Consider the following 72,089-nt stretch of genomic DNA (forward strand, 5'->3'; position numbering starts at 1 on the left):
CCAATACATCAACTGCCTTTTACACATGTCCCCAATACATCAACTGCCTTTTACACATCTCCCCAATACATCAACTGCCATTTCAGTTCAGTTCAGTGTGTCAAATCGGAGGGCATGTGTGTCAAATCGGAGGGCATGTTGTCCGGTCCTCTGGCAGTCTCTATGGGGGTGCCACAGGGTTCAATTCTCGGGTCGACTCTTTTCTCTGTATATATCAATGATGTCAATGATGTTCCCTGATCCACCTCTACGCAGATGACAGCATTCTGTATACTTCTGGCCCTTCCTTGGACACTGTGCTATCTAACCTCCAAACGAGCATCAATGCCATACAACACTCCTTCCGTGGCCTCCAACTGCTCTTAAATGCTAGTAAAACCAAATGCATGCTTTTCAACCGTTCGCTGCCTGCACCCGCACGCCCGACTAGCATCACCACCCTGGATGGTTCCGACCTAGAATATGTGGTCATCTATATGTACCTAGGTGTCTGGCTAGACTGTAAACTCTCCTTCCAGACTCATATCAAACATCTCCAATCTAAAATCAAATCTAGAGTCGGCTTTCTATTCCGCAACAAAGCCTCCTTCACTCACGCCGCCAAACTTACCCTAGTAAAACTGACTATCCTACCGATCCTCGACTTCGGCGATGTCATCTACAAAATAGCTTCCAATACTCTACTCAGCAAACTGGATGCAGTTTATCACAGTGCCATCCGTTTTGTTACTAAAGCACCTTATACAACCCACCACTGCGACCTGTATGCTCTAGTCGGCTGGCCCTCGCTACATATTCGTCGCCAGACCCACAGGTCATCTACAAGTCCGTGTTAGGTAAAGCTCCGCCTTATTTCAGTTCACTGGTCACGATGGCAACACCCACCCGTAGCACGCGCTCCAGCAGGTGTATCTCACTGATCATCCCTAAAGCCAACACCTCATTTGGCCACCTTTCCTTCCAGTTCTCTGCTGCCTGTGACTGGAATGAATTGAGAATTGTATCTCCCTCACCAACTTTAAACATCTGCTATCTGAGCAGCTAACCGATTGCTGCAGCTGTACATAGTCCATCGGTAAATAGCCCACCCAATTTACCTACCTCATCCCCATACTGTTTTTATTTATTTACTTTTCTGCTCTTTTGCCCACCAGTATCTCTACCTGTACATGACCATCTGATCATTTATCACTCCAGTGTTAATCTGCAAAATTGTAATTATTCGCCTACCTCCTCATGCCTTTTGCACACAATGTATATAGACTCTTTTTTTCCTTTTTTTCTACTGTGTTATTGACTTGTTTAATGTTTACTCCATGTGTAACTCTGTGTTGTTGTCTGTTCACACTGCTATGCTTTATCTTGGCCAGGTCACAGTTGTAAATGAGAACTTGTTCTCAACTACCCTACCTGGTTAAATAAAGGTGAAATAAAAAATAAATTAAAAAAATACATCTCTCCTGTGTTTCTCCTTACAGATATTAAGCCAAGCGGTGGGTTCTAGGTTAACATCACCAACTATGCTGCAGTTCACCGTGGTTCTGATGTTAATCGCTTCACTAACAGAGACTTTCCCCACTAGCAGTCTCAGATACTCCCACTATACCCAAGGTACAGTCACTCAAGTAAATTAAATAGTGTCTGTAAATACAGTATGTATGTGGACAAATGATCAGTGGTTTAGATCAAATGAGATGAGATAGAAAGCATGAAGGTCATGCTTCACACGAGTGTTAGTCCTAAAATCATCATTTAGACTATGACATGACAGTATTATAACAGAGATATAAAGGGTGACTGAGACATGTGTTGTTTTTGCTGTGGTGACTGTTAAGGCTCATATTGGGATCTACAATGCAATATAAACTTTGTTTCCACAGGGGAGAGTCCAGACAATGCAATACTAAAAGTCTTGAGAGATTTATCCCTTGCATCAACAGAGGGCCCACCCCCTGACAAACTTCCTGCTCTTCTACCCAATGACGTAGACAAACCACTGCTAGAGGTGGAACTACCCAGAAGGGTGTGGTGGTGGTGGTACCCAGCGAAGCCCCACCCACAAAACAGGATTCGTCAGAATCGAGCATGGAGGTCCTCATACAACCATAACTCCTTCGGCCTACGTTACGGGAAATGATAGTTATTAGGATGGGCTCTGCGTCTCTCAGTTATGTATTTGATTATATTTTGAACAGTGCCTGACAATATGATGTAGGTAGATATATTAATGTGTAAAAAGCAGACAAAATTACAAGGCCTACACTTGAAATATTGCTATATCATCTATGACGATTCATGACAGCTATTGATGAAATGACTTTATAATGAATTTACAATTTCTTGTTTACAACAGCCACTCTCATGTGTTACCCATATGTGTGTGTGTGTGTGTGAACCCTATGTTTTGCAACATATTTCCGTTCTGATATCTGTGATAGTTTTATGAATGCAACTGGAAATCAAAAAGATGACACCATTCAATAAATGGGCACTGTAATCCAGCAGACTGAAATGTAATTTATCTTCAGCAATACTTTCAAGCAACTCCACCTCATGTGTTATCAGTTCAACATCAACATGGTTTCCTCTCTACAGAGTGGTTGTGGTCAACACATTTTCACTGGGGGTTTGGCTTATTTGTCTGATCTATTGGTCTATAAACTGCTCAAGCATAAGATGAACTAAGTGCTGACGATGTAGAGTGGATAGAATGAAGTAGCCAAAGCATGTAGACACTCAGAGACAACTGCACCTTTACTGGGTCAGAGACCTTGGGCCTAGAGTAGTAGGACTTTAATACTGTACATGAACATGAAGATAATCTCCAGTTTTCTTATCGGGATGCTTCTGCTTACCAGGTTGGAAGGTAAGGTTCAACAGAACAGACCACAATGCATGGGGGGGGGGTACTAATGTAACTAAATAAATTCATAAACTGAATTAGTAGTTAACCAGACATGAAAACATTTAGTTTTATTGACTAAAAGGCAGACAACATTGTTAAAAGCCCATAGATTTTGTCGAGTGGCTAGCCCAAGCTAGCATGGTTTAAAGCTACTGTTCTGTTCACTGAAATTTATATACAGTACAAGAAAATGAATGACAGTGTAGAAAAAGGCAGATCACAAAACGGGTCCTGTGTGAATTATACCAGATCTGGTATCCTCATTCGGACATTTGCATGCAAATTAGAATTAATAAAAAAAATATACAAAGTGACAATTCTACAATTTCAACAGGTGATTCGGGAGTTCAGCAGAATATAATTTCAATAATTTACTTACATAAACTCTCATTTTCACTTGAAATCTTTTTGAGTAAATGAAGTTGACATCCTGTAATGCATGACATACACAGAAGTTTAAGTTAAACACAATGGCTGCATCTCAAGATAGATGTGGTCCTCTGGCGCAATAATGGGTTTAATTCCCGCTGGGGCCACCCATACAAAAAATGGATGCACGCATGACTTTAAGTCACTTTGGATAAAAGCTACATGGCATGCATAAACTAGGACTCTTCCCTAACTTTCTTAATGCTCTTCGTCCCTTTTGGGGAACAATAGCTAGATGTCTGTAACGTACAGGGCGTTATCTGTTAGGTATATCTGAGCAGCTATCTTATCCATTACATCCACTCATAAATCAACATATGATTTTCTTGTTGTCTTTCACTAAAACCAGCCGAATCCAACCAAGGTGGAGGCAAATACCAGGTAGGATTCTCCAGGACCACCCCAACAAATATGACTCATGGCAATGCTTATGACTGGGAGACTGCATTTATTATGTACCATCAACACCATCATCTCACCGGAGTCATTGAAGAGGCTGCAGATAAACGTATCTCTCTCCTGTGTATAAGTAACATTCCCACTTGGTATGCCAATCATTATGTACATTTGTTTCACAATTAACCAATGTAGACCAGACATTATTTAAGTACATACAGACTTTATAAACTAAATTCAATACGGATGTCTCCATTTTGTTGATGACAAGACTTCCTCAACGAGTTCTGATGACTTGGTGATTGACCTCACAGGAAGCAGGAACCCTCTAAAACCTCTGCTTTTGATTATTGCCATAACAACATGAAGCTAAAAAGAACATAATATAACTTGGAGAACATTATGTTATGCTATTCTGTTAGAAAAGTTTACTTGAGATGTGCACAATCCTGACAACTGTTGAGTTCTATAAAATACAGAATAAGTCCTATATGAATAACAGTGTGTAAAGTTGACATTTCCACTGTGTTCTTTCTATTCTGACAATTTCACCTTTGGCCCCTGCATTAATCCCAGTGTCAGAGCATTCGGCCAAGACAAGGATTACATCAACGTTTCCCCTGAGGCGTCTTTAAGGGGGGACTATTTATTCATTTGATTTATTTCACCTTTATTTAACCAGGTAGGCAAGTTGAGAACAAGTTCTCATTTACAATTGCGACCTGGCCAAGATAAAGCAAAGCAGTTCGACAGATACAACGACACAGAGTTAAACATGGAGTAAAACATACATACAGTCAATAATACAGTATAAACAAGTCTATATACAATGTGAGCAAGTGAGGTGAGAAGGGAGGTAAAGGCAAAAAAGGCCATGGTGGCAAAGTAAATACAATATAGCAAGTAAAACACTGGAATGGTAGTTTTGCAATGGAAGAATGTGCAAAGTAGAAATAAAAATAATGGGGTGCAAAGGAGCAAAATAAATAAATAAATTAAATGCAGTTGGGAAAGAGGTAGTTGTTTGGGCTAAATTATAGGTGGGCTATGTACGGGTGCAGTAATCTGTAAGCTGCTCTGACAGTTGGTGCTTAAAGCTAGTGAGGGAGATAAGTGTTTCCAGTTTCAGAGATTTTTGTAGTTCGTTCCAGTCATTGGCAGCAGAGAACTGGAAGGAGAGGCGGCCAAAGAAAGAATTGGTTTTGGGGGTGACTAGAGAGATATACCTGCTGGAGCGTGTGCTACAGGTGAGAGATGCTATGGTGACCAGCGAGCTGAGATAAGGGGGGACTTTACCTAGCAGGGTCTTGTAGATGACATGGAGCCAGTGGGTTTGGCGACGAGTATGAAGCGAGGGCCAGCCAACGAGAGCGTACAGGTCGCAATGGTGGGTAGTAATATGGGGCTTTGGTGGCACTGTGATAGACTGCATCCAATTTGTTGAGTAGGGTATTGGAGGCTATTTTGTAAATGACATCGCCAAAGTCGAGGATTGGTAGGATGGTCAGTTTTACAAGGGTATGTTTGGCAGCATGAGTGAAGGATGCTTTGTTGCGAAATAGGAAGCCAATTCTAGATTTAACTTTGGATTGGAGATGTTTGATATGGGTCTGGAAGGAGAGTTTACAGTCTAACCAGACACCTAAGTATTTGTAGTTGTCCACGTATTCTAAGTCAGAGCCGTCCAGAGTAGTGATGTTGGACAGGCGGGTAGGTGCAGGTAGCGATCGGTTGAAGAGCATGCATTTAGTTTTACTTGTATTTAAGAGCAATTGGAGGCCACGGAAGGAGAGTTGTATGGCATTGAAGCTTGCCTGGAGGGTTGTTAACACAGTGTCCAAAGAAGGGCCGGAGGTATACAGAATGGTGTCGTCTGCGTAGAGGTGGATCAGAGACTCACCAGCAGCAAGAGCGACCTCATTGATGTATACAGAGAAGAGAGTCGGTCCAAGAATTGAACCCTGTGGCACCCCCATAGAGACTGCCAGAAGTCCGGACAGCAGACCCTCCGATTTGACACACTGAACTCTATCAGAGAAGTAGTTGGTGAACCAGGCGAGGCAATCATTTGAGAAACCAAGGCTGTCGAGTCTGCCGATGAGGATGTGGTGATTGACAGAGTCGAAAGCCTTGGCCAGATCAATGAATACAGCTGCACAGTAATGTTTCTTATCGATGGCGGTTAAGATATCGTTTAGGACCTTGAGCGTGGCTGAGGTGCACCCATGACCAGCTCTGAAACCAGATTGCATAGCAGAGAAGGTATGGTGAGATTCGAAATGGTCGGTATTCTGTTTGTTGACTTGGCTTTCGAAGACCTTAGAAAGGCATGGTAGGATAGATATAGGTCTGTAGCAGTTTGGGTCAAGAGTGTCCCCCCCTTTGAAGAGGGGGATGACCGCAGCTGCTTTCCAATCTTTGGGAATCTAAGACGACACGAAAGAGAGGTTGAACAGGCTAGTAATAGGGGTGTCAACAATTTCGGCAGATAATTTTAAAAAGAAAGGGTCCAGATTGTCTAGCCCGGCTGATTTGTAGGGGTCCAGACTTTGCAGCTCTTTCAGAACATCAGCTGAATGGATTTGGGAGAAGGAGAAATGGGGAAGGCTTGGGCGAGTTGCTGTTGGGGGTGCAGTGCTGTTGACCGGGGTAGGAGTAGCCAGGTGGAAAGCATGGCCAGCCGTAGAAAAATGCTTCTTGAAATTCTCAATTATGGTGGATTTATCAGTGGTGACAGTGTTTCCTATCGTCAGTGCAGTGGGCAGCTGGGAGGAGGTGTTCTTATTCTCCATGGACTTTACAGTGTCCCAGAACTTTTTTGAGTTAGTGTTGCAGGAAGCAAATTTCTGCTTGAAAAAGCTAGCCTTGGCGTATAATGGTTTCTAGCTTCCCTGAACAGCTGCATATCACGGGGGCTGTTCGATGCTAATGCAGAACGCCATAGGATGTTTTTGTGTTGGTTAAGGGCAGTCAGGTCTGGGGAGAACCAAGGGCTATATCTGTTCCTGGTTCTAAATTTCTTGAATGGGGCATGTTTATTTAAGATGGTTAGGAAGGCATTTAAAAAAATATCCAGGCATCCTCTACTGACGGGATAAGATCAATATCCTTCCAGGATACCCCGGCCCGGTCGATTAGAAAGGCCTGCTCGCTGAAGTGTTTCAGGGAGCGTTTTACAGTGATGAGTGGAGGTCGTTTGACCGCTGACCCATTACGGATGCAGGATGCAGGCAATGAGGCAGTGATCGCTGAGATCTTAGTTGAAGACAGCAGAGGTGTATTTAGAGGGGAAGTTGGTTAGGATGATATCTATGAGGGTGCCCGTGTCTCTCGAAACATCATTGAAACCAGGAGATGTCATTGCATGTGTGGGTGGTGGAACTAATAAGTTGGATAAGGTATAGTGAGCAGGACTAGAGGCTCTACAGTGAAATAAGCCAATAAACACTAACCAGAACAGCAATGGACAAGACATATTGACATTAAGGAGAGGCATGCTTAGTCGAGTGATCAAAAGGGTCCAGTGAGTGGAGAGGTTGGTTGGGGGTCACGGCGATTTAGACAGCTAGCCATCGGTATGAGAACGCGTCTGTCCTGGGAGGAAGGTACCATGGTCGATGGACGATCTGCCTATGAGATGACTACAAGAACGTGGAGGAATAGCTAAGAGAGGCGAAGGAGGAGGAGGATGACTATTACGATGAGCTGAAGACAGAAGAGGCCTCTGCCCAACAGAAGAAAGAGAGGGGGTGAGACAGACAAAGGAGATGATATGGAGGACGGGGAGGACATGGAGGATGGGAAGGATGGGGAGGACAGTGATGACAATGATAATGATGACGCTGTGAACTATTCCACTGTGGTGTTCAAACCCAGAAACAAGATGGAATGAGCCTAAAGAGGGAAGCTACCAGACACTGTCTGTCAGTATGTTGTCACCTTGTACCAAAAGTATGGTTGTAAATGTGCAGTGTGTAGAAATTGCTCCGGTATTACCTGGATAAAAATGATAAACGGTTTGATTTATTTCAGTTTATGTGACAAAACAAGAAATGTAGAGATTCATTGTATCATCTAATTCAAAAACCAAAAATATAGAATGTTCAGCTGTTTGAAGCTGGTGTACAAAACTGAAAGTAAAAAGATGCAAAAACGAAGCTTAACAACAAGAAGCATAGAAGTAGTAGAATGAATCAAATGAATCAACTGCTTGTCAGACTTGCGTTCAATGAGAATTACAGATCCAATGACATTTCAATTAGTGATGCACCGATATGACATTTTGGCCAATACCGATATCCAAGATGTTCCTTCCAATACCAATAACCGATATTTAACATTTATGCTGCTTTTGAAGCATTCTAGTACAGTTAAATAGTTAACACACACACATGGATGCAGCAGGTCTAAGGCACTGCATCTCAACACAAGATGCGACACTACAGTCCCTGGTTCGAATCCAGGCTGTATCACATCCGGCCGTGATTGGGAGTCCCATAGGGTGGCGCCCAATTGGCCCAGCGTCGTCCGGCTTTGGCCGGGGTAGGCCGTCATTGCAAATGAAAATTCGTTCTTAACAGACTTGCCTAGTTAAATTAAGGTTACACACACACACACACACACACACACAATACACTGACCAAAAGGTTATTTTGTTGGCATTTACGTATGTCCCCATTACCAGTAAAACGTAATCAAAACCTATTTCTTTCACTAACTTGATGTGCTGTTTCGTTGTTCATTTGTTTAGTCGTTTCATTCTCAACCAGGATTTCTATGGAACGCTGTTTGGGTCTTTGCTATGGAACGCTGTTCGGGTCTTTGTGTGTCCAAAAAATATACTATTTAACACTATTTAACGTGTCAAATAACACTATTTGACGTGTCAAATAAGCTTGTTGACCAATCAGGACCTGAATATGACTGCACGTCACATAATAATTTAACGCTTTCTTACATTTTTTACATAGTTATTATTACACATTGATTACACTATCACTCGTATTTCATATGTCACAACGATTCATCAATACATATGCTATGATGCTGGAAAAGTTGTCTTGAACACCTACAGTGCTGTCATAAAAAAAGCTAGCAAGCTCATGGATGCAAACAATGTTCTTCCCTAAAAACATAACAAAACAATATAATCTGTTTCAGTAGCTATAGTTAGCTAGCTAACTATATAGTAGGGATCATCATCTAAAATAACCCTAATTTACAAGACAGTTCTTATTGGATTAATGGTGGTAGGACCCATCTATGTTAAACTAGCCACAATACTAGCCACAATACTACATCTACGTATTGAACTTCCATCCTCTCAGGCCAGGGGCAAAATATATGAATTTATGGTTGGATCACAATCACCGTTAAAATCATTGGCCAGTACAGATAATAATGTAAAAGTCAAATTCCCTTACACCATCCATGGCTAATTTGGTATTTGGTATTTTATTAGGATCTCCATTAGCTGTTGCAAAAGCAGCAGTTACTTTTCTCGTAGGGTCCACGCAAAACATGAAACATGACATAATACAGAACATTAATAGACAAGAACAGAATTACATATATACATATATTTTTTAAAGGCACACATAGCCTACATATCAATACCTACACACAACCTATCTAGATCAAATAGTGGAGAGGTGTTCTGCTGTGAGGTGTTGCTTTATCTGTTTTTTGAAACCAGGTTTGCTGTTTATTTGAGCAATATGAGATGGAACGAAGTTCCATGCAATAAAGGCTCTATATATCATACTGTACGCTTTCTGGAATTTATTCTGGACTTGGGGATTGCGAAAGACCCGTGGTGGCATGTCTGTGTGTGTCAGAGCTGTGTGTATGTTGACTATGCGAACAATGATTGAATCTATATGTTTTGCTCCTGACAGTTTACAATCTAAGGCAACGCCAAATCATTTAGACTCCTCAACTTATTCAACAGCCACGCCATGTATTACCAGATTCAGCATATGTCTAGAACTTAGGGAATGATTTGTACAAATTACAATGCTCTTAGTTTTAGAGATGTTCAGGACCAGTTTCTTACTGGCCACCCATTCCAAAACAGACTGCAACTCTTTTATAAGAGTTTCATTGACTTCATTAGCTGTGGTTGCATATATGGTTGAATCATCAGCATACATGGACACAGCATACATGGACAAAGGTCATTGGTAAAAATAGAAAACAGTAGAGGGCCTAGAGAGCTGCACTGCGGTACACCACACTTTACATGTTTGACATTAGAGAAGATTCCATTAAATAAAATCATTTGAGTTCTATGAGATAGATTGCTCTGAATCCACAATATGTCAGAGGTTGAAAAGCCATAACACATACATTTTTTCAACAACAGGTCATGGTCAGTATATCAAAGGCTGCAATGAAATCTAGCAGTACAGCTCCCACAATCGTCTTATTATCAATTTCTTTCAACCAATCATCAGTCATTTGTGTCAGTGCAGTACATATTGAGTGCCCTTCTATATAAGCATGCTGAAATTCCATTGTTAATTTGTTTACAAAGAAATAGCATTGTATTTGGTCAAACACTATTTTTCCAACAGTTTGCTAAGAGCTGGCAGCAAGCTTATAGGTCTGCTGTTAGAAACAGTAAAGGCCACTTTACCACTTTTGGGTAGCGGAAATACTTTGGCTTCCCTCCAGGCCAAGGGACAAAGACTTTCCTCTAGGCTCAGATTAAAGATATGACAGATAGGAGTGGCTACAGAGTCAGCTACCATCCTCAGTAGCTTTCCATCTAAGCTGTCAATGCTCGGAGGTTTGTCATTATTGATCGATAACAACAATTTTTCCACCTCTCCCACACAAACGTTACAAAATTCAAACTTGCAATGCTTTTCTTTCATTATTTGTTTTTCTATGCATGAATATCTCACTGTTCGTTGTTGGCATTTCCTGTTGTCATGTCCTGACCATAGAGAGCCCTTATTTTCTATGGTAGAGTAGGTCAAGGTGTGACTGGGGGTTAGTCTAGTTTATTGTTTCTATGTGGGGTTCCAGTTTTTTTTCTATGTTGGTTATTGGTATGATTCCCATTTAGAGGCAGCTGGTAATCGTTGTCTCTAATTGGGGATCATATTTAAGTAGCATTGTGTCCACGTGTTTGTGGGATGTTGTTTATGTGTAGTTAGTTGTATGTTAGCACTCCATTGTCGTCACGTTTCGTTTAGTATTTATTGTTGTGTTGTTTGGTTCACTTATTTCTAATAAAAGATGTGGAACCCAGATCACGCTGCATGTTGGTCCGAGTATATTTCCAGTTCTTACGACGTTCGTGACACCTATCTAAGTTTGCCCACTTTGTTAAAATGAAGTAATCATTCAAATAATTGGCAACATCAAATGGTTTTGTGATGAATAATCTGATTCAATGAAAGAAGGAGTTGAACTTGTCGAGAAAGTTTTTTTTTCCATTGTTCTTTAAATTATTGATATTTATTTCATACCACAGTTTCTTCTTCTTCTGTTGAGTTTAGTCACATAATTTCTCAATTTGCAGTAAGTCAGCCAGTTACACGTGCAGCCAGACTTATTAGCCACTCCTTTTGCCCCAACTCTTTCCACCATACAGTTGTTCAATTCCTCATCAATCCATTTAAAAAAAATGTTATTCAACTAGGCAATTCAGTTAAGAACAAATTCTTATTTTAAATGACGGCCTAGGAAAAGTGGATTAACTGAACGACAGATTTGTACCTTGTCAGCTCGGGGGTTTGAACTTGCAACCTTCCGGTTACTACTTTCCTGGATATAGCCACTGCATCCAATGGGTACAGATACAGCTTTAGAACAAAGTTCTACAGTATTAACATGTGGATGATCTTGTTCCTGTAGTGTTTTTAAACACCCTGGTAGGTTGATTAGTAACCTAAACCAGATTACAGACACTGGTTACAGTGAGAAGCTTCCTCTTGAGCAGACAGATTAATGAAAACCAGTCAATATTCAGGTCCCCAAGAAAGTAGACATCTCTGTTTACATCACATACACTATCAAGCATTTCACACATATTATTTAGATACTGACTGTTAGCACTTGCTGGCCTATAGCAACACCCCGAAAGAAAAGGCTTTAGACGTGCCAAGTGAACCTGCAACCACAACACTTCAATAACACTTGCCATAAGATCTTCTCTAAGCATTACAGGGATATGACTGAAAATGTACAGCAACACCTCACCCATAAGCATTTCTGTCTCTTCTACATATGGTATATCCTTGTATTGTTACTGCTGAATCATCAAATAAATAATCTAAGTGAGTCTCAAAAATGGCTAATTTATGAATATTATTTGATGTTAGCAAGTTATTGATTTTTTGAACCTTATTTCTAAGGCTACATACATTAATGGGGAACATTTTTAACCCTTTCCTGAGTACAGTAGCTTATCTGAAATAGATATAATACTGAAAAGAGCAAACAAAGCAAGAGAGAAAAATATGCATTCAGCAGTCCCTTAATCAATTGGTGTGTGTGTGTGTAGGAAAGGGACAATTTTAGCTAGCCGCTGGAGGACAACGACATAACAAGATGCAACAATTCAAGTTTTTGCTATAAATGACGTTCTGATTTGATGTGATTGGTGTAAAGCCAAATCCAAACTGGCTTCTCTTGACACTTTTGTTGTGTGCCAGGACCATTCACAGTTGAGTTCCCTCAGTTTAGCTCAAAGCTGATTGGCTATTATTGTCAAACATTTTTATCATTAAGTGCTATGGACGGCAAGAATGTCATGCTTTTTTTTACCAGACAGCATCAGATAGATGGGCTACATATACTGGAAAAGAGGGGTGCTGTTTCGTTCGCTCGAATATTTTCTCCAGTGAGATACATTCAGCTTTTTGTGAATTGAAGGAAAATTATGAAACACAGAGAAACAAAAGATGCGTTATATATTTTGATTTTTTTCTTTGTACATGTTTTGGCATCCATGATTACACACCACTGCGTTTGGAGGTTTCTTAGACTTCCAATAGTGATATAAATTACTGTCACTATGCGATAATGAAATAATTGAATATCTCACTTATCTCTGTTCGTGAATTCAATCTGGAATGCCAGAGTGTGCTGGGCGTTCATAAATTCAGAGCGTTGTCAGATTGTCCGTTTGTAAATTCAGAGCGTTTCGCTCTCGGAACGTGCGGACCACACACTGGACGCTCTGGCCGAGGAGTAGGGTTGTTCCGAGCATTCTGACCTACATTAACAACAGCAGTCAAGCATCAGCAGTCAAGCACCCAAGCTAACTGGCTAGCTGGTTGGCTAGCTACTTCCAGACACAAATGAGGGAACAGCTCACTCTCACCATTTTACTCGCTCTAGCAGAGCTGGTTAGGCTGTTTTATGTCACAGTGACATCATGAACATTCTATTGAAATGGGTCCTTGCATAGCTAGTTAGCTAAACAAGGACCCATAATCCTAACTCATAATGTTACTACCCAGCACGTTACTACCCTGCATGAATCTGAAGGTAGCTAACCAACCAACCAGGTTCAATGTTACATAGCTAGCTAACATTAGGCTATAACTAGCAATGCAAATGGTTCTGAGACACAAATAATATTATTACACAGATAATACATGTAATGTTAGCTAGCAAGCCAGCCAGCTAACGTTAGATGGCTAGCTAACAGTACTCTTTACCTTGAAATTAAAACAACTTTCTGACAAAATTAGAAACATATCTGAAAATGTTGCAAGCTAGACTATCTTAGCCATATACATGGGTGGACGCTTCTCCCTCTCTGTCACGGATGCCACGGTTGCTTAGTTTGTTGATGTAATTTATACAACAGCCTTCTGTGTTTTCTCTTTTCGACTCTGTCTGCATATTTTGAATTAAACCCCAGAAATTTCTCCATCTCCTTAACTATCATACTCTAATTCCACTGTGCATTCCACTGATTTCAAAACTCTGTCCTACAGAAAGTGGAAGGCAATACCTTTACAGTCCTACTACGTGATATATTTCCAAAAGGCTGCGCTAGTAAGGATTACATACACATACTGACCAGTTCATTTTATAGACAGAAGGGTTCTACATGGCAAACCAAACCAAACTCATCTCTCTGCATGTCCAGCCCATCCATTATCTCAGCCAATCATGGCTAGAGGGAAATTTCCTGTCTTTTTCTGTGGCTAAACCAACTGGGCTCATAATTTAACCTCTTTATTCGTATTGACAGATTGCATACAAGTTTGTTATTAAGGCACATGAAAGTTCACATGTTCCAGAAGGCATTTCTGTCAAAAAAGCATTTCGATTAAAAAAAAGTTTAGTTTCAAATGGCTCTCCTGTGAAGTAGTAACGTGCGACAGACACCTTGTTTCCTGAAATGAGTCACATTTGGGCAAAATAAAATATTACTCAAAGGGTTGTCTTTAATGGACGCTTCTCTAATGCCAAACATGTAAAGTGTGATGTACCGCAGGGCAGCTCTCTAGGTCCTCTACTCGTTTCTATTTTTACCAATGACCTGCCACTGGTAGTTAACTGTATCCATGTATGCTGATGATTCAACCATGCAGTGTATTCAGACCCGTTCCTTTTTTCCACATTTTGTTACATTACAGCCTTATTCTAAAATGGATTTTAAAAATCCTCATAAATCTACACACAATACCCCATAATGACAAAGCAAAAACAGTTTATTTTTAATTTAAATTTTTTACATTTTTGCACATTTAAAAAAATACAAACTGAAATAACTTATTTTCATAAGTATTCAGACCCTTTGCTATGAGACTTGAAATTAAACTCCATTGACCATCCTTGAGATGTTTCTACAACATGTTTGGAGTCCACCTGTGTTAAATTAAAATGATTCGACATGATTTGGAAAGGCACACACCCGTCTATATAAGGTCCCACAGTTGACAGTGCATGTAAAACAAAAACCAAGCCATTTAAAACATAAACAAAAACCAAGTACAGTATATACTGTACTCTATACCATCTACTGCATCTTGCCTATGCCGTTCGGCCATCGCTCATTCATATATTTTTATGTACATATTCTTATTAATTCCTTTACACTTGTGTGTATAAGGTAGTTGTTGTGAAATTGTTAGGTTAGATTACTTGTTAGATATTACTGCATGGTCGGAACTAGAAACACAAGCATTTTGCTACACTCGCATTAACATCTGCTAACCATGTGTATGTGACAAATAACATTTGATTTGAACTAAAATAATGTTGTTAAGCTAGCCTATGCTGGTTTTCTTTTTACTTGTAAGAAATGTAACATGCATTGTACACTTAACTACAGTCATTGGTTATCTAGCTCATTTTCATAAGCCCCTAGCTTACCATACATCTTTGACTTAACCAAAATAGCTTGTTAGCAGCTAGCAAACAACGCTTACCCATCCAACTTGAAGGAGCTGGAGCCGTTTTTCCTGGAAGAATGGGCAAAATTCCCAGTGGCTAGATGTACCAAGCTTATAGAGACTTACATAGTTATGCACACTCAAGTTTTCTGTTTTTTGGTCTTATTTCTTATTTGTTTCACAAGAAAAAATATTTTGCATCATCAAAGTGGTAGTAGGCATGTTGTATAAATCAAATGATACAAACCCCCCACAAATATATTTTAATTCCAGGTTGACAATAGGAAAAATGCCAAGGGTGTGAATACTTTCGCAAGCCACTGTATCACAAGCCACAATTGGCCCAAAATTGGCATGCGATAATGAGTACAGAATCGTATGCTGTGCTCGGCCCACTTTTGGCCCACATATCACTGGCCATAGCCGAGGCTGGGCCAGCAGTGCCAAATAGTTGTCATAAGTGGCTCAGAATCACCTGCAATATGGTTATAGTGTAGCGAACCATTGTGCCATCTAAACCACTGTGAAATATATTTTCAATAATCCAAAATATTGGCTGTTCATCCCGCTATCATCCAGAAGGCGAGGTCAGTACAGGTGCATCAAAGCTGGGACTGAGTGACTGAAAAACAGCTTCTATCTCAAGGCCATCAGACTGTTAAACAGCCATCACTAGCATATTAGAGGCTGCTATATAGACATATACTACAAATTACTGGCCACTTTAAGGAATCACTTTAATAATGTTTACATTTCTGGTACTACTCATCTCATGTGTATATACTGAATTCTATACTATTCTACGATATCATAGTCACTTAATGTTAACACATTTGGAATTACTCATCTCATTTGTATATACTGTTTTCTATACAATTCCACGTTATCTCATTCACTTAATAATGTTTACAAATCTTGCATTACTCATCTCATATGTATATACTGTATTCTATACTATTCTACTGTATCTTAGTCCATTCCTCTCTAACATCGCTCGTCCATATGTATATAGTCTTAATTCATTCCTATTTAGATTTCTGTGTATTCGGTATATGTTTTGTAATTTGTTAGATATTACTTGTTAGATATTACTGCGCTGTCAGAGCTAGAAGCACAAGCATTTCGCTACACGTGCAATAACATCTGCTAATCATGTGTATGTGACCCAAAAAATTGGATTTGAATAAAACAATGAATTTGTCCAATGTTTGCGGATTTGTGAACCATGCATTAACTGACAATGGAGCAGAGTGAGGCTTGCATCAGGCAGGCTGTCCCAGTTCTGCACTCCAAAGACAGAGATAGAATGAACTACAGGACTACAGGACCACAAATACTGTTATGCAGGTGAGTGAGGACCCAAAAGCGGTTTAACAGAAACAGAGTCTTTTAATGTCCAAACACAGGGAATACATAAATCCTCTTCAGATGTATCGGTTGACAAAATAGACAACCCGCAGAGAGGGCGACAAATAAATCATAAAGTCCTCTGATCTTTACAGGAGAGTCCCCTTCTAGCAGCAGAGGAGAATAGCAGGGTTAGCGGCAACAGACTGCTGGTCTCTCCGGGTAGGCGCGGGTTGTAGAGGACAGAGGTACCTGATCACACGTAGCATCTGATGAAGAGGCAGATTACGACAGGACGGGACAAGGGTGAAGCAAACGAGAATCTGACAAAGACAGAAGCAGAAACAGAGAGAGAAATAGAGACCTAATCAGAGGGAAAAAAGGGAACAGGTGGGAGAGAGTAAACGAGGTAGTTAGAGGAGATGAGGAACAGCTGGGGGAAGGAAAGGGAGAGAAGGTAACCTAATACGACCAGCAGGGGGAAACGAAGTGAAGAGAAAGAACAGGAACAAGACATAACATGACAATACATGACAAATACAAATACAAATTCCATCTAGACACCGTTGACATAAAGCACACAAAAAAACTATATATACCTTGGCCTAAACATCAGCGCCACAGGTAACTTCCGCAAAGCTGTGAACGAGCTGAGAGACGAGGCAAGAAGTGCCTTCTGCGCCATCAAAAGGAACATAAAATTCGACATTCCAATTAGGATCTGGCTAAAAATACTTCAATCAATTATAGAACCCTCTGCCCTATATGGTTGTGAGGTCTGGGGTCCACTCACCAACCAAGAACCCAACACCCTAACCCAGCACCCCATCATACAAACACATGACAATCATATTTCAACCAGCCAGGCGAGACACAAAACTCAGAAATAACGATATAAGTCATGCCTTACCTTTGAAGATCTTCTTCTGTTGGCACTCGAAAATGTCCCATAAACATCACAAATGGTCCTTTTGTTCGATAATTTCCTTCGTTATATCCCCAAAATGTCCATTTATATGGTGCTTTTGATTCAGAAAAACACCGGTTCCAACTCGCCCAATGTGATCTAATAAGTTACCTGTAAACTTGGTCCAAACATTTCAAACAACTTTCCTAATCCAACTTTAGGTATCCTAAAACGTAAATAATCAATCAAATTTAAGACGGAATATACTGTGTTCAATAGCGGATAAAATCAAGGTGGAGCGAGCTCCAGGTCGCATACCCCAAACAAATGAGTCCACTTGGCTTGAAAAAAACTTGGAACTCAGAAAGGAAAGGGCTACTTCTTCATGACTCAAAAGAAAAACATCAACCAATTTCTAAAGACTTGTTGGCATCTAGTGGAAGCAATAGGAACTGCAACCAGGTGCCTCAGAAATCTAGATTCCCATAGAAAACCAATTGAAAACACAGTGAACTCAAAAAATGTTTTTCCTGGATGGTTTGTCCTCGGGGTTTCACCTGCCAAATAAGTTATGCTATACTCATAGACATTATTTTAACAGTTTTAGAAACTTTAGAGTGTTTCCTATCTAAATCAAATTATATGCATATCCTAGCTCTGGGCCTGAGTAGCAGGCAGTTTACTTTGGACACGCTTTTCATCCGGATGTGAAAATACTGCCCCCTATTCCAAATAGGGTTTACAAACCCATCACCTACAGAGAGATGAACCTGGAGAAGAGTCACCTAAGCAAGCTGGTCCTTTGACTATGTACAGACTCAGTGAGCATAGCCTTGCTATTGAGAAAGGCTGCCGTAGGCAGTTTTGGCTCTCAAGAGAAGACAGGCTATGTGCACACTGCGCAGAAAATGAGGTGGAAACTGAGCTGCACTTCCTAACCTCCTGCCAAATGTATGACCATATTAGAGACACATATTTCCCTCAGATTACACAGATACACAAAGAATCCGAAAACAAACACAATTTTGAGAATCTCTCATATCTTTTGATGAAATACCACAGTTGGCCGTCACAGCAGCAATATTTGTGACCTGTTGCCACAAGAAAAGGGCAATCAAACAACATAGTAAATACAAACCATATTTATGTTTATGTCTTTTCCCTTTTGTAATTATTTGCACATAATATGACATTTGTAATGTCTTAATTCTTTTGGAAATTTTGTGGGTACTGTTAATTATTATTATTTATTTCACTGTTGTTTATCTAGTTCACTTGCTTTGACAATGTTAACATATGTTTCCCATGCCAATAAAGCCCTTGAATTGAATTTAATTGAGAGAGAGAAGAGGGAAGTGGAAGAGGAAAGGAGAAGAGAAAGAAAGAGGAGGGCAGAGGACAAACTCCACAGAACTAGTTTCAATGTATTGAATAATATGGGTGTCTCTGGATTTTGGGTAAACTTTTACTTTAAAGTCCCCATGCTGTCTTTTTAATTTTATGTCATCGCTGTGCAGTATGTCTAATAAATCACTGTGTGTTTATTTTATGAAAATAACTTCAAACATATTTGTAATAATTTATTTACCTGAGCCTCCTTTTGCCAATGAAATGGTCAATCTGTTTCACCTGTCTTTGTGATTGTCTCCACCCCCTACAGTTGTTGCACATCTTCCCCATTATCCCCTGTGTATTTATACCTGTGTTCTCTGTTTGTCTGATGCCAGTTAATTTTGTTCGGTCATACCTACCAGCGGGTTTCCCCTTGCTCCTGTCCTGTCGATAGTGCCTGTTTTTCCGGTTTTTACCTTTCTGCCTGCCCTGACCCTGAGTCTGCCTATCATCCCGTACCTTTGCCCCACTACTCTGGATTACTCTGGATTACTGAGCTCTGCCCGCCCTGAGCCTGTCTGCCGTCCTGTACCTTTGCCCCGCTACTCTGGATTAACGACCTCAGCTTAACCTGACTCTGAACCTGCCTGCCATCTTGTACCTTTGACTGCCTGTGTTCGATTTAATCAACTTTTGTTACTTCAACATTGTCTGCACCTGGGTCTTACCTTGAAACTTGATAGAGTGGGCGTATTGATACATATTTACATCCACAGCCCTGGTTGGCGGATAGGATCGTCTAGACTCAAGAGTCTACCCTGCTAACCCCTTCAAAGTATGCAAATAAATTATGATTTTTCCAATCAGATCAGTTCAGGATGTCATGATCTGGGCCAAAAACTTCATCCCACCTGATCAGGCTGTAATTCCAGGCATTTGTTTCCAGACAGCGCTCACAAAAAAAGTGCATTATCATAATTGTTATTATTTCAGAGTGTTATTTCAACCACATAGAGTGGAAATATCAGTAAAACATTTTGACGACACTGCCCCTTTAAGTCAAGTTCCTCTGAGTTTGTGGTGGTTGGGTTGGTAAGGGATTAGTCAGGGGTGTTTTAGGAGTGTTGGAGCGTTTTAGGGGCTGATCGCGGAGAGAAGAACTGCTGTGTACAGTAGGTCCTACCCTGTCAGATTTGGAGAGATTATTTGGCTCTTCTGTACATCAGCTACAAGGGCAGTGAGACACCATCTTAATTATCTGCTGTCACTCTGCACCAAACACCTCAAACTGACACAAACTGGCATCCTCATTGCCAAATAACACCAGTGAAACATACCCCAGGGCAATATCATGGTCAATTTAATGTGATATGAAGTCAAATACTGTTATAGTTAAAACATCGATTATTATGTAAAAGAGAAGTCTGAATCACAATGATCTTTGTGTCATGGTAGAATATTAGGTTTCAAGTATGTGTTGGATGAAATACTTTTTGAAGAAGTCGTTGTATTGGCTTGTTTATTTGAAAATACTCAAATACAATGAAAATACGATTTTCAAATACAAATACCTAAATACACATCTATTTCAGCCAACATCTGCTCCAAAAAGGGTACTTGATGTATTTTTAAAAAAATTTTTTTTTACTTAAGTCATCTTATACCTTGGTGACATTTTCATACGATCCAAGACATCAAAGCAATAACAAACTGAACAGAATCATCACAATAACAGGCAAAACCAGGGATTCATTCCAGTCCAATTTTATTGAGGATTCCTTTAATATATTGTTCTTTCTGCATTTAGACACTAAGGCTTCAAGCCGTTCACGCATGTACAGATATAGGATCTTAATATGAGCTAGTTTGCTACAGCAACAGGACATGTAAATTATAATGTGGATTAATATGTATGGACATTTTTGTTGGGGTTGATACATTTTTAAGGGAAAATCAAGTCTGACATTTCAAAGTGGAAATTACAAACTTCAGAAACCTTTTTAAACATCAAAACACCACACGTTTTAAATTATTCTACAACAGGGTGATCAAATTAAGTTCCTAAATCTAAAGACAATGCAGATTTTAAGGCAATGTCCCCACTTTTGCTGAGATTGCATTGACGGTAAACGCTGCAGATGTCAGCTCAATCGGATATGACCTTCACGTCAAACGCACTATAACATGACTCTAACACCTTTTTGGATTGAATCGTGACCTAAGCAAAGACCAATATGAACAGACAACACCTCAACTTCTATTTACTGCAATTGTGCATAAGAGTCTAAATATTTAACAGTTCCATGTCAATCTTCATTATTATTATTATTATTATTATTATTATTTTATACAGTATTAAAGTAATACATAAATGATCCTGGGCCTTAACACGATCTAATACATTGCATTGAATCAACACAATTGATCCGAAATACAGCATAATCCAAGGGTGACTCATATGGGTTAGCACTGTCAAGATGTTCATTTACACTTATTACAAGTCATATTGAAACATTTCAGAATTTAGGTAACAAACTGAAAATGGAATTGCAGTTTCTATTTAATTCTGTAGTGCTTGTTGAAGGTTCTAGGCACAGTCATCAATTAGCAGCACTTCAATTGCATTCTCTTACTTCCCAATTAAGCAATTGAAAGGGACAAAGGACCAACAACATGTTCAACTTTTGTGATTTACAAAAACCCTCACACCACATGACTATAACACAATCCTTTGTATATGGATATGATTCACTGTATGGGAATGGAGCGCTCTAATAGGTTTACAAACTGCTGGAGATTGTCATACATTCTCATTGGTATCAGCACAACATGGCATGAGAAACAGGTTTAAGTCATTGTCATAATTTGAAAGGGACAAAACAGAGTAATGTTAAAATGCAAATTAATCCAGTATGATGCATCATTGCATTTATGGAGTTCACTAAAACCACGTTGTGGTTTTTTTCTATTTAATTTATTTATCCCCAAAGATACATCCCTCTGTCAGCTTGACGTAATGGCACCTGGTTTTACTTTGGCTCAAGAACCCAACTCCATTCAGCAATGTCATGGGAGTACTTCAGTCACACAGACTTTCTTAACTTTGATTTTGACTTAGGAGACACATCCAAACACAGATGCTGATGTAATAAAAACGAGGTTCTTCCCCTCTTGAACTGTGCATTTCACTGTGAGGATCTATCAGTCACGCTTGGAGATGTTTGATGGCAGGACATTGAAAAAAGCATCCGAGTTAGGTGAAGTCGCTAACCCCTGCCGTGGCGAAGAGTCCTTGGAAGATTGATTGGTCCACTCTATTTCTGATGTACATGACACCGTCCAAATAGTCTATGAGCGACAAATTCACTCAAACCTTTAAAACAAAAAAAGAATAGAAGCAGGCCAATACTGTATAACTTTGAAACCATAAGATTCTCCGTATAAAAAAAAATTCCACCAATATTTCAAGCAATAATAAACTTAATTTGTATAAAAATAGATTACTTTAGATATTCTTAGATATTTATATACAAAAGTGACACGAGTAAAATAGTTCAGTCAAATGTCCATGTCTTCCACTTATTCAACAAATTAGGTGGTTATTGGTCTCTTACTGGCAGTTGAAATCAATCCTAGAGAGAGAGAGAGAGACAGAGAGAGAGAGAGAGAGAGAGAGAGAGAGAGAGAGAGAGAGAGAGAGAGAGAGACTAACTTCTTAGTCATTGTGTGAATGATATACTGAGAGAGGGAGAGAGACTAACTTCTTAGTCATTGTGTGAATGATATACTGAGAGAGGGAGGGAGAGAGAGAGAGAGAGAGAGAGAGAGAGAGAGAGAGAGAGACTAACTTAGTCATTGTGTGAATGATATATTGAGTGAGAGAGAGAGAGAGAGAGAGAGAGAGCGAGAGAGAGAGAGAGAGAGAGAGAGAGAGAGAGAGAGAGAGGGACTAACTTCTTAGTCATTGTGTGAATGATATACTGAGAGAGAGAGAGAGACTAACTTCTTAGTCATTGTGTGAATGATATATTGAGTGAGAGAGAGAGAGAGAGAGAGAGAGAGAGAGAGAGAGAGAGAGAGAGAGAGACTAACTTCTTAGTCATTGTGTGAATGATATACTGAGAGGGAGAGAGAGAGAGAGAGAGAGAGAGAGAGAGAGACTAACTTAGTCATTTGTGAATGATATACTGAGAGAGAGAGTGAGAAAGAGAGAGAGAGAGAGAGAGAGTGAGAGAGAGAGAGAGGGAGAGAACTGTTTCCCTCATTTCTCAATAGGGGTTCATTAGTCCCAGCCAATTCCACATGTGGGACATTGTAAAGAACATACCATTTGAGAAATGCTCAAAGCGAAAACAAACCCTGGCCATCTGAAGTGCTTGGATAGGAATGAAGGATGTTTTTTAATGACTCAATAAATAATTTAGCGTTCATTCTTGCTGAAGACGTGGAAAGGAATGTTAGTGGCTCTTACCAGATCTCTCAATCCTTGGCTTTATAATACTGCAGCTCAATGTCCTTAATGTTGCGGCATGCCCTGTGGAACATGTTACAGTCCCTTCAGATATTATTCACACCACTTTACTTTTTACACATTTTGTTGTGTTACAGCCTGAATTTAAATGGATTCAATTGAGATTTTGTGTCACTGGTCTACACAAAATACCCCATAATGTCAAAGTGAAATGATGTCTTTTACAAATTAATAAAAAATAAAAAGCTAAAATGTCAAGAGTCTATAAGTATGAAACCCCTGTCACACCCTGACCGTAGAGAGCTTTTTATGTCTCTATTTTTGGTTTGGTCAGGGTGTGATTTGGGTGGGCATTCTATGTTCATGTTTCTATGTTTTCTATTTCTTTGTGTTTGGTCAGGTATGGTTCTCAATCAGGGACAGCTGTCTATTGTTGTCTCTGATTGGGAATCATACTTAGGTAGCCCCCCCCCCCTTTACAACCCCTTTATTATGGCAAGCCTAAATAAGTTCAGGAGTAAAAATGTGCTTACCAAGTCACATAATAAGTTGCATGGACTCTGTGATTAACAATCATGTTTAACATGATTTTTCAATGACTACCTCATCTTTGTACCCCACACATACAATGAACTGTAAGGTCCCCCGTCGAGCAGGGGATTTTAATCACAGATTCAACCACAAAGACCAGGGATGTTTTCCAATGCCTCATAAAGACGGGCACCTTCAGTACTGGTAGATGGGTTAACAACAAAAAAAAGCAGACATTGAATATATGGACTGTTCCTGAGTGATCTAGATCAGCTTGAAAATCCATGGCAAGACTTGAAACAACCAACTTGACAGAGCTTGAAGAATTTTTTCAAGAATAATGTGCAAATATTGTACAATCCAGGTGTGCAAAGCTCTTAGAGACTTAGCCAGAAAGACTCACAGCTGTAAGGGGATTCTAACTGTATTGACTACTTATGTAAATGAGATATTTCTGTATTTCATTTTCCCAACATGTTCACTTTGTCTTTATGGGGTATTGTGAGTAGATGGGTGAGAAAACAAATCTATTTAATCCATTTTGAATTCAGGCTGTAACACAACACAATGGGTTAGGTTTTAGTGAAGACTAGTCAATGGTATTGTGAGGGTGAGGTAGCATGTGATCATTGTCTAAATATAGGCTACTTAATTAAGTTAAAACAGAACAGACAGTTGCTGCAGTTTTATATTAATAAATTAATCAACAATACATTTATTTCAATGAATGAATTCATCTGAACATGTGGAAAGACATCACATCACTAGGACTGAACGTACCAATAAACGCCTATTTATAGATTTTGATTTCCAGAGAACGTTTGAGTAAAAATCAATATGACACTGAGTTGGAGTTGAGTATACATTGCAGATGATCATCTTGAGCCAAAACCATAAGTTCATTGCCTGACGATTTCTGTGACTGTTGACTGCACCATCGCCATGTCTGAATGTTTGTGTTGTGGTTGTTGCTTAGCAACAGTGCCGCCCTGATTAATGTAAAAAGCCTTCAAAGGACTACACTATCTTTTCAGTTTTCTGTTTTTACCACCATGACATTTAAGGATCATATTAAATATAATTTTTTACCTCTGGTTTTCAATTATGTTGGCACTATGGAGAAGGGCTCGGAGTCTCTGAGAAATGAAAAAAATATTCAATTAGACTTCTATGTAGGAATTAGAGTGGGATTGGTTAGCAGGGTTAATCCCCACATGTGGAGGCAGATGTAAACTAGTTATCTCTGACAGCTTAGTTGGGCACTACAATTGTTTGTTCAGTGTGTGTTCCCTCTTACCTTCTTCTCACTGAATAGTGTTGTGATGAGGAGAAATCCACCGCACATGGCTCCAATGATAAAGGCTGTCTGGTAGTAGGTGCTGGAATCGTAATGACCAGTTTTCCCATTCTGGAATTTATTCTCTGAGCCTTCACTGGGCCTTTCTGAAATAGGAGTGTCATCCACATCTGTCTTCTCTGACAGGATATCTGAGGGACGATGGCATGGTATTTAAATGGCATGGTATTTAAGATTATTCTACATGGTGAAATGGTATTACACAGCAACATGCATTACTTTATTGTTTCCTTAACATTCATTAAAACATGCATAATTTGGTAGTACCACATACTTACGAATACTTTCTTTAAAGTATCAGGTAAATATCAGGTACATACCAGAGAAAACAGCCAATTCTCTATGCAAGTGAATGTGTGTATTTTGAATCAGGAGGAGGACACATAAAGTAGTTCCAACAGGGTGCTATGCTACAGTATTTACCTGTGCTCAAGACTTCCTCATAGTATGTCCTAGTATGTTTTGACTCAGTCTTCCTGATTTGGCCCAGGACGTTTGTAGTGGTGTGTAGTTTGTCTGGCTCCTCCCCTGTCATCTTCAAATGTGGAGATGCTTCAGTCGTAGTGCTCCCAATCGGATGGTTCCAGTCATGTGAATATCTCTCTGTGCTTGGGTATGTTTTTGTAGTGTCCTGTAGTTGAAGGGTGTCTGTTGAAACTCCATCCTGGAATATTCCATAGTTCCTGGCGTCCAGTGACCTCTTGGCCAACACATAGGCAGTGCTCTCATCACTACTGAGGGTGATGCCCATCACCTTGTACAAGAAAGGGACAGGTGTGACCAGCTTGACCCTAGGGAAAACAAAGAGATTGTGGGGTGAACCTGCTGCTCCTCTCCCTGCTGGTTTGTCTGCAGAAGCCTCCATCGCCCTTTCAGTCTGGTGGTAGTAAAAAGCCTTGTCCTTGGAGCCAACAGTCTCCAGGAGAACTAGGCTGGGAGGGGAAGACACTAAAGGGTGGTCTGTAGCAGAAGGGGGGTTAGAGCCTGTTTTATAGAGTGCAGAGTCTGACTCAGTTCCAGTGGGTGGAGGTGGACGAGAGTCCCAGTGTAACTCCCCCTCTCTGCCCTCTCCAAGTGAATGTCCATCAGGGACAGTCACCTGCAGCTCCCTAAGGGAGGGGGGTCCTACGGTACCAGGACTCCCTAGGAACACCCCAGGGTCAGCGCTGTGAGTACCCAAGAGTGGGTGAGGAGGCCTGGGTTGCATGGCTGCGGTGGGTTGGGAGAGGGTGGGCTGTGGGGGACTGCTCCATACACCGTGAGAGACCAGGGAGACATCAGGGGCCACCGGACCCACTGTTGGACATGCACACTGGTGTTCCGGTTCAGGTTCAGCTAGGGGCAGATGAGAGGAAGATGTAAGGGGTTTGGTTTACAGGTTTTACTACATCATTTCTTCCATCCAAGCCAAATGTCCCCATCTGCTTGCATGCTCCTCCCCTATATCAAGGTGTTTGGTACTCCCTTTTGACCTATGCTTTTCAACACACTAACTATTAACATACCACAGGTCAATATAGTCAACCAATCGAACTGTCTATCCTGCTCTCTATCCACCATTCATAGTGACAATAGTGGTAGGTGGATTGTTTGTCCAGATCTGAAATAGGCTAACTAGCAATCATACCACACATAAAAGCCTTCAAATCTGCATATATTTTCTATATGAATCCACATGAACAAAAAGGAATAGCTGATAGGCAGCGGAGAGACCAGGTGCATCACTGCGTATGAACAGTGAAGACATGAGACACGCAGCTCAAAAAGCTCCCCTATATACGTATCTTGTTTAGGGACAATACAATTATTGTACCTAGACTAGCCTACAACACCACAATGCATTGAATAATTGCAATATTGTTTTCAAATGAGTACCAAAGTCTACTCTAGGCGGCAGTGAAATCATCATTTGAATAACAGCGCAGAAGCTGTGTGATTTGAATGTTTAATTCCATTTGGATTGGTTGTGAGTCTACTCTCCACAATTTATACAGTCTAGAAAGGTACAGTAGCAGGCCAGTCTGGCTGTTCTACTTCTGATCATGAGATGGGGTGTCTGTTGCAGATCATCATTCTCCCAAGTCATCCTATAATAGGGAAAGGGGGATACCTAGTCAGTTGTACAACTCAATTCCTTCAACTGAAATGTGTCTTTCTCATTTAACCCAACCCCTCTGAATCAGAGAGAGGGGGGGGGCTGCCTTAATCAACATCCATGTCTTTGGCACCCAGGGGCAGAATGACAGATTTTTACCTTGTCAACTCAGGGATTCGATCCAGCAGCCTTTTGGTTACTGGCCCAACACTCCAACCACTAGGCTACCTGCCGTGGCCACATATGCTCCCCGAAATCGTAATGTACACTCTGCCTCCTCTCCAATCGGAGCAGCTCACACACCTAGAACCTAACACTTCAATATAGCCTAAATGTGTGTAATTTCACTTTTAAAATGTTTTGGCTTTTATATGTGGCATAAACACAGCCAGTCACAATATTTTAATCTGATTAGGCTACTTCAAAAGTCTCCTGTAAGCAGACACGCGTTCATCCCCAAATGGAATTCCTGCATCCTCAAAGTAAAGTACATGTCGGATGAAAAATGTCACAACGTCTTGGGAAATCATGCAATCCACAGATGAAATAAGTTATGATGAACTTCACAGGGTGGTGAAAGTGCACGTTGATGAGCTTGATGCTCCTTTCAATAAATATTGGGGGTCTTATTCTGGTGACATGATGATTGACGCTTGGCTGCCATTTGACAGATAAAGATAATCTCACAGTTTTGTCCATAATAATCTCATTGTGTAGGCTATACCAACACCGTATCTCTGAGCTATTGGCTAGAGCACACATGCCAGTACAAGAGTGGGTACATTCACTATACAGTACCTATACAACATTTTTTTGTGACAAAACCATCAGTAGGCCTAGATTTGAAAATGAGATGGAAACCCATTTAACTTGAATGTTGTGTTCGTTACAATTGAATTGAACTGCAGAAGGTATTTGTATGTTCACTACATATTTACTTAAGCACAGACTTTTATCCACAACAAGTTAATTTGATGGACACAAAACACTGATGGGAAAATGCACATATTTTTCTTAAGCAGATTTGAGAATATTTGCATGACAATCTGTGGTCAACTGGATGGTAACCTACAGACACCCTAAACAACACAGTTGCAGTTCTGACACACGCTATTATGTTTGTTTTAACAAAAGAAACTGTGTACACCTGCGACCCAAACTGGCCATTGTTTTATTAGAAAAAATATGGCCTTCATAATATCCACTGATGTACATAGGATGCTGTATATAGCATTTTGTAAACATACTAAAACAAAAAAAGAGATAAATAATATTTGTCCAGCCTTTGCTGCAATGCTTGCAGATGCGCATAATGAGCTACGACCCCCTAAAAAGTACGTAATAACTCCAAATATAAAAAATGTAGCTCGGTTGTTGTCAGTGGAGATTTCAGCCTGTAAATCTTTGAGGGGAAAACCTTTAAAAATGTATTAAGACGCATGCCAACTATGCCACTACACAACAGTAAATAATTGCACTATAACAGTGACAAACGGTGTCCATGAACTGTTAAAGCCTACATAAAGCTGTCCCAACAGCAGAGCTTTCTTTTCAGCACCATGTCGTGAATCCTTACCACCACTACACCTGGCTGTCAGCGGAGCCTTGTCTGGCAGCGAACAGTTCATTCAGCCTCATTTACTGCCTTTTTAAAAAACATAGTTGATATGGCTGACTTGTTTAAACAAGTGTTGTTTCTACTGACAATTGACATGTACAAACTATGGCATAAGGGAACGATGAGCTGATAAGAGGCAATCCAGGATTTTTATTAAGACATTAATGAGCAAGCCAAGACAGACGTAGTCAATAAAACTATTTGTTCAGCACTTTTGAAATGTACAGCGACAGAGCTCAGAACATGGGCCGTTCTTACAGTAATTTTCCTGTACACCAAGCCAGAACCCTAGGATAAATAAACGGGGCATATAAACAGACAATGAAAGCTTTACAATATTCGATGATGACATTTCTCTATTCCAGGCTATGTGCACCACCAGCCCAGAACAGTAGGCTGAGTTATGAGAGGGAAAGCGACCAATTTATTAGGGTGAGGCACATGGGCTACTAACAGCTTACTACACAACATTGTTGTGTCTTTGGTATCATTAAACTGAAGACTGTTAGTTCATCGAATCAATTCTCTGTAATTATTATTACGTGACTAACTACTCAGGTAAATGTAATTAACTAGAATGTCTTGGCACCAAGGAAAATAGGTTATATTTTCCTAATATAACTTTCAGATATTTTAATAACTGATCAATTAGTCTTCTAATTAATTAATTATCCTTTACCTCACATTAGTCTCATTCCAAACGTCGTAAATTGTTGGTTATCTGCACAAATCCAGTCTTCACTATGAATCCTTCATACATTAATTGTCTCAATCATTTATTTATTAACTAACTAAATAATCACAGAAATGCACATACAAACAAACAAAGTAGATATGGTTACAAGGAAATGATAGGGGATGTGCCCTAGTGGGCTAAACCGGTATTACGGATTTGTGGACAAAAGGGAAGTGGGTGTAGACTGAGAAAGGCGGGAATTACGCAAATTAGTCACTACACACTTGATGATCGTATTCATTGAAATGCTAAACGTTTGCACATGAACGCTCACTCATTCGGGAATAATTGCAATCAATATATATATTTATGCTCAGTGTGTCGTCGTGATCTCTGTTGGGATCATTCGTCTTTCTGTTGGAGAGTTTGTCCGCCCTATCTCTCTCTCTTTCAGGGTTAGAATGGATAGTTCAGAGTAACATTCAGTAATGTTGTTATAGAATAGATGTTTCGGTGGTTGTCGGCCTTCGCATTCAATGGTATAGAATTCCTAGCTGCAGACTAGTAATTAGTATCAAAGATTTGCTCTTATTCTGTTGGTATCGATAGTCTCTGAGTTTCAACAAGCATTACAACCTTAGTTTAATCGAGGTAAGCTGGTCTGAAGAGAATTCCTCCCTGTGGGGGTTATATTCGTAACAGTAAAAGGGGCTGTCCCATGATGTCAGATCAATGTCTGTGCTCATGGGGCGGGCCATTGATTTAGTTATAATTGAAAGTGAATTGGAGTTTCCTTCATTAAACAGTTTAAAATCACATTACATAATTTCACAAATAGTTTCATCTTTACTCATTAATTTTATACAACAATTAGATGCAAGCCTCACAACTGAGACTCTTGTATAAACAGAGTTATGGTAATGTGGCTGTATTGTCTCTCAAGAGTTTCAGAAAATTGTACAACACGGACCAGTTCATAGCTGGATTCTTCCCTGACCGTGTACACCTTCTCCAAAACATGGAAATTGCTCAGTTCTCAAGTTCTGTGATGTGGAAGATGTTCCTTTGTTCTCCTGTGAACCTTACTCTACTCTGGCCATGAGGAGAGAACTCCTCTAGGAATTATGACCTGCCTAACAAAGCCTGGGTGTAGGGGGAAGAGAGAGAGGTGGTGAGAGAGAGAGGGGGATGGTGCAGAGAGGGGGGGATGGTGCTGGCTGTACCCAAAGAGGGCCATGTTATGACAACATACACTTAGTATTACTTTCTTTGCTACAATATACATATCTCCCTATGAAAATGTTGGTCTCACCATGAACAGGAAGGTGGCGAGGCGGTCCTTCTTGTGGGCAAATTTTGTCATCAAACTTTGTCATCAAAGTCTGCCATTCTCTGGATTGATGGTACATTCAAGACAACTGGGAACTCCAAGAAGAAAAAAACAAGGTTGAATCATGACATCAGTGATCTTCATGTCAGAGCTTTAGAAAGAGGCCCGAGTTCCCGACTTGGAATTTTGAGTTCTTTGACCGTTCAAAACGCATTTTCCCAGTTGTTTTTTTCCAAGTTGTCTTGATCTCACTGAACTCTGAGATTTCCCAGTTCTGAGTTACCAGATGTTTTGAAAACAGCAGGAGTCATGCTGGATTGACAGCATGGCCAATGTACTCAACCTTTTCTGGCCCATGGAGTTGCATGTGAATGTTTTTCCTTTAAAGCTTGGAAAAGAGACCCTTAAACCAAGACTTGGACCACTCCACTGAATAGCAGGCTATTAATTGCTTTGCAACGCTTGCAGTTAGCCACTGATTCCTTCCAAACCACTCACTGTTGAATTTGCGATTTCCGACTTGTTGTGTACTGTTTATGTCCAGTGGCCGATGAGCACAGATACATTTTATCTATAATGTCTCTTCATATGACAAGGATTGAAAAGGATTTGCAAGTAGATTGTCGACTTGATTCATGGAGATGACTGCTTGTCTAGCTTGCTAGCTAAGATTTTGAAAGTATGATGTTGACATGATCAGGCCAATCAAAGCTACGATAGATATAACGTGATTTGACATCATTTTATCTGTGGCCAATGACCTTGAGCCTTCTTGGATCAGCACCCAAGGGACTTGAATTGTTTTGCTCTTCCTGTAGATTTTGCAGTGACGTAGTGTCTCCATGATTGACAGAACACTGAGCCAATCACAGGGCAACTAGAGAACATTACCAACCCCTACGATCTGTATTTTTCCGCTGGCTGCCCCACCACCACAGAAAGCACTGAGTTAGGCTGAAACAGCTTCATTTTGGAGCTGCCTAACTCAAAAAAGACAAAAAGAGACAATGTTTGTAGGTGGCTATATTAACTCAATTTTAATTTGATTTATTACATTGTTTGCAAACTGATATGTCTAATAAAAAGCATGAGCTGGCACACACCCAGACACATTTATTTAGTGTAAAGGTACTGACTGACGGTGAATAAACTGTAAATGATAAAACAAAGAGTCGCACACTCCGAATGTATAACCCCCCAGTAATTTACCGGGTAAAAAACACCAATGTTTCCATCACTGTGCCTTCTTCAGGGTAATGCCATGAATGCTTGAACCAGGTTATGTAGACAACAGTGCAATTAGTGCAACCAATGACAAAAGTGAGGGGTGTGTCGTAATTGCTAGGTTGATCAGAATGAATTGAGCTAAACTGTTAAAAGACAATAGCCCATAGCATATTGGATATATTATGCCATTAACATTAGCATAACATTAGCATCAACATACATTATTTCATTTAATTTTACCTATATATTTCAATATTTTTGATTTCATTGAAAATATTGTTACATGTAATAGTTTGGTTAAACCATAATAATAATAAGCATCATCAACAGTGGGAACATAGTAGGTGCACTCTGATAAGATGTAGAAAGAATACATTCATTTACAAGCCCTGTTCACAGAATATATAATTGGTCATAAGAAGGGCCTGAGGTCAATGTCAATATTCAGACCACGAGGGGTCAAAGTTTTTAAATAGGATATCCAGTAAACCTCCCTCTGTAGTATTAGGATCTCCATGTTACCTCCTCTCCTTGGTAGAGCAACATGCTCAATGCCTCTACATTTGAGGGAGGAGATGGGATGGTTAGTGTTGGATTTTGGGTAAACTTTGAACATTGCTAAACTAGAGGACTGTTTTGCTATCACAGACTGGAACATGTTCCGGGATTCCTCCGATGGCATTGAGGAGTACACCACACCAGACACTGGCTTTATCAATAAGTGCATCGAGGACGTCGTCCCCATAGTGACTGTGCGTACATACCCCAACCAGAAGCCATAGATTACAGGAAACATTCGCACTGAGCTAAAGGGAAAAGCTGCCGCTTTCAAGGTGCGGGACTCTAACCCGGAAGCTTATAAGAAATCCTGCTATGCCCTCTGGTGAACCATCAAACAGGCAAAGCGTCAATACAGGGTTAAGATTGAATCGTACTACACCGACTCCGACGCTCATTTTATGTGGCAGGGCTTGCAAACTATTACAGACTACAAAGGGAACCACAGCCATGAGCTGCCCAGTGACACAAGCTGATGAGTTAAATCACTTCTATGCTCGCTCAACATGTCCCTGATTGAGTCTGTAATACCAACATGTTACAAGCAGACCATCATTGTCCATGTGCCTAAGAACACAAAGGCAACCTGCCTAATGACTACAGACCCGTAGTACTCATGTCCGTAGCCATGAAGTGCTTTCAAAGTAACATCAACACCATTATCCCAGAAACCCTAGACACACTACAATTTGCATACCGCCCAAACAGATCCACAGATGATGCAATCTCCATTGCACTCCACACTGCCCTTTCCCAGCTGGACAAAAGGAACACCTACGTGAGAATGCTGTTCATTGACTACAGCTCAGCGTTCAACACCATAGTACCCTCAAAGCTCGTCACTAAGCTAAGGATCCTGGAACTAAACACCTCCCTCTGAAGCTAGATCCTGGACTTCCTGACGGGCCGTCCCCAGGTGGTGAGGGTAGGTAGCAACACATCTGCAACGCTGATCCTCAACACTGGAGCCCCTCAGGGGTGCGTGCTCAGTCCCCTCCTGTACTCCATTCTCATCGACGGGGCTGTAGTGGAGCAGGTTGAGAGCTTCAAGTTCCTTGGTGTCTATATCACCAACAAACTAGAATGGTGCAAACACACCAAGACAGTTGTGAAGATGGCACGACAAAGCCTATTCCCCCTCAGGAAACTGAAAATATTTTGCATGGGTCCTCAGATCCTCAAAAGGTTCTACAGCTGCAACATTGAGAGCATCCTGACTGGTTGCATCACTGCCTGGTATGGCAACTGCTTGGCCTCCAACTGCAAGGCACTACAGAGGGTAGTGTGTACGGCCCAGTACATCACTGGGGCTAAACTGCCTGCCATCCAGGACCTCTACACCAGGCGGTTTCAGAGGAGGGCCCTAAAAATTGTCAAAGACCCCAGCCTACCCAGTCCTAGACTGTTCTCTCTACTACCACATGGCATGTGGTACTGGAGTACCAAGTCTAGGACAAAAAGGCTTCTCAACAGATTTTACCCCCAAGCCATAAGACTCCTGAACAGGTAATCAAAAACCTGGACTATTTGCATTGTGCCCCCTCCCAACCAACCCTTCTTTTACGTTGCTGCTACTCTCTGTTTATCATATATGCATAGTCACATTAATTATACATTCATGTACATACTACCTCAATTAGCCCGACTGACGAGTGCCCCTGCACATTGGCTACCCAAACTATCTGCATTGTGTCCTGCCACTCACCACCCACCAAACCCTCTTTTACACTACTGCTACTCTCTGTTTATCAATAGTCACTTTAACCATACCTACATGAACATACTACCTCAGTCAGCCTGACTAACCGGTGCCTGTATATAGCCTCGCTACTGTTATTGCACCGTTACTGTTATTTTTCTTTTTTACTGTTGTTTTTATTTATTTACGTAACTATTGTTCACCTAATAGCCTTTTTTATACATCGCACTGTTGGTGTCACGTTCTGACCATAGTTCTGTTATTTTATTCTTTGTTTTAGTATGGTCAGGGCATGAGTTGGGGTGGGCAGTCTATGTTTGTTTTTCTATGTTGGTTTTTGTGTTCGGCCTAGTATGGTTCTCAATCAGAGGCAGGTGTCGTTAGTTGTCTCTGATTGAGAATCATACTTAGGTAGCCTGGGTTTCACTTTTGGTTTGTGGGTGTTTGTTTCTGTGTGAGTGTTTGGGCCACACGGTACTGTTTCGGTTTTTGTTTTGTTTTGTTTTGTTTTGTTTTGTTTTGTTCACATCGTTTATTGTTTTGTATTTCAGTGTTCAGTTCGTTTTGAATAAATCATCATGAACACTTACCACGTTGCACTTTGGTCCGATCCTTCTTCCACCTCTGAATGTCGTTACAGTTGGTTAATGCCTGTAAGTAAGCATTTCACTGTAAGGTCTACACCTGTTGTATTCGGCGCACGTGACAAATTAAATTTGATTTGAACATTTCTATACTAATGACATGATAGATCAGAAGTAATACTATAGTATCAGGGATGATAGAGAATTGTTTTTACATCAGAAGTTAATGGTTATCTGTAGGAGCCAGATGGCTTTGGGATGTGTAGGGGAGACGGGTGGAGATCTTAGAAACTAACAATGTCACTGAGGGAGAGAGGGTAATGTATAATGTTTACATTATGTCAGGATATGTTTTTGTTAGTCATCAGGGATCCGCTGGGAGGAGAAGAGACAGTCTGGTTTTAATGACCATGACAGCCTTGAGTTGGTGAGGAGTGAGCACTTTGGGGTAGAGGTCAAGTAAAATGAAGTGAGGAAGAACAGATATCACAAAGGTTCTGTCTAGCAACAGGGATGCATTGGCTGTTCAGTTGTGGAGAATGAGACTCCGACTAGGAGAAAGGGTTAAATATCCGTACTTTTGTGAAATGTTTGTCTGAACGCAGCTGTATCAACACTTAGGGAAGAATTACACTTGGTTAAGCTTCTCTAATGTCCGTGAGTTATTTACTCTGAAAATTAGAACTTAATATTAGCTTCAACAAAGTGAGCTGTAACTGAATAGTCCGCCTAATTGAGCTGCGTTGTTCAGCTATTGCGTTGTTTTAATTGTCTTTTCGTTTGTCCCATGTAGGCTTTCCCACATGTAAAGGATATGAGAGAGATTACTCCCTTTGTCTTGCATGAGATGTTACCCCTAACATGGAGTTTTCAAACTGTATGTGGGTGTCTGAAGAAGGATGTTTTTATAGTGCTATTGCACTGTGCGCATGATCAACATTTGTAGTTCCCATTTGGAATAGGTATCAAGAGTCTAGGAGTGGGCTCAGGAGGCAGGTCAGAGCTCACCAAGTTAACCCCAATATTGCAACCCCAGCTTATAGACCACCAGTGGGGGCTCCTTGAAGAGGTGTGCAATGTTTTTTGTCTGATTGCAGAATATGCCAGTGCTTTTTCAGGATTGCTTTCATGTTCTCCGAACATTTGGTGCAAAACACTGTTGCGTTTTTTCTTTGGTTTAGTTTTTAGCAATTCCTCTTGGTTTTTGAGATATTTTCTTCGCAGCATTAAGAGTTTTGTCCTTGTAGCCTCTCATTTTAAATTTCTGTCCTTTTCTTAGCATTGCTATCAAAATCTGCATAACTGCAAAAAAAAAAAAAAAAGCATAACTGGCTATGTGGTAGACCATTCCTGAGGGGAAGGGGATGCATACTATCTGCATGTAGCAGGGTATTGCGGTCTGTGGGCTTTGTGTATAAGTCTGTATGTAATGCATCATTCTCTTCGATGATCCATAAATCCAGGTAATTACATTTTCTCTCATCGGTCTGAGTTTGAAGATAGGCCTTGAAATACATCCACAGGTACACCTCCAATTGACTCGAATGATGTCAATGATGTCAATTAGCCTATCAGAAGCTTCTAAAGCTACAACATCATTTTCTGGAATTTTCCAAGCTGTTTAGTGGATGTAAACAACTTAGTGGATGTAAACTTCTGACCCATTGGAATTTTGCTACAGTGAAATAATCTGTCTGTAAACAATTGTTGGAAAAATTACTTGTGTCATGCACAAAGTAGATGTCCTAACCGACTTGACAAAACTATAGTTTGTTAACAAGAAATGTGTGGAGTGGTTGAAAAACAATTTTTAATGACTCCAACCTAAGTATATGTATACTTCCGACTTCAACTGAATGTGTTATTTCATAGTTTTGATGTCTTCACTATCATTCTACAATGTAGAAAATGGTAAAAATAAAGAAAAACCGTGGAATGAGTGGGCATGTCCAAACATTTGACTGATATTATATATATATCCCCACTTGTTTAGCAAAATGTGTATATATGTCCCACTTGCCCTGAATGACTGGTCGCCTTTTTATTTTTTGGGAATGCATGGATCACCAATGCGGTTGAATGCAGCATTGCTGTATGGCCACTCAAAATGTCTTGTAGTTGAGTAGCCAGCCGAGGCTACTGCACAAATGTTTCTGTGCTTTATCTGCATTGCTTGCTGTTTGGGGTTTTAGGCTGGGTTTCTGTATAGCACTTTGTGACATCTGCTGATGTAAAAAGGGCTTTATAAATACATTTGATTGATTGTAATAGGTCTACATGTTTCTCCTTTGCATGGTGTTTTAGGTTTTGTTTTTTGGTTGTTTTGAAGTCATGAGGCGGGAAACGTTTTTGCGGGAAACGTTTTTGCCTGCTATCGGTCCAATTTTTCAGGGAGTGTTGCAGCACCCTTAGCACCCCTTGGAGGAGGGGGTTGTGTGTGTGTGTTGCAATTCCATTTGGCGTGCAGCACGTTGGCAGCACTTGCTGTGACTTGGAGTGCAGCGCATCGTGGGCTGTATGGAAGCGCGCCTAATTGAATTGACAACCCAAATCATTGGGCGGACAGATAGAGATGTGTCATGGGCCGGATTCGGCCCACAGGCCTTGTGTTTGACCCATGTGATCTAAAGAATAAGCTATAGACTATCCAAAACAAGATTGTAAGAATTGGGATTAAACTCCCCTCTTACTCCTCTGGAGGTTGAGCATGTACTTTGTCCATATACTGTGTCTTTTTACTGACGAATAAAATTAATCAATCAATACAAACTTGGCAGCAGACATTTGTTGAATGGAAAGAGACATCTGTACCAGAACACCAAAAAGTTTAACGACATTTGGAGAGCCTTTAATACTGGATAGACCTTCAAGGTAGGTAAGGATGTATTTTCTGTTTGTCGAGCTTGACGTTGTCTATTTACTGTGATGTTGAAAACGCAAACCGTGATATTAAAGTGCGCAAAGTCGGTATGCTTTGTTTATTGGTTGTGGGGTGCATTTGCACATTTGAACATGTTGGTCTAAAATTTGTTGCATATATTAGTAAATATGGCATCGAAATTGTGTGAACCTAATTTCCCCCCAACTCGTCATTGTCTGCAGCCAGCTTGTAATGTATGCCTATACAAACAAACAGGGAGCATGAGCTCGTCCGTGGTGATCGGTGAACCCTCAACTTTCTGGTCTGTAGCTCTGCTTGGCATCGACTGTGCCACAAAAGTGGCAAAATCGATATCCACGTTTATACACGCATGATCGCTTTAGTTATTGTTATTTGTGGTGGTAAACATTATTTAGAGTTAATTCTATGAGGGGGGGACGGTGTGAAATTTGATTTACAGTACAAGGGGAAGGTCATGTGAAAATATTTTTTATGTTGGGGAGGGGGGTGCATTTTTTTGGGTGGACACCTTGAACTGTCTAACATGGGTATGGTAAGTAGGTCTAAGAGAATAGTCTGAAAACAGCTTGGAGTAATCATGTGTGGCAAAAATGTTTGGTTCTTAATTAAACAGCAAAGTAAACACGTACACAATCTCTAAAACATTGCTGGGAGTTTTGCTAGCTTTTGAAAATCTAGCATTGTTTAGATGCATGTTTCCCAGATTTTCTGTTGATACTTTAGGCCTTGACTGGTTTTTAAATGGGCTATAATATTATATTTTCCTCAACTTTTAAGCCTGCCATTCCAAATGAAAGATGATCCTTTAAGCCTACGCTCATAAAATGTTCCACTACGGGGACAAACAGCAAAAACAATCAAAACAATATGTGGTAGTTATGGGAGACGGTAAACAATTCACAATGACTTCAACTGTCTCTTAGAATAGATATTAATATGTAGTATAATTCATCTCACTCTACCTTTGGTTTGGGTGGGGAGGACAGTGGCGGATTCTGAGTAATCCTCAGCGTACTCTTCCTCACAGTTCCAGTCAACAGGCCCGTTGCTCTTGGTCATCAGGGTCATGTACATCTCAATGACCCCGCGGGCTTTCCTCAGAGCCTCTCTGGGCGAGGTGCTGTGCACCCTCACAAACTTCACTGGGTTGTCCTGTGACAGAGACAAGAGGAGAGAGGGAGAGTGGTGACGGGATGGGTCACATTCTCTACAAACAATTCAAAACATCCTGAAATACTTTCAAGTTGTTTTTAATGACACTCAGTTAATGCCTCATACCTAATGAATGTTTCATCAACTTTAACTATGACAACTCCGATCCTATGAAGGAAGTTGCAAGAGGAGCAGGCTATTCTAGATAATTATTAGAAACAAAATGAAAGTGTCTATTTACATTTACATTTACATTTAAGTCATTTAGCAGACGCTCTTATCCAGAGCGACTTACAAATTGGTGCATTCACCCTATTTCCAATGTCACTTCATTGGCTATTGGCCACCTTGGCTTAAGTCTTCAGTATTTCATAGTTTAAAAGGGTTTTGTGAAGCACTCTAAAACAAATTATTTGAAAGTAAAAGTATTTCAAAATAGTACAATTGTTTATTTTGTTGAAAGAAATCAACTGAGAAATTATACAATCAATCACTCTGATTGGGTCCAGTAATTTGTTTTGAAAAGGAGTTAATTTAATATTTGATACTGGATAAGACTACAGCCAAACAGACACATTTAGCCAGCCCAAACCTCAGTGTAGATGTTGGACAAGCATTCCCTTAAGAGACAGGAGTCACCTGAAGAGGGACCATTGTCTGATACCATCATCACAGGGTACCCAGAGACATACCGGGGCACCAGTCTCATGTCTGACCTTAATCTAACACTAATCTAATATAGACAAGATGATTTGCCCAGACTTACTGGCATTCTGAAGTGTGCATGCTTATGCTGCCTCCTGGGCCCTGCTACCTCCCCAAGCCAACTTAAAAGAGATCACATTTTTTTCCCATGCTGTTAAACATATTCTGTTAACCCTGCCATATCAGGGGTCACAATCTCATTGAAGAAAGAATTCGATGCTAAATTGAATATTGGTGACTGTTCCTCTGTACTCTGTAAATTGAATTGATTTGAGGTCTGAGGAAGCTGGATTGATTGATTGTATTTTATCCCTACTTTATCTTATCCCTACTTCATCTATCTAACAACCATGATCACTGAGCAGCTTAAAATGTTTAGAGAAAATAATATATATCTAAGGAGCCATATTGTAATAAAGCAATGTGTTTAGAGTTACCATGTCCTATTGGAATTTAAGAAACATTATTAACATCAATGCATACTACTATGCCTTTTCAAATAGTCCAATTTAATAAGGCTGAACTTCATGCACCAACCACCCAAGCACTGTTTCACTTTGTTTACTTCTAAGAAGTAATTATGCTGCCATCAATAAAAGTTGAAGTCTGGCACAATCCAACAGACCTTTGGAAGAGATTTAGCTAAGCCTATTCCCAGACTAGAGTAGCAATGCTCATAAGTAAGTAGCACACACCTCAATCTCCTCGTTGATTTCGGGTATGCAGTTGTGGGAGTAAAAGTTGTATATGACCTTCTTCAGGGATTTGACATAGCGCCCGTTGTCCGACTTCATGACATAATTGAAGTTTGTGTTCAGAAGCTCCAGGATTTGTGGAAATGCTGCTTTCACATAACAGACTTCACTCTGTGGTTCAAAGGAGAAAGAAACTTATCGTCACTGCATTTTTTTTAACACCGATTTCCATTGAGGTTTCAACCTCCTTTCCAAAGCAGACCTGGAAAGTCACTCATGACTCAACATTCATTTCCACTTAGCCATAGTGACTTTGCTTCCTGTATCACTAGACTTAATTGGAGGTGCAGGAAAAGTTAGCTACATACCAACAGGTCCTTGTGGTTGTTTTTGGCACAACCTTTAAACAGACCTTCACCATTTCAGAGACCTTGATAGCCCTTTCCTGCAGTCAAATGACCTAGTGGCCGCATGGGTGGAATGTTATCAAAATAATAAACCTTAGAAAGACCGGCATTTACATTTTTTTTTAAATGTCAAACAGATTAGTTATATTTCAGTTTTCTTTCATGTATATAAAGTATAATATTGGGATGCAAACTCAAAATACATTCCAACTCTATCTGACATGGTACAGGGGTCTTTTTTGAAGCCCATAACCATGTGTGTGAGGTGTAAACTTTTGTTTCAAAGTACATTTGTTTAAGACTACCAAGAAACACACTGTGTGACCCTGATTTAGCCCACTGCAGTAAACAGTTAACCTGTAAACCATTTCCTGATCAGTGTCAAGTTAAACTGGGGGGGGGGGCTTGACTCCGTACTGCCACACAGCTCTCTATCTACTGTAACTTGGCACAGTTCAGAGGTATTTTCAAAACATTTCCCTTCCAGGGGATGAACAACCTGGTTCGTTCATGGCATTATACTTTTCTTCTAAATATAATTCCATTTTTGCCGTAAAGGCTAGATGGAGCAAGAGATGTTATGAACTTAGACCTGTGATGTCAGAAGTGAGCATTAGTATGAACTTAGACCTGTGATGTCAGAAGTGAGCATTAGTATGAACTTAGACCTGTGATGTCAGAAGTGAGCATTAGTTTGAACTTAGACCTGTAATGTCAGAAGTGAGCATTAGTATGAACTTAGACCTGTGATGTCAGAAGTGAGCATTAGTTTGAACTTAGACCTGTGATGTCAGAAGTGAGCATTAGTATGAACTTAGACCTGTGATGTCAGAAGTGAGCATTAGTATGAACTTAGACCTGTGATGTCAGAAGTGAGCATTAGTTTGAACTTAGACCTGTGATGTCAGAAGTGAGCATTAGTTTGAACTTAACCTGTGATGTCAGAAGTGAGTATTAGTATGAACTTAGACCTGTGATGTCAGAAGTGAGCATTAGTTTGAACTTAGACCTGTAATGTCAGAAGTGAGCATTAGTTTGAACTTAGACCTGTGATGTCAGAAGTGAGCATTAGTATGAACTTAGACCTGTGATGTCAGAAGTGAGCATTAGTTTGAACTTAGACCTGTGATGTCAGAAGTGAGCATTAGTTTGAACTTAGACCTGTGATGTCAGAAGTGAGCATTAGTTTGAACTTAGACCTGTGATGTCAGAAGTGAGCATTAGTTTGAACTTAGACCTGTGATGTCAGAAGTGAGCATTAGTTTGAACTTAGACCTGTGATGTCAGAAGTGAGCATTAGTTTGAACTTAGACCTGTGATGTCAGAAGTGAGCATTAGTTTGAACTTAGACCTGTGATGTCAGAAGTGAGCATTAGTTTGAACTTAGACCTGTGATGTCAGAAGTGAGCATTAGTTTGAACTTAGACCTGTGATGTCAGAAGTGAGCATTAGTTTGAACTTAGACCTGTAATGTCAGAAGTGAGCATTAGTTTGAACTTAGACCTGTGATGTCAGAAGTGAGCATTAGTTTGAACTTAGACCTGTGATGTCAGAAGTGAGCATTAGTTTGAACTTAGACCTGTGATGTCAGAAGTGAGCATTAGTATGAACTTAGACCTGTGATGTCAGAAGTGAGCATTAGTTTGAACATAGACCTGTAATGTCAGAAGTGAGCATTAGTTTGAACTTAACCTGTGATGTCAGAAGTGAGTATTAGTATGAACTTAGACCTGTGATGTCAGAAGTGAGCATTAGTTTGAACTTAGACCTGTAATGTCAGAAGTGAGCATTAGTTTGAACTTAGACCTGTAATGTCAGAAGTGAGCATTAGTTTGAACTTAGACCTGTGATGTCAGAAGTGAGCATTAGTTTGAACTTAGACCTGTGATGTCAGAAGTGAGCATTAGTTTGAACTTAGACCTGTGATGTCAGAAGTGAGCATTAGTTTGAACTTAGACCTGTGATGTCAGAAGTGAGCATTAGTTTGAACTTAGACCTGTGATGTCAGAAGTGAGCATTAGTTTGAACTTAGACCTATGATGTCAGAAGTGAGCATTAGTTTGAACTTAGACCTGTGATGTCAGAAGTGAGCATTAGTTTGAACTTAGACCTGTAATGTCAGAAGTGAGCATTAGTTTGAACTTAGACCTGTAATGTCAGAAGTGAGCATTAGTTTGAACTTAGACCTGTGATGTCAGAAGTGAGCATTAGTTTGAACTTAGACCTGTGATGTCAGAAGTGAGCATTAGTTTGAACTTAGACCTGTGATGTCAGAAGTGAGCATTAGTTTGAACTTAGACCTGTGATGTCAGAAGTGAGCATTAGTTTGAACTTAGACCTGTGATGTCAGAAGTGAGCGTTCGTTTGAACTTAGACCTGTGATGTCAGAAGTGAGCATTAGTTTGAACTTAGACCTGTGATGTCAGAAGTGAGCATTAGTTTGAACTTAGACCTGTGATGTCAGAAGTGAGCATTAGTTTGAACTTAGACCTGTGATGTCAGAAGTGAGCATTAGTTTGAACTTAGACCTATGATGTCAGAAGTGAGCATTAGTTTGAACTTAGACCTGTGATGTCAGAAGTGAGCATTAGTTTGAACTTAGACCTGTAATGTCAGAAGTGAGCATTAGTTTGAACTTAGACCTGTAATGTCAGAAGTGAGCATTAGTTTGAACTTAGACCTGTGATGTCAGAAGTGAGCATTAGTTTGAACTTAGACCTGTGATGTCAGAAGTGAGCATTAGTTTGAACTTAGACCTGTGATGTCAGAAGTGAGCATTAGTATGAACTTAGACCTGTGATGTCAGAAGTGAGCATTAGTTTGAACTTAGACCTGTGATGTCAGAAGTGAGCATTAGTTTGAACTTAGACCTGTGATGTCAGAAGTGAGCATTAGTTTGAACTTAGACCTGTGATGTCAGAAGTGAGCATTAGTTTGAACTTAGACCTGTGATGTCAGAAGTGAGCATTAGTTTGAACTTAGACCTGTGATGTCAGAAGTGAGCATTAGTTTGAACTTAGACCTGTGATGTCAGAAGTGAGCATTAGTTTGAACTTAGACCTGTGATGTCAGAAGTGAGCATTAGTTTGAACTTAGACCTGTAATGTCAGAAGTGAGCATTAGTTTGAACTTAGACCTGTGATGTCAGAAGTGAGCATTAGTTTGAACTTAGACCTGTGATGTCAGAAGTGAGCATTAGTTTGAACTTAGACCTGTGATGTCAGAAGTGAGCATTAGTATGAACTTAGACCTGTGATGTCAGAAGTGAGCATTAGTTTGAACTTAGACCTGTAATGTCAGAAGTGAGCATTAGTTTGAACTTAACCTGTGATGTCAGAAGTGAGTATTAGTATGAACTTAGACCTGTGATGTCAGAAGTGAGCATTAGTTTGAACTTAGACCTGTAATGTCAGAAGTGAGCATTAGTTTGAACTTAGACCTGTAATGTCAGAAGTGAGCATTAGTTTGAACTTAGACCTGTGATGTCAGAAGTGAGCATTAGTTTGAACTTAGACCTGTGATGTCAGAAGTGAGCATTAGTTTGAACTTAGACCTGTGATGTCAGAAGTGAGCATTAGTTTGAACTTAGACCTGTGATGTCAGAAGTGAGCATTAGTTTGAACTTAGACCTGTGATGTCAGAAGTGAGCATTAGTTTGAACTTAGACCTATGATGTCAGAAGTGAGCATTAGTTTGAACTTAGACCTGTGATGTCAGAAGTGAGCATTAGTTTGAACTTAGACCTGTAATGTCAGAACTTAGACCTGTAGCATTAGTTTGAACTTAGACCTGTGATGTCAGAAGTGAGCATTAGTTTGAACTTAGACCTGTGATGTCAGAAGTGAGCATTAGTTTGAACTTAGACCTGTGATGTCAGAAGTGAGCATTAGTTTGAACTTAGACCTGTGATGTCAGAAGTGAGCATTAGTTTGAACTTAGACCTGTGATGTCAGAAGTGAGCATTAGTTTGAACTTAGACCTGTGATGTCAGAAGTGAGCATTAGTTTGAACTTAGACCTGTGATGTCAGAAGTGAGCATTAGTTTGAACTTAGACCTGTGATGTCAGAAGTGAGCATTAGTTTGAACTTAGACCTGTGATGTCAGAAGTGAGCATTAGTTTGAACTTAGACCTGTGATGTCAGAAGTGAGCATTAGTTTGAACTTAGACCTGTGATGTCAGAAGTGAGCATTAGTTTGAACTTAGACCTGTAATGTCAGAAGTGAGCATTAGTTTGAACTTAGACCTGTAATGTCAGAAGTGAGCATTAGTTTGAACTTAGACCTGTGATGTCAGAAGTGAGCATTAGTTTGAACTTAGACCTGTGATGTCAGAAGTGAGCATTAGTTTGAACTTAGACCTGTGATGTCAGAAGTGAGCATTAGTTTGAACTTAGACCTGTGATGTCAGAAGTGAGCATTAGTTTGAACTTAGACCTGTGATGTCAGAAGTGAGCATTAGTTTGAACTTAGACCTGTGATGTCAGAAGTGAGCATTAGTTTGAACTTAGACCTGTGATGTCAGAAGTGAGCATTAGTTTGAACTTAGACCTGTGATGTCAGAAGACCTGAGCATTAGTTTGAACTTAGACCTGTGATGTCAGAAGTGAGCATTAGTTTTTTTGAACTTAGACCTGTGATGTCAGAAGTGAGCATTAGTTTGAACTTAGACCTGTGATGTCAGAAGTGAGCATTAGTTTGAACTTAGACCTGTGATGTCAGAAGTGAGCATTAGTTTGAACTTAGACCTGTGATGTCAGAAGTGAGCATTAGTTTGAACTTAGACCTGTAATGTCAGAAGTGAGCATTAGTTTGAACTTAGACCTGTGATGTCAGAAGTGAGCATTAGTTTGAACTTAGACCTGTGATGTCAGAAGTGAGCATTAGTTTGAACTTAGACCTGTGATGTCAGAAGTGAGCATTAGTTTGAACTTAGACCTGTGATGTCAGAAGTGAGCATTAGTTTGAACTTAGACCTGTGATGTCAGAAGTGAGCATTAGTTTGAACTTAGACCTGTGATGTCAGAAGTGAGCATTAGTTTGAACTTAGACCTGTGATGTCAGAAGTGAGCATTAGTTTGAACTTAGACCTGTGATGTCAGAAGTGAGCATTAGTTTGAACTTAGACCTGTGATGTCAGAAGTGAGCATTAGTTTGAACTTAGACCTGTGATGTCAGAAGTGAGCATTAGTTTGAACTTAGACCTGTGATGTCAGAAGTGAGCATTAGTTTGAACTTAGACCTGTGATGTCAGAAGTGAGCATTAGTTTGAACTTAGACCTGTGATGTCAGAAGTGAGCATTAGTTTGAACTTAGACCTGTAATGTCAGAAGTGAGCATTAGTTTGAACTTAGACCTGTAATGTCAGAAGTGAGCATTAGTTTGAACTTAGACCTGTGATGTCAGAAGTGAGCATTAGTTTGAACTTAGACCTGTGATGTCAGAAGTGAGCATTAGTTTGAACTTAGACCTGTGATGTCAGAAGTGAGCATTAGTTTGAACTTAGACCTGTGATGTCAGAAGTGAGCATTAGTTTGAACTTAGACCTGTGATGTCAGAAGTGAGCATTAGTTTGAACTTAGACCTGTGATGTCAGAAGTGAGCATTAGTTTGAACTGAATGTCAGAAGTGAGCATTAGTTTGAACTTAGACCTGTGATGTCAGAAGTGAGCATTAGTTTGAACTTAGACCTGTGATGTCAGAAGTGAGCATTAGTTTGAACTTAGACCTGTGATGTCAGAAGTGAGCATTAGTTTGAACTTAGACCTGTGATGTCAGAAGTGAGCATTAGTATGAACTTAGACCTGTGATGTCAGAAGTGAGCATTAGTTTGAACTTAGACCTGTAATGTCAGAAGTGAGCATTAGTATGAACTTAGACCTGTGATGTCAGAAGTGAGCATTAGTATGAACTTAGACCTGTGATGTCAGAAGTGAGCATTAGTTTGAACTTAGACCTGTGATGTCAGAAGTGAGCATTAGTTTGAACTTAGACCTGTGATGTCAGAAGTGGGCATTAGTTTGAACTTAGACCTGTGATGTCAGCAGTGAGCATTAGTTTGAACTTAGACCTGTGATGTCAGAAGTGAGCATTAGTTTGAACTTAGACCTGTGATGTCAGAAGTTAGCATTAGTTTGAACTTAGACCTGTGATGTCAGAAGTGAGCATTAGTTTGAATCCGTATGCCAGCCTGGCACATCTTGAAAGAACAAGACTATCTTGACAGTGACTGGTTGTGATGTTTATCTATGGTATAATATCCTTTATGTGCACGCATCAAACTCATTTTGTTGTGAAAGTTGTAATTACAGTGTAGTAGTAAGGAAATACTCACCAAACTCTGGAGCTCAGTAAATACATAGGTTATTGAACAGCCATTCTCCAACTGATTGTCAATCTGCGTGGGAAACAAAGATCCAAACAGTGAAGTGTGGAACTCAGTCATGCAGCCATACAGAAATCACGGCTGCCACATTTTGTGTGGGTCACAGAAGGAAAAATCCTACATTTTAGATAATACATGAACTAACTTGGGAGGAAACCTTTCATTAACATCAATATGTTCAGGCATGAGTTATGACAGTTTGAGTGATTGAAAGCAACTATCTCAAGTTGATTTTTTTTGTTTGGAGTCTATCATTGCACGATTTAGTGTGGTATGAGGTGTCCTCACCAGGCGATTGAGGTTGAGGAGGTGACCCTTTGTCACAGAGTGTCGACATGGACCAGGGACGCCAGCCCACGCCAAAGGGAAGCAGAGGAGGACGACGAAGCACAAATGCCTAGCCTGAAATGAACGGAGCAGTATTATTACACTACTACTACTACTACATAGTACTACAACAACTTATATTTCCACTTAGGGATCTACAAGTCAAAGTTTAGTTCACACTGAACCATATGTTCGCATAAAGAAGAGCAAAGATCTAAATCGGGTTCAATATTGTTCATTAATGAGTTGCAAAATGTTAGGCACAATAGTGCCTTTTATCCACGTGATAACTAAATTACATATTAAGTATATACAATTCTAGGTCACATGGGGTATGACACATTTTTGGATATGTCTTCAAATTTGATAGTCAATAAAATCATGCTAGTTTCATTTAAAATCATATTGTATCTTGTTTATTTGAGAACACAATCGTTTTTGATTACACAACTTGTAAGGGTCGTACTGAAAGTGATTGTAAAGTACTACAGTGTCTCTGCTGCCAATTCCCATACTCTTGCAGATCACTGGGAATAAACATCTGGAAAGGTGAACAGCTAACAGTATATCCTATCACATCAAAAAAGAGTGAGAGAATACAAATTATTTGGTTCTACCTGATTGAAGACACCTGTAACAAGAAAATGTTGTCATTTTTACAACTTGTAATTTAAATTAATATTATTCTTTTTTTACAAGGATGTAAAGATGTCACCTTTAACAAATACATGCACACACACACATGCACACACACGTACATGATACAATTATGTACGGGGGGTGTTGCAGCACCACTTGCAAAATCATAAGGAGTACATTTAAATCAATCTTTAAAGTAGTGCACTGGGCCTTTACTCAAACATAGCCGTCTGTAACGCAGCCAAACATTCCCCAGCTTCCCCGCCCCCACCACACACACACACATCCTGTGGCTATACAAGTTTGCGTTTCCTACAACAACAGGAGGATCAAATTACGATACGGCATTTGTATTTTATGGTTATTCTCTCCAAAATCATGACCAGATGGAACCTGTGGGCTTATTTATTTTCCTTTCTTTCACAGCAAAAGCGGCATATGTAATTGATAGATTGATATGTTTCGCAACAGTATAAAATGTTATGGATTAATGCCATAATAATAAATAAATAAATAATATTGAAATAACATGTGTTCATCAGAAGATGTTGCTTCCATAGATTCAGTCATGGCCCTAACTATACAACAGAGAACACTTCATTTCAAGACATATACAGACATCAGCCACTGGTCACATTCATCCCATCTTTGAAACAGAACAGAATAAAATCTTAATGTACACATTGGCACCGTGGAGGCCAAAAACAACAGTTACTGATGGGTGGGTGTTCTAATGAAACACTCCAACAGCACTCAAGTATTTTTATTTCAATTAACTCAACTCATGTAAACACTCTGCTTCCAATATCCCAACAATATGAGCACAGTAGTTATTTGTTTAATATGAAGACCGTTTGTGACCCACTGTATAAAACAGGACTTTTGTTGAAAAAAAGTACATATAGAGATTTTTGTTACAATGATGGCTTTCAAATGAATGAATTATGTATTTCCATAAAAAAATAAAATGCAATAATAATCTAACAAGATTAATGTAATAATAAAATAATCTTATTACTACATCTTGAAGCTGTTTCCTGTAGAGAGGAATTCCAAGACTTGCCTTTCTGAGAGAACAGTATATCAAACAATTATAAAAATAATGATATTAGTAGCGTCCGTTAATGTGGAAGAAATGTTTAGCTTTTAAATTTAATCCCTCTCAAATTCATATACAGAGATATGGATCCAAGGAATGACCACGCATGATATCACCACTATAGTTAAGTACATGTTTTGAGGCTATACAGTTTGTTTACATGTATTTTGTTTACAAACAAGATTATATTTTGGGTTCTGATGGGGTACAACAGTTAAACTAAGTTCATGTGGCATTTATTATTTACAGTGCCTTCAGAAAGTATGCATACCCCTTGACCTATTCCACATGTTGAGTGTAACAGCCTGAATTCAAAATGTATTCACTTCATTGGGATAGGGGGCAGCATTTCACTTTTGGATGAAAAGCGTGCCCAGAGTAAACTGCCTGCTACTCAGTCCCAGATGCTAATATATGCATATTATTAGTAGCGCTGGATAGAAAAGAAAAGTTTCTAAAACTGTTTGAATGATGTGTGTGATTATAACAGAACTCATATGGCAGGCAAAAACCTGAGAAAATCCAACCAGGAAGTGGGAAATTTGATGTTTGTAGTTTTTCAACTCAGCCCCTATTGAAGATAGGTGGGATATTGATCATGTTGCACTTCCTAAGGCTTCCACTAGATGTCAACAGTCGTTGGAAAGTTATTTCAGGCTTCTACTGTGAAGGGGGTGAGAGGGGAATGAGTCAGAGGTCTGCCAGGAGCCACGAGCTCGTGACGCACGGTCATGTGAAAGTTACCTCGCATTCCATTGCTTTTCTACAGACAAAGGAATTCTCCGGGTTGAGACATTATTGAAGATTTATGTTAATAACATCCTAAAGATTGATTCTATACTTCATTTGATATGTTTCTATGACCAGTAATATAACTTTTTAGACCTTTCATCCGACCTTTCCGCTGGACTTGCACGCGCGTTTGGATTTCTTTACCAAACTCCCTAACAAAAGGAGGTATATGGACATAATATTTATAATGCTATTTCTGACTAATGTTGACTACACAACATGGCGGATATTTCTTTGGCTGGTTTGGGCTCTGAGCGCCGTACTCTGATTATTGCATGCAATGCTTTATCCGTAAAGTTTTTAAAAATCTGACACGGCAGTTGCATTAAGGAGAAGTTTATTTAAAGTTCCATGTATAATAGTTGTATCTATTATCAATGTTTATGATGAGTATTTCTGTGAATTGATGTGGCTCTGCAAAATCACTGCATGTTTTGGAACTACTGAACATAACACGCCAATGTAAAATTAGAGTTTTGGATATAAATATGCACTGTAACATGAAGTCCTATGACTGTCATCTGAAGATCAAAGGTTAGTGATAAATAATCTTCTGCTTTTTGTGACTCCTCTTTGGCTGGAAAAATGGCTGTGTTTTTCTGTGACTTGGTGGTGACCTAACATAATCGTTTGTGGAGCTTTCACTATAAAGCCTTTTTGAAATCAGACACTGTTGCTGGATTAACAAGATTTTTTTTTGTCTTTAAAATGGTGCCTAATACTTGTATGTTTGAGAAATTTGATTTGACATTTCTGTTTGAATTTGTCGCCCTGCAATTTCACTGGCTGTTGACGAGGGGTTCCATTCCCAGACAGGTTAAACATATTTTTTGCTCACCCATCTACACAAAATACCCCATATTGACAAAATGGAAACGTATTGAAAATGAAATACAGAAATATCTCATTTACATAAGTATTCAAACCCCTGAGTCAATACATGTTAGAATCACCTTTGGCATTGAAAACAGCTGTGAGTCTTTCTGGTTCAGTCTCTAAGAGCTTTGTACACCTGGATTGTACAATATTTGCACATTATACTTAAACATTCAAGTTCTGTCAAGTTGGTTGTTGACCATTTTCAAGTCTTGCTACAGATTTTCAAACCGATGTTTAAGTAAAACTGTAACTAGGCCACTCAAGAACATTCAATATTGTCTTGGTAAGCAACTCCAGTGTATACTTGGCCTTGTGTTTTAGGTTATTGTCCTGCTGAAAGGTGAATTTGTCTCTTAGTGTTTGTTGGAAAGCAGACTGAACTAGGTTTTCGTCTAGGAATTTACCTGTTCTTAGCTCTGTTCTGTTTATTTTTATCCTGAACAATACTCCCTAGTCCTTTGCCCCAAACAAAATGCTTTGTATTCAGGATATGACGTTAATTTCTTTGCAACATTTTTTGCAGCCTCCAACTCAATCATCAAGTTTGCAGTCGACACAACCATAGTAGGTTTACCAACAATGAGACAGCCTACAGGGAGGAGGTGAGGGCCCTGGTCGAGTGGTGACAGGAAAATAACCTCTCCCTCAACGTCAACAAAACGAAGTAGCTGATCGTGGACTTCAGGAAAAGGCAGAGGGAACACGCCCCTATCCACACTGACAGGACCGCAGTGGGTGGAAAGGTGGAAAGCTTCAAGTTCCTTGGCGTACACATCACTGACGATCTGAAATGGTCGGTACAGGTGCATCAAAGCTGGGACTGAGAGACTGAAAAACAGCTTCTATATCAAGGCCATCAGACTGTTAAATAGCCATCACTAGCCAGCTACCACCCGATCACTCAATCCTGCGCTGTAGAGGCTGCTGCCCTATACACAGTGGGGCAAAAAAGTATTTAGTCAGCCACCAATTGTGCAAGTTCTCCCACTTAAAAAGACGAGAGGCCTGTATTTTTCATCATAGGTACACTTCAACTATGACAGAAAATCACATTGTAGGATTTTTTATGAATTTATTTGCAAATTATGGTAGAAAATAAGTATTTGGTCAATAACAAAAGTTTCTCAATACTTTGTTATATACCCTTTGTTGGCAATGACAGGGGTCAAATGTTTTCTGTAAGTCTTCACAAGGTTTTCACACACTGTTGATGGTATTTTGGCCCATTCCTCCATGCAGATCTCCTCTAGAGCAGTGATGTTTTGGGGCTGTTGCTGGGCAACACAGACTTTCAACTCCTTCAAGATTGTCTATGGGGTTGAGATCTGGAGACTGGCTAGGCCACTCCAGGACCTTGAAATGCTTCTTACAAAGCCACTCCTTCATTGCCCGGGCGTTGTGTTTGGGATCATTGTCATGCTGAAAGACCCAGCCACGTTTCATCTTCAATGCCCTTGCTGATGGAACGAGGTTTTCACTCAAAATCTCACGATACATGGACCCATTCTTTCCTTTACACGGATCAATCGTCCTGGTCCCTTTGCAGAAACCAGCCCCAAAGCATGATGTTTCCGCCCCCATGCTTCACAGTAGGTATGGTGTTCTTTGGATGCAACTCAGCATTCTTTGTCCTCCAAACACGACGAGTTGAGTTTTTACCAAAAAGTTCAATTTTGGTTTCATCTGACCATATGACATTCTCCCAATCTTCTTCTGGATCATCCAAATGCTCTCTAGCAAACTTCAGGCGGGCCTGGACATGTACTGGCTTAAGCAGCGGGACAGGTCTGGCACTGCAGGATTTGAGTCCCTGGCGGCGTAGTGTGTTACTGATGGTAGGCTTTGTTACTTTGGTCCCAGCTCTCTGCAGGTCATTCACTAGGTCCCACCGTGTGGTTCTGGGATTTTTGCTCACCGCTCTTGTGATCATTTTAACCCCACGGGGTGAGATCTTGCGTGGAGCCCCAGATCGAGGAAGATTATCAGTGGTCTTGAATGTCTTCCATTTCCTAATAATTGCTCCCACAGTTGATTTCTTCAAACCAAGCTGCTTACCTATTGCAGATTCAGTCTTCCCAGCCTGGTGCAGGTCTACAATTTTGTTTCTGGTGTCCTTTGACAGCTCTTTGGTCTTGGCCATAGTGGAGTTTGGAGTGTGACTGTTTGAGGTTGTGGCCAGGTGTCTTTTATACTGATAACAAGTTCAAACAGGTGCCATTAACCTGTTAGTACTATAGGGGCAGTATTTCATTTTTGTATAAAAAGACGTGCCCGTTTTAAGCGCAATATTTTGTCACAAAAAGATGCTCGAATATGCTTGGAATTGATAGTTTTGGAAAGAAGACACTCTTACGTTTCCAGAACTGCAAAGATTTTCACTGTGAGTCCCCTAGAACAAATGCTTCGGGCAAAACCAAGATGTTTGACCGACCAGGAAATGAACAGGATTTCTGAGGCTACGTTTTCCATGATCGCCTTATATGGCTGTGAATGCGACAGGAATGAACGGACACTTTATCTTGTTTCCCCAAGGTCTCTGCAGCATTGTGACATATTTGTAGGCATATCATTGGAAGATTGACCATAAGAGACTACAATTGCCAAGTGTCCCGCTTGGTGTCTGCGTGGCAATTGGTGCGCAAAAGTCAGGTCCCAGTATTTTTCCATTCGAATCAGAGAACAAAGCTTGCTTCAAGGACTGGGCTTTCAATGGAGAGATATATGCCAAACCACCTTCAAGATTGATTCAAACAACGTTTTCCATGTTTCAGTCGATATTATGGAGTTATTTCGGAAAAAAGTTCAACGTGTAGGTGACTGAATTTTCGGTTAGTTTCGGTAGCCAAATGCATAGTAACAAAACGGAACGATGTGTCCTACACAAGAATCTTTCAGTAAAAACTGGACATCTGCTATGTAACTGAGAGTCTCCTCATTGAAACATCTGAAGTTCTTCAAAGGTAAATTATTTTATTTGATTCCTTGGCTGGTTTTTGTGAATATGTTGCGTGCTAAATGCTAACGCTAAATGCTAAGCTAGCTATCTCTGGTTCAAAAGCATATTTTGAAAATCTGAGACGACAGGATTGGTAAGAAAAGGATAAGCTTGAGAGCAGGCATATTTATTTCATTTCATTTGCGATTTTTAGAAATCGCTAACGTTGCGTTATGGTAATGAGCTTGAGGCTGTAGTAACGATACCGCATGCGGGATGGGGCGGACTATGAGGTTAATACAGGTAACGAGTGGAGGACAGAGGAGCCTCTTAAAGAAGAAGTTACAGGTCTGTGAGAGCCATAAATCTTGCTTGTTTGTAGGTGGCCAAATACTTATTTTCCACCATAATTTGCAAATAAATTCATAAAAAAATCCTACAATGTGAGTTTCAGGATTTTTTCCCCTCATTTTGTCTGTCATATTTGAAGTGTGGCTATGATGAAAATTACAGGCCTCATCTTTTTAAGTGGGAGAACTTGCACAATTGGTGGCTGACTAAATACGTTTTTTGCCTCACTGTACATAGACATATAATGACTGTTCACTATAATAATGGAACACTAGTCACTTTAATGTTTACGTACTGCTTTACTCATTTCATATGTATATACTAAATTCTATTATACTGTATTTTAGTCAATGCCACTCTGACATTGCACATCCAAATATTTATATATTTTTAAATTCCATTATTTTACGTTTAGATTTGTGTGTATTGTTGCGAATTGTTAGATATTACTGCACTGTTGGGGCTAGGAACACAAGCATTTTGCTACACCCACAATAACATCTGCTAAATATGTGTATGTGAAAAAAACAATTTAATTTGATTTGAAACTCAACTGTTTTAAAGTCGACATTTGCCTCATGGTGAAATCCCTGAACGGTTTCCTTCCTCTTCGGCAACTTAGTTAGGAAGTACGCATATTCCCCCTCAGGAAACTAAAAAGATGTGGCATGGGTCCTGAGATCCTCAAAAGGTTCTACAGCTGCAACATCGAGAGCATCCTGACCGGTTGCATCACAAGGCAATTGCTCGGCCTCCGACCGCAAGGCACTTCAGAAGGTAGGGCGTATGGCCCAGTACATTACTGCCATCCAGGACCTCTACACCAGGCGGTTTCAGAGGAAGACCCCAGCCACCCCAGTCCTAGACTGTTCTCTCTACTACTGCATGGTAAGTGGTACTGGAGTGCCAAGTCTAGGACAAAAAGGCTTCACAACATTTTTTACCCCCAAGCCATAAGACTCCTGAACAGGTAATCAAATGGCTACCTGGACTATTTTCATTGTGCCTAGTGGTTAGAGCATTGGACTAGTAACCGAAAGGTTGCAAGTTCAAATCCCCGAGCTGACAAGGTACAAAATCCGTCGTTCTGCCCTTGAACAGGCAGTTAACCCACTGTTCCTAGGCTGTCATTGAAAATAAGAATTTGTTCTTAACTGACTTGCCTAGTAAAATAAAAAAATTAAAGTACAGTTCCCGCTCAGCCCAGTCAAAACTGTTCGCTGCTCTGGCCCCCCAATGGTGGAACAAACTCCCTCACGACGCCAGGACAGCGGAGTCAATCACCACCTTCCGGAGACACCTGAAACCCCACCTCTTTAAGGAATACCTAGGATAGGATAAAGTAATCCCTCTCACCCCCCCCCCCCCCCTTAAAAGATTTAGATGCACTACTGTTCCACTGGATGTCATAAGGTGAATGCACCAATTTGTAAGTCGCTCTGGATAAGAGCGTCTGCTAAATGACTTAAATGTAAATGTAAAATAAAAATTGGCTAACCGGGCTATCTGCATTATGTACCACCACCTGCCAACCCCTCTTTTTACGCTACTGCTACACTCTGTTCATCATATATTTATAGTCACTTTAACCGTAACTACATGTACATACTACCTCAATAAGCCTGACTAACCGGTGTCTGTATATAACCTTGCTACTGTTATTTTCAAATGTCTTTTTACTGTTTTTCTTTACTTACTTACCCACACACACACACACCTTTTTTCGCACTATTGGTTAGAGCCTGTAAGTAAGCATTTCACTGTAAGGTCTACAGCTGTTGTATTCGGCGCATGTGACAAAACTTTGATTTGATTTGACTGGGTGTATTGATACAACAACCAAAGTGTAATTAATAACTCCAGCATGCTCAAAGGGATATTCAATGTCTACCAATAGGTGCCCTTTGCGCGGCAATGGAAAATCTCCCTGGTCTTTGTGGTTGAATCTGTGCTTGAAATTCACTGCTCGACTGAGGGACCTTACAATTATCTGTATGTGTGGGGTACAGAGGTGATGTAGTAATTTAAAAATGACTTAAACACTATTGCACACAGAGTGAGTCCGTATTTAAACTTGCCATAAGGTTGAATGCTTACTGACTCAATACATTACATGTTTTACTAATTCGTAAACATTTCTAAAAGCAGAATTCCACTGGAATTATAGAATATTGTTTGAAGGCCAGTGACACAATCTAAAGGTAATCCATTTCAAATTCAGGCTGTAACAAGTCAAGGGGTGTGAATAATTTCTGAAGACACTGTATATTCTTCAGGAATCAATAGGTGTATATGTCATTAATTTATGAGTAGAAAAATGTATGTAGCAACTGCTGATTTCCCTTAAGGTTTGGGTGCATTTTCTGACATTTGGAACAAATGCACTGTTTGACGGAGAGCATCATATTTTGAACACAGAATATTTAGAATCATAGGATAGCACCTATGTATCATCCAAGCTCACTTTAATCCATTTTACAAAAAAAGGACGATACAATCATTAATTTCTTCAATTTGCTATCGTACCCAGAATCTAACAGAATAGTTGCAAAATGTTGCATTCGAAAATGTGGCTGTCTCAGCTCCGTACATGACACCCTTCTATTGGGGTTAACGCTGTTGCATGTTTCAGAATACCCTGTGTCTGAGCAGTTGGAGCCAGGTTCCATACCACAGCGCCAGGGAATTCCACCCAATAGTACAGGAAGGGAAAGAAGGAAAATAAATAAAGGAGGAGATTATTCCGTCTATCATAATGCTTATCAATCATCTTCTCTGTGAAAACGCTAGCAAAAAATGCTTTACTTTTAAGGATTCAGACATAATTCACATCTTCAGTCATAGTAACAGACACCAGATTGTGGCAAATTGTTGAACTTTTCATGCGAATCATTGATCCCATAGATGTAGACATGCCATTGGAATGATCATATTCGTGTCTGGTATCTGAAATAGGTCAAAATTAAATTTTCACAAATGTAACATTTCAAAGTTATTGCAAAAGTTACATTTTGAAGTGGTTAAGTTGAGGCATTAAAATCTCAAACAACTTTCTATCACTGGGATGGAACTTGAAACCTCTATATTTTCCACTTCACAGTAACAGCAGACATTTGATGAACTGACTTGTTGGAAAGGTGGCATCTGTGATGGTGCCACGTTGAAGTTACTGAGCTTTTCAATAAGGCCATTCTACTGCTAATGTTTGTCTATGGAGTTCGCATGGCTGTGTGCTTGATTTTATACACCTGTCAGCAATGGGTGTGGCTGAAACAGCCAAATCAACTTATTTTAAGGGATGTCCACATACTTTTGTGTGTATATATATATATATATATAGTGTATTTAAACCCTCATTGTTGTCACTAAACAGTCTCCATATCTACACTGAACAAAAATAGAAACACAACATGTAAAGTGTTTGTCCCATGTTTCAAGAGCTGAAACAAAACACCCATATATATTTCCATACACATAACAGTTTATATCTCTCAAATTGTGTCCACAAATTTGTTTACATCCCTGTTAGTGAGCATTTCTTATGTGCCAAGATAATACATCGACCTGACAGATGTGGCATATCAAGAAGCTGATTAAACAGCATGATCATTACACAGGTGCATTTTGCCATTAAAAGGCCACACCAAAATGTTCAGTTTTGTCACACAATACAATGCCACAGATGTCTCAAATTTTGAGAGTGTGCAATTGGCATACTGGCTGCAGGAATGTCTACCAAAGCTGTTGCCAGAGAATTGGCAGTACGTCCAACCGGCCTCACAACTGCAGACAACATGTGTGGCATTGGGTGAGCAAGTGGTTTGCTGATGTCGTGAACAGAGTGCCCCATTGTGGCGGTGTGGTTATGGTATAGGCAGGCATAAGCTATGAACAACAAACACAATTGCATTTTATCAATGGATCCCTCTGCAACTGGATCCTGGACTTCCTGTCGGGCCGCCCCCAGGTGGTGAGGGTAGGTAACAACACATATGCCAAGCTGATCCTCAACACTGGAATCCCTCAGGGGTGCGTGCTCAGTGCCTTCCCGTACTCCCTGTTCACCCACGACTGCATGGCCAGGCACGACTCCAACACCTTCATTAAGTTTGCAGCCAACACAACAGTGATCACTGACAACCTGATCACTGACAATGACGAAACAGCTAATAGGGAGGACGTCAGAGACCTAGCCAGGTTGAGAGCTTCACGTTCCCTGGTGTCCAGATCACCAACAAACTAGAATGGTCCAAACACACCAAGACTGTTGTGAAGAGGACACGACAAAGCCTATTCCACTACAGGAAACGAAAAATATTTGGCATGGGTCCTCAGATCCTCAAAAGGTTCTACAGCTGCAACATCGAGAGCAACATGACTGGTTGCATCGCTGCCTGGTACGGAAACTGCTCGACCTCAGACTGCGTTTATTTTTTATCAGTATACTTCCATGAATTTTTCAACTGGTACCCCGGGACCTTCAGGCGAGTCTTGTGAGGCCTGTGAGCATTCTAGAACAAAACAACCGACATCTACGTGTTCATGAGAGACTCGTCTGTCTTTTGTGGGCCAAACCGTTCGATAGACTAGTTTGTGAGAAGACCAATTTTAAGGATGTCCCATGGTCTGACAAACACTGCTCTAGCTCTGTCACCTTTCAACACAGATGTGAGACATAGCCGGATGTGATGGATTGAGACGCATCTAATGCAAAACAGCAGATATCTCTAACTTGAACTGATATATTTATTTTTATGCTAATTACATTTCCACGGGGGCACGAAAATTGACCTTATTAAGGGGTTTAAACTTAAGTCTTTGTGCAGGAAATTGACTAATTCCTTTGATGTGGCTTTTTGTCTGCTCCAATTACTCCTCTTTTCACAACCCATCTCCCCATCCATCCCATTCACTACGGTCATATACATGTATGATACACCAAGAGCCTGCCTGTCGCAGAAAACGCAGCACCCCCACCCCCAAACTACTTCCTGCGGCTATGAATACACCTACAGGATTGCCTTTCTGGCATTACAATGGTTACACAAACTAGAAGCTCAAAGAACCAACAAGAACCACAGGAGAGAGAGATATCTGCTGAGCTTAGCAAATAAGTTCAAGAAGAGACATTTAAAAAAAGACAGTGTTCTTATGTCATCCTAGATGTTAACTTTTCAGTGTGGTACTGTGTGTTTTAGCTGGGCCACAGAAGTTGTTTCATAAACCTGTGACGCATCCCAAGCTCATTTCATAAGCAACAAAAAAATGATTCCAATATTTCTTCTCACTCCCTAAGATCCATTGGCTACACTGGGTGTGTTTCACAGTACAGACTGGAACAGTAAATGCAGTTAATTACAACTCAATAACTGTCTTGTCAAATTCACACAAAGTATGTGGCTTAATAAAATGAACTTGCCTTCAATCAAGTCAAAGCATCACTCTCTGTGTAAATTGCAAACTTAGACCTTATACTCTAAACAAAATCCACAGCCATGATGAATGCGTAATTTAAAACAAATAAATACATGTCATTAATGTCGATAACAAATGTTGATAACAAAATATCTAGCATTCAGCTTACAATTTCCAGCCCATAAGTTTTGCCCTCAACAAAGAAAGCTTGGAATGATACAAGTTGACATCAGAATAAGATGCCCAAAATTCCAAGGTTCCAGAGTGGGGGACCTACCTTGGCTTTGTGGGCTGGTTTGTGTGTGTTCATCTGGCTGACCTAGGCAAGTAGAAAAGAGTAGAGTCCACTTTTAGAGTCATTGGAGCAAAGTTCCTTTCTCTGGTGGTGATTCAATTATTTCCCACTTGAAGTGCATAACGATGAGGAGAAAAGAGAAGGAAAAAAGTGACACCAAATGAGGGAAAGATCTATGTCCGGATGTTGACTGACAAGAAGTTCAGCTCTGCTTAGCCATATCTGTCTTCACTGACTGAATGACTGAGCGAGTCTGAGTGTGGATTGGGTTGTGGGTGTGGGTGTGTGTGTGACCGCCTCTCCTCACTGGTACCTCATTAAACTTTTTTTTTTTGAGAGGCAGTGTTAAAACCCCTCCTATTTCTCTCTGTCTTTGTCCGTCCCCCAGCCACACTCTCTCTCTCTCTTGTTCCTCTTACTTGCTCTCTCATTCTCAATCTCCTCTCTTTGTAACTTGCTGCCAAAATCTACTGTATCAATCTCTCTTTCTCAAGTCATGCTTTCCTTGACACATGGAGCGGTGCCCCTGTTGAGCACCCATGAAACCCAATGCAGTAAGAGTCCTATCAGATGTCTATCTTAGTCCAACTCTTTGGCACAGTATGACCACTTGTTATTTGTCTTGTACGACCTTTGTAACTGGCCCGTAATATCTTCAAGACTCTGTATGTGAAGACACATTGAGCAGCTCTGTGAACATGAAGGGTATTGTCTAATTCAACTCTACAAACAAGACAGAGCTTTTGTGTTTCAATAATGTCTCATTAAATACAACATGATCAGGCTGAATCCTTATAGCAATAGTTTACCATTGTGAACATTGGTAAACTATTGCAAAAAGGATTCAGCTTGATCAAGGATTCAGCTTGATCATGTGATCTTTAATGAGACATTATTGAAACACAAAAGCTTGGTCTTGTTTGTTGAGTTGAATTAGAAAATACACTTTGTGTAGAAAATCCTTGAATTCAGTGCATTTTTACGAGTGAAATCCAAATAAAAAATAGCAAAATGTTTGTAATTAGATTAAATTGACATCATATTGTACAATCTATGTATCTCCCTTTCGTACACATTCGTTATTGGTTGCATTCAAGAGGAGATCATTTAAAAAGATTGTTTTCAGTTTGTCAATATCAAAGTCGCCTGTCATTTTTGTCTTTTTGTGTTATAAAAAAAGATTATGCTAATTTCTCCAATCTGTAAAATTAGGTAAAACATTTTTGTAAAAGGACATCGTTTTCCCGGACAGCCTAAAATAATTTACCCCTGGACCTCGAGTGTGCGCTCTGTACAGAAGGTAATTTTTGCAAATAGTTGTTGAGTTCAATAACCTGCAGTGACTAGGCTACTGGTACCAAATCTGGACATATTCCTAGTCATCACATTAGGAATAGTATTTTACTGTTTGTCTGCAAATGCGATGATATGAATGCATATGCTTTATTATCCAGATTATCTATTTATATATTATTAAGGTGAATTCTTTAGTTCTGGTCAAAGGTTTCAACCATAGCCTGGGAAGATAGTTTGACCCTTAACCTTGACCCTTCCTGTGGCTATGGTGGAAACTCAAGACTAGATAACTGGCAAATTTATTTTTTATTACATACTGACATTCAAAATGTCAATATATGACCAATAAATCATGAGACCAGTTTGTCAGACTCAGTACATTATATAATGATGACCCAGCTCCAGTCCATTGGGTCATGGGGGAAAGTCAGGATGCTGAGATTTCACTTTCAGATTGGTGTATGACCCAGAGTCAAGCCAATCACTGCTATATGACACTTTTTGACATTTTTACAAATTAATTCAAATGAAAAGCTGAAATGTCTTGAGGCAACATATTGAGTACTCATAATGAAGGGCATAAATTGGTAGACTGGTCAAATAAAAGCAAACATTGAATATACCTTTGAGCACGGTTAAGTTTTTAATTACACTTAATTACACTTTTTTAACACACCCAGTCACCTTTCTTAACTCAGTTGCCGGAGAGGAAGGAAACCGCTCAAAGATTTTACCATGACGCCAAATGTGACTTTAACCTCTTCAGTCGACCCTCTACTTTTTTGAACATTCTGTTAAAAATCGCGCAACATTTCAGCGCCCTGCTACTCATGCCAGGAATATAGTATATGCATTTGCTTAGTCTGTGTGGATAGACAACACTCAGACGTTTAAAAAACTGGTTAAATCACTGCCGTGGCTTTACCAGAACGGCATTTACATCGAAAAGCACAGGAAAAACTGATCACTGAAAATGGGGAAAATATATCCATGCGCTACTTGAACCCATTGATAAACGTGAACCACAATTAATTGACTGAGGTTGCAGTACCTACAGCTTCCACAGGGTGTCTAGAGTCTTGTCATTTCCCTTCGAGTTTTTTCTTGGTCAAACACATACAGGACACCGTATCTAATCCGGTCTAGGACCGGATATTTTCGTTGAGTTTCTAGCCGGACATTTTTCCAGACGGACAGCTAATGATCTTTACATCGCCTCCTGATGAATTTTATCGCTTATTAACGTTTACTAATACCTAAAGTTGCATTACAAACGTATTTCGAAGTGTTTTGTGAAAGTTTATCGTCGACTTTTTGAATTTTAAAAAATGACGTTACGTTTTGAAACGATGTTTTTTTCGTTTATCACACAGTCTACATATAACGATATCTAGGCTTTATATGGACCGATTTAATCGAAATAAAGACCCAAATAGTGTTTATGGGACATCTAGGAGTGCCAACAAAGAAGATGGTGAAAGGTAATGAATGTTTTCTATTTTATTGTGCGGTTTGTGTAACGCCGAAATGCTAATTATTTTGTTTACGTCCCCTGTGGGTCTTTTGGGGTGTTGCATGCTATCAGATAATAGCTTCTCATGCTTTCGCCGAAAAGCATTTTAAAAATCTGACTTGTTGCCTGGATTCACAACAAGTGTAGCTTTAATTTGATACCCTGCATGTGTATTTTAATGAACTTTTGAGTTTTAACTAATACTATTAGCATTTAGCGTAGCGCATTTGCATTTCCAGAGCTCTAGTTGGGACGCAAGCGTCCCGAGTAGAAGCAACAGGTTAAAACATTTAGAGTTTAACGTCTGTGATAGGAGAAAACTGAGGATGGATCAACAGTCATTGTAGTTACTCCACAATAATAACCTTGTCACACCCTGATCTGTTTCACATGTCTTTGTGCTTGTCTCCACCCCCCTCCAGGTGTCGCCCATCTACCCCATTATCCCCGGTGCATTTATACCTGTGTTCTCTGTTTGTCTGTAACCAGTTCCTCTTGTCTTGTCAGGTCTTACCAGCATACTTTCCCGTCTTCCTGTTTCTCAAGTTCTGTATCCTAGTTCTCAGTTCTGACTATTCTGCCTGCCCTGACCCCGAGCCTGCTTGTCGTCCTGTACCTGCCTGACTCTGACCTGATTACGAACCTCTGGCTGCACTGACCCCAAGCCTGCCTGCCATCCTGTACCTGCCAGACTCTGACCTGATCACAAACCCCTGCCTGCCCTCAACCAGCCCTTTGCCGGCCCGACTGGCCATGACAGACCCAGCAGACTCAGACCAGATCCACAATGTTATCTCCCAGCAAAGAGCCACCATTGGAAGACACGAGGAGTTATCGCCACCAGCGATTGTTCTTCCCAGCCTACCCCAGTGTCCCGCGAACCCCACTTACTTCTTCCGGAGCACTACACTGGAGATTCTGGAACTTGCAGGGCCTTTCTCTCCCAGTGCTCTCTCATCTTTGAGCTGCAGCCTTCTTCTTTCCCCTCGGACCGCTCGTAACCTCATAATGCTGTTGTCCGGGGGGGCACTTGCCTGGGCTACAGAGGTGTGGGAGCAACAGTCCGCCGTCTGCCTCATTCTGAAGGAGTTTGTGGCAGAAGTACAGAAGGTGTTCGATCCAGCTACGCCAAGACTCCCATAGTGTGGCAGACAACAAGGTGGATTTTTGCACGTTGGCAGCTGAGAGTGCCTGGAACCCATAAGCATTGTTCGACATGTTCCTTCACAGATTATTGGAGGTGATCAAAGATGAACTCGCAGCCTGGAAGCTGCCAATGGACCTAGACTCCCCCGATCGATGGGAGGCTACAGGAACATAGGAAGGAGAGGGAATCTGTACCCTTTGCCCTCGCTTGCCCTCGATTCCCACCTCGCCTCCAAGGAATCCCAGAGAGCCCCGAAGTCTACATATCCGAGTGAACCCGATGTCACCCGAGTTCACTCGGGAAAGACTGAGGGCTGCCGACTCACCTCATTCGGATCCCATGCAACTGGGCAGGGCTAGATTGTCTCCGGCTGAGCACGTATGCGGACTTAACACCCAGAGCTGTCTATTTTGTGGAGCTACGGGACATTTCTTAGCTATCTGCGCATTAAAAACCGAGGCTCATGAAGCAGCTATGAGTACGCTGCTGAGTCGTATGGGGAGTTTCCCATCCTCCATTGCTCGTACCTCTCTCCATGCTACCCCAAATCTCTCCGGGTGCTCATTGACTCATGGGCCGACGAGAGCTTTATGGACGATACCCTAGTCTCGGAGCTGGGAATCCCCACACAACCCCTCTCCATTCACATGGATGTCAGAGTGTTAGATGGGAGCTCTGTTGGCAGAGTCAACGACACTACGTTTCCCATTAACCTGAGAGTATCGGGCAATCACAGTGAGAGTATGGAGTTCCTGTCAATTGAATTCCCTCATGAACCTGTGGTTTTGGGGTTCCCCTGGCTCCAGAGGAACAATCCTCTGATCAGCTGGGCAACTGGTTATATCCTGCGTTGGAGCCCGTTTTGCCATGTACATTGCCTGAAGTCGGCACTGCCTGCCCTGGGACATCTTTCTGCGGGCTTGGGAGAAGCCACGAACCTCTCCGTCATTCCTGCGGAATACCAGGACCTCCGGGAGGTTTTCAGCAAGGCCTGTGACACCTCGGTTCCTCCGCATTGGCCCTAAGCCTGTGCCATCTACCTTCTCCCGGGCACTACACCTCCTCGGGTGTGACTTTATTCCCTGTCGGGTCCGGAGACCGAAACGATGGAAGGGTATTTTGAGGACACTCTCACTGCTGGGTTTATGTGTCTCTGTTCGGGGTCTCAATGACATTACGGTTAAAAACCGTTTTGCGCTACGACTCATCTTCTCAGCTTTCGACACTCTCCAGGGAGCAACCATCTTTTCCAAATTGGACCTTCGGAACACCTACCATCCGGTTCGGATAAGGGACAGATGCAGAGTCTCGTTCTGACGCCATTATAAGGTAATTTACCACCTTCACAAGCACAGTCTCAGTGCTATGATTGGTTCTAAAACGAGACTGAAGCGTTTCATATACATTCTGTGTCTTCAGGAAGGCAAACAGTTCTCTAAAATTTGAGAGGCATGGGAGATTCGATATAGCCGATCGTTTATTATATTTTCTGGGTCAACGTTTTGCTTTTTCAAGAGAGGCTTTATTACTGCCGCTTTTAGTGAGTTTGGTACACATCCGGTGGATAGAGAGCCGTTTATTATGTTCAACATAGGAGGGCCAAGCACAAGAAGCAGCTCTTACAGTAGTTTAGTTGGAATAGGGTCCAGTATGAAGCTTGAAGGTTTAGAGGCCATGATTATTTTCATCATTGTGTCAAGAGATATAATACTAAAACACTTGTGTCTCCCTTGATCCTAGGTCCTGGCAGAGTTGTGCAGACTCAGGACAACAGAGCTTTGGAGGAATACGCAGATTTGAAGAGAAGTCCGCAAATTTTCTTTCGAATTATCATGATCTTTTCCTCAAAGAAGTTAATGAATTTATCACTGCTGAAGTGAAAGCCATCCTCTCTTGGGGAATGCTGCTTTTTAGTTAGCTTTGCGACAGTGTCAAAAAGGCATCTTCTTGGATTATTATTTTCCTTAATTCAGTTGGAAAACTAGGATGATCGAGCAGCAGTGAGGGCTCTTCGATACGGCACGGTATGGTAGTTTTGTTCGATAATGTCCTTCTTTATATCCCAAAAAGTATGTTTAGTAGGCGTCATTAAGTTCCGTAATCCACGCGTTCAACAGGCAGACAAAAATCCCAAAGGTTACCGGTAAAGTTTGTCCAAACAAGTCAAATGACATTTCTAATTAATCCTCAGGTAGTCTAATGTCTAAAGAAATTATAATATCTCATACAGAGAATAGTATGTTCAATAAGGAAGTAAAATAATGAAGAGCGCTCCCTCCTTTACGCGCTCAAAGAGACTATGTTTGCCTTAGTGCTCCACATGCTAAAAAAAAAGATTCTGGATTGATTGTCCTCGGGTTTTCACTTGCCATATCAGTTCTGTTATACTCACAGACATTATTTTTAACAGTTTTAGAAACATCAGAGTGTTTTCTATCCAATGCTATCAATTATATTGGGCACATCAGTCATCCGAGATTCCGAACAAAAATCAGAATTTAAAGGCAATGCTACCAAATACTAATTGAGTGTATGTAAACTTCTGACCCACTGGGAATGTGATGAAAGAAATACATGCTGAAATAAATAATTCTCTCTACTATTATTCTGACATTTCACATTCTTAAAATAAAGTGGTGTTTCCTAACTGACTTTAGACAGGGCATTTTTACTTGGATTAAATGTCACAAATTGTGAAAAAATGAGTTTCATGTATTTGGCTAAGGTGTATGTAAACTTCCGACTTCAACTGTAATTACCATGCATGCAAGTTTCTCCTGTCTAAAAGTTGAGGAGAGACTGACTGCAAAACATTAGTGTTCAAAATCCCAAATTGTTTGCATAGTTAACTTACACACAGCTCTGACCCACACACTTACCCTTCCAGACATGCCACCAGGGGTCTTTTCACAGTTCCCAAATCAAGAACAAATTCTAGAAAGTGTACATTATTATATAGAGTCATTATTATATAGAGCCATTATGGAAGGTTGTTCCTTCTCATGTTTCTCAAATGAACAGCAAGCCTGGTTTCAAAAAACAGATAAAGCAACACCTCACCACACAACGTCTCTCCCCTGTTTGACCTAGATAATTTGTGAGTATGTATTTATATATAGGCTACATGTGCCTTTTTTTGGAAATGTATGTAGATCTGTCCTTGAGCTGTTCTTGTCTATTAATGTTCTGTATTTTGTAATGAAGGAAGATTTTCCTTTAAATGCCAAATTCATTTTAAATGCCAAATGCAGCTGTGTTTATATCAATATCAAATCATTTCTGAGTAACAATTAAGTACTTTAAGTACCTTACTAGATTTCAATTAAAATGTGCAATAATAGCCTCTATAGATTGTATTTTCAACCAGCTAATATCAGGAAATAACAACAAAACAAAAAAAATGTATTGTTAGTTTTATCAGCTGTTTCAACTGCAAAGGGCCCTTAATTAACAATGCAGGCAAAGTGTATGGAGATAATATAAAACAGTTCAATGCTGACAACTCATTAAATGGACTGCCACAAGGATAGTTTGGCAATTAGAAGGATAGGAAGTTACCTGTATATCACTAGATATAACTGACATTCACTGTTATAAGACTATTAAAACCAGATCAGCATGGGCAGTATCACGCAGTGCAGCTGCAGTCACATGAACAGTGGTCCTGCTGCCATGAGAGATCTGTTTCTAAGAGACAAGTCACATTTCCTAGAAGGGGAAGAGTGAGATATCTCTGAAAAATCCATATGTGGTCTTGAGTTTGACTGAGCCAGCTAGCCGTTTGGATGGAACTCAATCCATCTTAAAGCGATAGATATCAGAGTTGAATACAGTAACTGTCAAAACAAAGATATTGATTTTGGCACTACGTAACAACAGCTGTGGTGGTGAAATTGAGTGTAGCAGGTTAGTTAGCTGAAGTATGTCTGTGTGGACAGAGATGGACAATGCCTTGGGCAGCAGGGGGCTGAAACCCAATAACCTTTCCACAGCATCTATTCACCATGGTGTCCTTCAAGGGTCGAATCTGGGCCCCACTATTTTTTCCCTGTACATTCCCTGTACATGGGAAACCTTGGAGACATCATCCACAATCATAACATTCATATTCACCTCTGAGGATGACATGCAGCGTTTTACCAATCAGTCCCAGTGACCAAGCTAGTGTAGCTACCCTTCACAAGTTTCTTGCTGACATCAAATGTTGGATGTCTGACCATTTTCTCCAGCTCATTGATAAGAAATAGAAGGTTGTTTTATTTGGCCCGCACCTTGCTAGAACCCAAACTGTAAATAATCTTGGTCATTTGTTCACCTACGTAAATGTCACGTTCTGACATTTAGTTCCTTTGTTTTGTCTTTGTTTTAGTATGGTCAGGGTGTGAGTTGGGTGGGTTGTCTATGTTAGTTATTCTAAGATTTTCTGTGATTGGCCTGGTATGGTTCTCAATCAGAGGAAGCTGTCAATCGTTGTCCCTGATTGAGAACCATATTTAGGTAGCCTGTTTTCAATTGTGTTTTGTGGGTGGTTGTTTTCCGTCTTTGTGTGTTTGCACCAGACAGAACTGTTTCGGTTGTTTCTTTGTTGTTTTGTTATTCAGTGTTCAGTTTTGATTATTATTAAAAATCATGAGCACTTAACACGCTGCGCTTTGGTCTGATCCTTACTCCTCCGTTACAGTAAAGTCCACAGCCAGAAACCTTGCTGTCTTCTTGGACCATGATCTAAACCTCAAACTGAATGTAAAGAACGTTGTCCAGTCCTGCTTTTACCATCTAAGTAATATCGCAAAAAAAAATCAGTCACTGATCTGGAGAGAGTTATACATAATGTTATTAATCACATTTAAGGTTATGCTTGATTTAGCCCAATCCTATATCTCTGATATTGTATCTCCATAGTGAGGACTCAGCTTGAGATCCTCTGGCAGGGCACTGTTGACCATTCCAAAGTCTAGGTTGAGTTTTTGTAGAATATCTTATACAATGGGTTAAAGCTATGTATAGTAACCCTTGGTGTAAAATAGTAAATAATGGCTATTTCTCAAAAAGTATTAAACTGTTAAGAGGAGTAAAACAAGGTTGTCCACTATCGGCATTTCTATTAAAATCAGATCAAACAATAATATCAATGGGCTAGAAATCCAGTGCTTAAAAACAAAGGTGTCATTGTATGCTGATGATTCATGTTTTCTTTTAAATACACAGTTTGGATCTCTCCATAGTATCATAGAGGATCTACAAACATTTTCTAACCTAAGTATATTACATAACCTATTGGATCACTAAAAAAATATAACTTTTACATTATTGTGTAGTCAGGGTTAGGTAACTAACTTTTCAAAATATAATCCATTATAGTATCGTTTCTTTTGGATTACCCAAACTCAGTAACGTAATCTGATTGCATTCAGTTACTTTTAGATTACTTTCCCCTTAAGAGGCATTAGAAGAGGCATTAGAAGACAAAAATGTATGTTACCAATTGAACGACATCTATTGCAGGATAGATCAATGTTAAAGTTTATATAGCTGGCCATATATGGATGTTAAATGTTCCTTTATGTGTTGGTTATGTAGGCTTCTTCTAACCCATTGCTATCTACTAAATATAATAATACGATTAAATTATATCTTTACAATAAAAACCAAAGTCTATCAGAATTCCAGTTTTTCAATAAATGTTATACCCCTTGATCTTCAAGAATAGGACTGAAAATATGGAAGCATAGATTAGCCAAATTGCTTTACCTGAGCATGACCCCAAAACTAGGAACTTATTAGCCAGCCCTGCTCTGTTGTTTATGATTTTGTTGTCATTGCGGACGGATTGGGCTCATTGATTTGTGTTGAACAATAAATGCTGCCCTCATGGAATGCCATGCTTTGAACACTACTGAAAAGTTATATTTACATGTAAAAAAGGAATGTCATATGCTGCACTTACTATAGGCCTATACTTTACCTTTTTGTTTGTGATATTTTGATATCTTGATAATATGCAGCTGTTTAAAGGGAAATCCACAGAAGAAACAATAGCAACACGTCGGCCCCACCTTTGTTTTGGTAAAAAGCTGAGGGATAACCACTCTCAGATTAATAGACAGAGCTATGGATGCAAGGACTGACCATCCATGATATTCAAATTATTGTTTTAACCATGTAATGAGGCCATACAGTGCTTGTTTACTAGGCGTATGTCACTGGTCACACTTCACAGGAGAGCCATTTGAAGATAAACTTTACCCTTTCACATGTACCATCACATGGGTGTGATCGTTCTACAGTGGTCCCTGAAACATACGATTACACCCGCTTATTTAGAATGGCTAGTTTCGAATGACGCAACAATCAGCAATTGAGCTGGCCACACTTTTTTCAGCCATGCATTTTTTCCTCACAGAAACCACAGATAATAAAAGAAGACAAGATGAGTTTGGTCTGTTTATAGTATGCATGTTGAAGGGGTATGTCGTCTACCATCGTTCACATCCCACCATTCACTTCCTGAAGTTCTCAAAAAATGTGTGAACCCTTACTCACCTAATTTTGTTATAGCATCTTTGGTCCGACAGACAATTAAGAGAAACCCAGAATGCATTGTATGTCACCAAACATGGCCCCACACATAGCTGGGATTTTCTTAGCTCATCATAATCAGTACAACCTTCAAAAATTATTTTACACACGTACTATGTGCCCATTACAATCTATGCAAAAATCAGAATGCATGATTTATCACCGGTAATTGAAAAATGTGAATAAAACAGTAAATATATCAATAATTACCACACAAAACATTTTCTGATAGTGATTTATTGATACAAATGGCGCGTGCAGGCAGTCATTCACGTAACCTCTCACTCCCACTGAGCCATTCAGTGTTGTTGTTTATGTATGTAGCTAGTGAGCTAAGCTGTAGCATTAGCAATGTCTTTCAAAAGGAGACAACTCACAAATGCGGACATTGTGGAGATTTAAAAACATTCTGACAATGAGTCTGAAAGTCAGGAATCAGATTCTGAGTGACAGTGAGGAGCTGCCCCCCAGTCATTGAGAACCCTGAATCTGAGGACCCCTTGTCCACTGACAAAGTCCCAGTTCCCTTTGAAGATGCTGGTGGTGATGGAAGCAGACTGACAGTGGATGAAGAACAGGAGTTCTGTGGTAGCTTAAAGGTTGCCAGCCATTTCACCCCTCCTGGCCCTGCTGTTTGCTTTGATGAGTCCCAGTCTGGAGTGCAACACCCCTTGTCATTTCCATCTGAGGCTGAGTGCTTCAAGTTGTTTCTGGCAGAGGAGCTTGTGGGAGACATAGCAGAGACCAATCACTATGCTTTGGAGCTACAGAAGAAGAGAGAGCCAGGAGTGGGGCGGAGGACAACCACAATTGGTGAAATGTATACCTTCCTGGTGCCATTCCTTCACATGGGGATAGTAAAGAAGAACTCTCTAAGAGAATACTGGAGCACAGATCCTATGTTTGCAACTCCCTTCTTTGCCACCCTCTTTTCCCAAGATCGCTTCCTAGTTCTGCTGCTATGACTGCATTTCATCAACAATGCTACTGACATCCGAACTGACCCGTTATACAAAATAAGAAATGTCAACAGCTGGCAGTAAAGTGCCATGACAAATGAGACATCCATGTCCTCTCCACTGTCCATACAGCAAACATGTCGGCCACAGAGAAGGTGGACCACCTGACGGGAGAGAGAGAAATCAAACCAGACTGCGTGCTTGACTATATGGGGCAGTGGATAACTACAGTGGGGCAAACAAGTATTTAGTCAGCCACCAATTGTGCAAGTTCTCCCACTTAAAAAGATGAGAGAGGCCTGTAATCATCATCATAGGTACACTTCAACGATGACAGACAAAATGAGAAAAAAAATCCAGAAAATCACATTGTAGGATTTTTAATGAATTTATTTCAAATTATGGTGGAAAATAAGTAAAATCAAATCCCCAAGCTGACGAGGTAAAAATCTGCAGTTCTGCCCCTGAACAAGGCAGTTAGCCCACTGTTCCTAGGTCATCATTAGAAATAAGAATTTGTTCTAAACTGACTTGCCTAGAAAAAAAAGAAGGCTAGATTACATTCATAATCTGTGTGTAGTAATGTTATATCAGAATTCCATTTTGCATTACTAGTTATAGCCTAATGTTACCTAGCTAACATTGAAGCTATTTGGTTAACTATTTGGTTAACTTCTCTATGACAATCAGTTTGTATTGCTAGTACTCTATGGAGTTGTATTATGGTACATTTTTTAGCTATCTAGCTAGCTAGATACATGTCTAAACAAAAGACACCAAGTTAAAGCTTA

General features: G+C 40.2%; 2 protein-coding genes across 3 annotated transcripts; one reads left to right on the forward strand and one right to left on the reverse strand.

Moving 5' to 3' along the window:
- Positions 1 to 1,480: 1,480 nt before the first annotated feature.
- kiss1 (KiSS-1 metastasis suppressor) lies at positions 1,481 to 2,483 on the forward strand. The gene is made up of 2 exons (XM_065021197.1): positions 1,481 to 1,611; positions 1,881 to 2,483. The coding sequence occupies exons 1-2, from the start codon at positions 1,521 to 1,523 to the stop codon at positions 2,135 to 2,137; spliced, it is 348 nt and encodes a 115-aa protein (XP_064877269.1). The 5' UTR covers positions 1,481 to 1,520; the 3' UTR covers positions 2,138 to 2,483.
- Positions 2,484 to 20,212: 17,729 nt separating this feature from the next.
- On the reverse strand, positions 20,213 to 60,073 carry csf1a (colony stimulating factor 1a (macrophage)). 2 transcript variants are annotated; one of them, XM_029682156.2, is made up of 10 exons: positions 59,787 to 60,073; positions 47,361 to 47,474; positions 47,022 to 47,084; positions 40,283 to 40,453; positions 38,693 to 38,882; positions 25,465 to 26,376; positions 24,982 to 25,172; positions 24,774 to 24,820; positions 23,154 to 23,216; positions 20,213 to 22,314 (listed from the first exon to the last, which is right to left on the reverse strand). In XM_029682156.2, the coding sequence occupies exons 1-9, from the start codon at positions 59,817 to 59,819 to the stop codon at positions 23,162 to 23,164; spliced, it is 1,776 nt and encodes a 591-aa protein (XP_029538016.1). In that variant the 5' UTR covers positions 59,820 to 60,073; the 3' UTR covers positions 20,213 to 22,314; positions 23,154 to 23,161. The 2 variants fall into 2 exon arrangements, with proteins under 2 accessions (XP_029538016.1, XP_029538024.1); XM_029682164.2 differs by having other exon boundaries at positions 20,214 to 22,055.
- Between the last annotated feature and the right edge of the window lie 12,016 nt (positions 60,074 to 72,089).

The sequence above is a fragment of the Oncorhynchus nerka genome, linkage group LG2, assembly GCF_034236695.1.
Source record: "Oncorhynchus nerka isolate Pitt River linkage group LG2, Oner_Uvic_2.0, whole genome shotgun sequence".
NCBI classification, from domain to species: domain Eukaryota; kingdom Metazoa; phylum Chordata; class Actinopteri; order Salmoniformes; family Salmonidae; genus Oncorhynchus; species Oncorhynchus nerka.

Excerpts from the sequence above, each read along its gene's own strand:
- kiss1 (XM_065021197.1), top strand. The coding sequence starts at position 1,521 with ATGCTGCAGTTCACCGTGGTTCTGATGTTAATCGCTTCACTAACAGAG. Across the intron at positions 1,612-1,880 it reads ATACTCCCACTATACCCAAG|GGGAGAGTCCAGACAATGCA; the intron begins GTACAGTCACTC and ends TTGTTTCCACAG.
- csf1a (XM_029682156.2), bottom strand. The coding sequence starts at position 59,819 with ATGAACACACACAAACCAGCCCACAAAGCCAAG. Across the intron at positions 47,085-47,360 it reads TCCTCAACCTCAATCGCCTG|ATTGACAATCAGTTGGAGAA; the intron begins GTGAGGACACCT and ends TTTCCCACGCAG. Across the intron at positions 40,454-47,021 it reads TTACTGAGCTCCAGAGTTTG|AGTGAAGTCTGTTATGTGAA; the intron begins GTGAGTATTTCC and ends TTTGAACCACAG.